Source organism: Pinus tabuliformis, chromosome 4_1, assembly GCF_031772625.1.
Source record: "Pinus tabuliformis cultivar Carrire ecotype Pingquan chromosome 4_1, CPIR1, whole genome shotgun sequence".
Taxonomy (NCBI): Eukaryota; Viridiplantae; Streptophyta; class Pinopsida; order Pinales; family Pinaceae; genus Pinus; species Pinus tabuliformis.
In genome coordinates this window covers 92512417-92584505 of record NC_142303.1, presented here as the reverse complement: position 1 = coordinate 92584505, position 72089 = coordinate 92512417, and the positions used below count along the sequence as shown (strand labels likewise).

The 72089-nt window shown below is 36.3% G+C and overlaps 2 protein-coding genes across 3 annotated transcripts; both read left to right on the top strand.

Annotated features, from left to right (window-relative positions):
* The first annotated feature begins 46084 nt into the window (after positions 1-46084).
* LOC149174352 (pathogenesis-related thaumatin-like protein 3.1) lies at positions 46085-53411 on the top strand. 2 transcript variants are annotated; one of them, XM_089422581.1, is made up of 2 exons: positions 46085-46346; positions 53178-53411. In XM_089422581.1, the coding sequence occupies exons 1-2, from the start codon at positions 46154-46156 to the stop codon at positions 53300-53302; spliced, it is 318 nt and encodes a 105-aa protein (XP_089278707.1). In that variant the 5' UTR covers positions 46085-46153; the 3' UTR covers positions 53303-53411. The 2 variants fall into 2 exon arrangements, with proteins under 2 accessions (XP_089278707.1, XP_089278708.1); XM_089422582.1 differs by lacking the exon at positions 53178-53411 and adding an exon at positions 47093-47720.
* Positions 53412-53468: 57 nt separating this feature from the next.
* Positions 53469-55163, top strand: LOC149174351 (putative LRR receptor-like serine/threonine-protein kinase At5g48740). Its single transcript, XM_089420818.1, has 6 exons — positions 53469-53612; positions 53704-53830; positions 53945-54013; positions 54147-54336; positions 54451-54583; positions 54677-55163. The coding sequence occupies exons 1-6, from the start codon at positions 53469-53471 to the stop codon at positions 55031-55033; spliced, it is 1020 nt and encodes a 339-aa protein (XP_089276944.1). The 3' UTR covers positions 55034-55163.
* The last annotated feature ends 16926 nt before the right edge of the window (positions 55164-72089 follow it).

Sequence of the window (72089 nt, the reverse complement as noted above, 5' to 3'; positions counted from 1 at the left end):
ATCCTTATATTTGCCTATTTGAAACTCCACCTCGCACTGTTCATCCACCAGCAATTGATGGCCTTTTTGCAACCATGAGACTCTGTAAGGGTTGGGATGTTTCAAGCGCTTCAACTCCAACTTTTCTACCATCTCTGTGGACACTAAGTTATCAGTACTACCGTTGTCAATAATTAACTTACAACACTTACCTCGTGACTTACAAACTGTTCTAAACAAAGCCTTCCACTGTGTCTGTTCGGTGACCTCCTTGAATCATTTTAACAACACCTTGTGTAGCACTAGGGCTTCCCCTATCTCTGGAGCATTTTCTACTTCTTGGGGAGGTGCCGCTACTTCCTTTGGTTGTGCAACATATGCACCCCTCTGTCCAGCCTGATCTGCCTCTAGACATTCAAATGATCTGTGTCCCCATTTATGACACCTGTAACATTGATAACCAGCCCCTCTTCCTCGGCCATTTCCCCTGCCTCACTGGGATGACCTACCGCCTCTCGCATTATCACCTCTGTCCGTCGATCTGAGAGCTCTAGAACTGTTGTCTTCCTCATTACTACTAGCAGTCCGCCCTCTGCCATATGACTGGCCTTTTCCCCTGCCGGCTCCTCGTCCTCTCCGAGCATTCTGCCTTCTAGTAATTTTCTCTTCAGCTTTCATTGCACTCTGATACGCTTCTTCAGTGTTCTTTGGAGATAAAATATTGATTTCATCTAAAATTTCTAATCTTAACCCATTTACATACCTGGCTGTTCTTTCCGCGGTATCCTCTGTATATCTGGCTCTTAAGTTTACTCGATAGAACTCCTCCGTGTACTCCCTTACCGTCATTCCTTTTTGTCTTAGATTCTGCACTTGCCTTTGTAGTGCAATTTGATAATCGTTCGGCAGAAATCTATCGTTCAACTTGGCCACCATCCTTGACCAGGTTTTAATCGGCAACTTGTTCAATCTCTTTCGCTCCGTCTGGACATTATCCCACCACAGGGCTATGTGTCCCTTCAATTTCGTCACAGCGAACCTAACTTTGCGGTCTTCGCTGACTTCATCACACTCGAAATACTTATCCATCTCATTGATCTAATCCAATAAAACCTTGATAGATAGGCTATCGTCATAGGTTGGGAGTTCTAGCTTGGGTTTACTGCTTGCCACTAAAACAGACCTCAACAATCTCACTTCTAGGGTCTCACCTTCTGGTCCATCTGTTGCTGCTTCAGTTTCCTCTTCATTGTCATCACCTATCTTTGGGTCTCTTCTTCTCCCTGCCTCCACTGCCTCCAAACGGGCAGCAAGAATTCTGATCTCCTCTCTCAGTCCTTCCTCCGCTATCCTTCGAGCACCTCTGCCACGACCTCGCCTTCCTCTTTCCATGTCTTCAATCAATTTCACCTACTCTGATACCACTTTGATGGGACTAGCCCAACACTTTACAGTTTGTCGTAATTAAAATGATTAATGTGGTGATTATATGTTTGGTTGAATAATTCGGTTGTGATTACGCGTGGAAGGAATGCACCATCGGATATTTTGGGTTTGTATTATGTGGCATTCAATTACACAATAATGAATGGGTACTTGCCTCAGATTTCGTATTCCCGCTCATTCCTATGCCTGAACCCTTTGTTCGTCGTTCATTTTGGTCATTTGTTGTTGGCTTGTCGAGGGTTTGCTCCACTGTGCTCTGCAAGTTTTGGTGGGCAGCTTTGCTGCGAGTCTTGGGCGTGCCTCTGGTTGTTTCTGTAATGGCTCTTTGCTGTGAATGTGGTTGTTCTTAAACCTTGGTTCGTTGGCAGTTGTGGTTTGCCCTGTAGCCGCCTGGGTAAGTGATACTTCTGTTGTGGTTTGTTTTCCTTCTGCTGTTGGTTCAACAGGCCGCCGTATTTCAAGTTTTGTGCTGGTATTTCTCGTTCTGGTTGGCAACTTAGTGATTGGCTTGTCTCCAGGCTCAATTCAATGGCATTCTTTCGTCCTCGGCTTAAAATGCAGGTAGTCTTCCTTCTCTATTTCAATTTGTGATTCTCTTTCCACAGCTTCTGACCTGGTTTGCTCCTTCGTTGCCGCAGTTAGTCAGAACTTTGGGTGGAATGTCTGTCTTCGGCTCTCACTACAAATTCTCAGGTAAATTGAATGCAACTTCCATTGTTGTTTTCCTTTCTATCTCTGTACTTTCACTTCTGCTACAATTTATTTACTAACACCTGTGTGTCATTGCTGTGCAGGTGTTGAAGGCTTGCGGTTGGAGGATTTGGCCATATATGTCTCGGTTTTCTCCGGTAGGCTCTGCCTCTTCGAATTTCCTTTTGTGCTCGTTCTGGTTTTTAACTTATGCCTTCTGGTCGTATGGGTTTGTCATCCATGTTGCTTGTCGATTGGCTCACACTGTGAGTGATGTTCTATTACTTTGGAAATTTGGGCTTCCACTGTGTCTTGACTGCAATCTTTTGTGTATGGGTGCAATTTTCTTTCGAAAACCTCACCTAGGGTTTGTTGTTCAAGGGTCTGCGTGTCTACTACTATGTTTGAGTAGATGTTTGAAACCCTCACCTAGGGTTTGTCGTTCACGGTTTAAGCATTTACGGCTTTATTTTTGTAGTATTTTTATGTAACTGTTATACACTGGACTTTGCAATTTTGGAAGAAAAATCCTTCAGGAAAATACAATAAGATTTGGTTTGATTTACCTGAATGACATTTGCTTTTGGTTTACTCCGAATTCCTGCCTGAACTGCAATTATGATTCTTCAGTTTGCTTGTGATTATATGAACGTGCACGAACGTTGTAGGTACGCTGGTAATTTTGTATGGCTGTCAATTTAAATGTATAGTGGAAGTTTTCGTCCGGCTTGTGGGTGCTTGGCCTATACTAAATTTTGCTTGTATCACTCTTGGTCTATTTTCGTTGTTTGCTTCAAACGAATTATAAACCCTCATATTGTATCTGTTCTTCAGTCTCGCTATGGGAACTGGTTATTTATCTCAAGAAAACAAAAAGAATTAATTTCAAGAATCTGTGTATAGTTAGTTGTCTGCTCAGATAGTCTTCAATTAGAAAACACAATAAAGTACAGTAGAACATACAGATGGATAGAACTTAGTTTCTTTGTTATTGTTATTATTCGAGTGTGAGAGGTACTGAACCCCTTACATGATTTGTCCTGTTACATTTATATGTTTCTTGTTCCAGTTAATGAAACTGTACAGTTGCTTTTCAGTTATAGACTTTATAGTTACATGGTTATTAGTCATTCGTTCTATCCTTATGACAAGATTTTCCTTTTAGACACATTTGTCTTTTTCTTTTTAAAATAATAGGACAATTATTAATCCATGACTTATTAGCAACAGACAAACAAATAACCCTAACTAATCAAACTACCCTTGACTAATTTAGAAATTAAGATAAAAATAAAAATCCTACCTCCTATTCTGTCAACTAACATAAAGACAAATAAAAAGTTAACTCAACTCTTCAACCTGGCAAAGACCGACACCTGGTCATGATGCCTAAGTTGGATGCTCCTGCATCAATGTACTATCTCTCTCTTTCTCTCTGCTAAACTATTAAAGACCATAAAAGAAGAATTGATCAAGGGTTTCCCCACATTGGGGTTTGTCCCTTGCTAGAACCACATCTTGTGTCCTCTTGTCTTGGCTTATCTTCTGTGATTTATGTTTATGTTCTATCTGCAATTTATTTTTATGTTGATGTGATTGCTAATCTAGAAAAGATATTGAGCTAACTGTGAAAATTGAAATAAATTGCTCTAAGCATAGAACGTACCTAAAATTAACAATTATTATTATGATTGGACCTTAAACATTTTTATTTATTGGGGTAGCATTGTTGTCAATACCTTCTTCATTTATTAATCAATAAATTATGTGAGGCAGTGATTTGAAGAATTGAATGTTATTCATATATTATTAATTGAATTTGCATCTTATTATTCATATATAATTCAGTATGGCATCGCTATCCTTTATGACAATGTCCATTTCAATGAGGTGACCTTATTCACAAATGGAATTCAATCTGACATTCATTTATCCTTTCTGGAGTAGTATTTCAATTGGAGTGATATTTACATATGATGGAACTTTTAGGGTTTTGTGCCCTAGAATTTGTACTCTTGATTGGTTGGAAGGATGATAGTATCCCACTGAAAACATGAAATATGAATGTTTGGGAGGAAGAAGCACTGGTTATTGAATCATTTGCAATCACTAGGTAACAACATGATTAGGAGGAAAATAATTTATGCGAATCATTGCCAAGCCAAGCATTGATGCAAAGCGTTGATAGAAAGCATTTCACCAAGGCATTGATGAAAAGCATTGAATATGAGTTGTAACATCATTGAATATGATGAATATGTTGATGCAAAAAAAGTTCCAATGAATAGTTCATAACATTACAACAACATTTCATATAAATCCTTACAATGACATTGATATATATCATACTCCAACATCGACGTTATATCAATTAATATTTCATACTCCAGCGTTGGCGTTAATGATTATACTTTGGTGTTGGATTTAATATTTCTACTCCATCTTTACATATCATAGGAGGATGTAAGGAGAGGCATGGCCATAGAATGAAGGTAGAAGAAGAATTAATTTTGTCTAGGACAAACAAGAGAAGGAGTTGTGTTGTCATCAATGCCCAAGGGGGAGATTGTTGGTAATGTTGGTATTGATGTCAAATGGTCATGACTGATTGATTGGTCTTGATTGTCTTAACATTAATTTATGTTGAATTCCATTGTTACAAGATTGATTAGAATGCAAAGGATGAAAGTGATGTGAAGTGGAAAGGCTATGATAATCAATGTGAAGGCTGAACATTGTTAAGTTAATATGTTGATTATTTCTCTTTTTGTAAAAATGGAACATAATATATTGATACACAAGCTAAAAAATACATGCTTTCATTGAACAAAAAAATGTATGATACAAGTTTGGAAAATGTAGATAATACAAATATGATTTGTCTCTTGTAATCATCACTGTTGAGTTATATTATTTCAGCTCTATTTTACTTTACAAATCTCTTATTTTCATATTTGAAAATGAAGAGGCATATTGTGAACAACTTTAGAAGACCAAGAGACAACTCCTCATTTCGTATTTCTGCATAGAATACAAATAGTCTATGCTTATAAAAGATTCATTGTTGAATGAGAAAGGAACATTTTTTGGTGTTAAGTAGTTTGTATGAGATGGTTCATCAACAATGACACAAGAAGAAAAAAATTGAAGAAGAGAAGAAGATAATATAAGAAATAGACTTGAGAGCATAAGTTAACATCAGGTAACCAAAACACCTGGCTTTGTATTTTGATTGAGAAATTGCAGTCTTCTTTCAAGTTGTAGCTTGATAAAGAACAAGTTGTAGCCTATTCAGGTATGAGCATCTTGTGGGTTGTAGCCTAAATAACATTTTGTGGGATTTGGAGCTTCCTTTGAGGTAAGAGCCTCTTGTAGGTTAGAGCCTACAAAAATTTGATGTAATGGGGAAGTATGAGCTTGCCTTCACATCACTTTCAGCCAAAAATTCGTGGTTTTCTCCCTTACGGGTTTCCATTTATATATGGTGTCTTCATGTGTTGTTTCTTGAATATTGTGTGAACGCTCCTGAATTATGAATAAGTATATTATCTCTCTATAGTAACTAGAAAAGGAAAACATTAATAATTGAGTATATACATAATGATTAGTTACATAAGAATAAATTTAAGTTGAGAAAAAATTGAAGTTTAAAATTACTAATTCATCCCCCCTTAATAATTTCCAAACATAAATATCAATGGGTACCAGAGCAAATTCCTTTAGTATTAGTGTAACAAATGGAAGAAGGACCTAAGTAAATAGAATGGTCAGTCAAGAAGGATGCTCAACAAATAAATCCCCCTATTTACTCGTACAAACTATGCCTTCTAGAATGTGAGAATGAAGACATATTTAATGTCTCTTGGAGTAGAAGTCTGTTGTGATGGTATGGAATGAAGAACCAAAGGAAACGACTAGTGACAAAGATACCAAAATAGATTTTATAACTAATGTAAAAGATATGAATGCTATTATGAGTGGATTATGTGAGTTTGAATTTATTAAAGTAATGCATTGTCAGACAGCTAAAGATATCTGGGTTAAATTGGAAAATATTCATGAAGGAGATAAAAAGGTAAAGATGGCCAAATTACAACTATATAGAACGTATTTTGAGACTTTAAAAATGAATGAAGATGAAGATATTGCTAAGTTATTTTTAAGATTTGATGAATTCATAAATTTCATGATGGGTCTAGGAGAAACAATAAAATAAAGTGTAATAGTTCAAAAAATATTGAGGTCATTACCTTCTAAGTTCAATCCCAAGGTTTCAACTATAGAAGAGACAACAAACTTTGAGACTTTGAACAAGGATCAACTACTTGGTTCCTTGACAACATATGAGATGAGAATTCCAAAAGGGAAGTCAGTCACCAGAGATGCAACTTTCAAGGCAGACAAGTCTACAAAAGAAAAGGAATATTTATGCTCTGGTACTTTTGAAGAAGAAGAAAAATTTGTTAAAAGGTTGAAGAAGGGTACATGTAAGTACAAAGGAAAATTTCCATTTAAGTGTTATAATTATGGAAGATTTGGGAATTATGTCTCCAAATTTCCTTATAAGAAAGAAGAAAATCAACCTAAAGGGAAAGAAAATAACAAGTCTAATAAGGTGAAAAAAGAGAAAAAGTTTAAAAGGAAAAGCTTATATGCTCAAGAAGATAGCAGTGTATCTGAAAGTTTTAATGAATCCTCTAGTGAAGATGGAACTAGTGAATTCATGTTGATGGCCTTAGAAGAACTTGAAAAAGATTGAGAGGAATATGAAGAAGAAGAGTGATCTAGGTGGATTTTGGTGGCCACCCACCTATCCCACTTGGACCCCACAACTGTCTCTTTCAATTTTTCAGTTTCCTTAATGGTAGCACATTTTACTATTTTTAGTAGTTTTTTGTGTCCTGAACTACCAGAGCCGTTTTGAAGCCCTAAACAACGTTTTTGGGGAATGTTGGGAGCAACATGGGTTCATGGACCCATGTTTTTCATCCCAAAGTTTTATTCCTCGAATAGATCTTTCTAACGAGGTATTGTGTGCGTCAAACGAAGATTGTATTCCAAAGTTACAACCCCAGGAAGTTGATGTACCAATTTACCCAAAATGGGGCCCATAGTTTGGCGCTTCATCTCCTAGGGTTAGGTTTTTGGATGTTTAGGGTTTTCAATTGTTTCTCAACAATAAATAGGCCTTTGAGCCTCATTTTAAGACAATTCAGAAGCATGTAGCCGGCACATCTCTTCTCAGAGATAAGCTACCATCACCCTAGTTGGTTTATTTCCATTTCTAGTTGTAAGCATATTTCAGTATTTTACATTAATGAAATGAAGTATTATTTCTGGTGCATCTCTGTATTTATGGTTATTTATGTACTTTATTGTGTTCCTGTTTAAATCCATATCAAATAGGAAGGTGAGGTAGATCCATTTAGGGAAACTTTTAGGGGCTAATATTCATAGGTGGGCTAATTTTCCATGCTTTTTCCAAAACTTAAATTCACCAATTTCCATTTTTTCTAAAAATTATTTGTCCAAATTTTATAGTACACAATTGTTTTACCTTAAAAATTTCCAATATTTTATATAAGCTAATATAATATTATCATAAATATAAATATTTCTAAAAAAATATCACCAAACATTTTACAATTTGCATATTAGGGACTGGTAAGATTCACCAAGGTTTCTAAACTTTAAGATCAACTTCCATCCTTAATTTTTTTCCTGGATCCATTCCTAGTGAATTCATCCTTTAGTATAATGTTGGTCGATCTAGAGGCCTCGTCATTTTTTGTTGAAACCTCTAATCACCATGCAATTATGATCCAATGGAAGGGTGCTGAGGAGTACGGCACATTTCCATTTAAATTTAACCACCATTGGATCGATGAGATGAATTTTAAGGAATTGGTCACTCAGTCCTAGTCTCAACCTCTTCTTCATGCCTACAATTCAAAAATGGATTCCTTCAGCTTCAAATTGAAGAGACTTAAAGGCATGCTTAGGGCCTCGATCCATAAGCATAAGGAGGAGTAAATGCTAGATCTAAGGTAGATTGGGGTTGAAATAGCCACTTATATGGACCCATCACTCATCAATTTTTTGCTTCTTCTTTCACAGAGTTACTTCCAAGCGAAGGGTTGTTAATAATATTTGGAATATTAAGAACTCCGAGGGAAGATTGCTCAATTTACTCAAGGATATTATGGAAAAGGCACATAGGTTTTTCAACAGATAGTTCAATGAACATGAGGAGGATAACATCATAGATAAAGTAGATTTGGAAAAACTCTTTCCCAATTTTGTTAATGAGGATGAAATCAAGCACATGGATTGTCCGATTTTTGAAAAGTAGCTCCTCAATTCGCTCAAATATATGGCCAAAGACAAAAGTGAGGGCCCTAATGGTTGGTCATTTGAGTTCTACTTATCCTATTTTGACCTCACAAGAGCTTAATTGTTTCAGTTGGTTGAATAATTTTGGGTATCTGGTCCCATATCAAGTGCCATCAATGCAACTTTCCTTGCCTTAATTCCCAATAAATTAAAATCTACTTGTTTCTATGACTTTAGACCTATTTCCCTTTGTAACTTTGTTTATAAATCGATTTCTAAAATTGTAGCTAGCAGAGTTAACAAGATTCTTGCTCTTCATATATGCTTGGAGAAATTTGGCTTTCTTCCTAATAGGAGAATATAGGATGTAGTTGCAATTAGAAAGTGTTCATTCAATCAAAGAAAACAAACAAAAAACCTTCCTCATGAAAATAGATCTACTAAGGGCATATGATTGGGTAGATAGGGATTTCCTTCACCTGGTCCTTCATAACATTAACTTTCCATATCACCAGGTTAACTGGATATTGGCATGACATGTGACTTTGACATCTATGGCTGTCTTAGTTAATGGGTGTGCCCCTTTGATTTCTTCAAAATCTCTAGGGGCTTGAGGCAAGGATGTGCTCTCTCCCCACTCCTTTTTATTTTATTCATGGATTCTCTAAGCAGAGGCATTGAAATAGCAAAAGAAATCGATGACACTACTGGTTATAGGGTCTCTCCCACAGCCACCTTGACGTAGGAAAACCCACATATACCCATAGTATGCATATAAAATGCAAATTTGTCTTTGTCCCAGGAATTTCAGACTCCCTGTCGTGTCTGAATCTTCTTCAAAGAATGGTTTAAGGCCCCATTAATTAAATCTCATGCGGAATGCTTTGGAACTTACCACAGTCTAACCCTTAATTCAATCCTTTTGATCGCGACTTTATAACTCAACCTTTCATCTAAACTTTAATCAATCCTTGAGCCCGGACAGATATAACCAAACCCACTCTATAACTATGGTGATTCACAGACTTACCCATAAACTCCCTATCGACGCTTTATTTCTATTATAATTTTTACATAATAGAAGTATTCCACAACACACATAAACCATACCTTTTCGCCTTCTCCTCGGTCTTCACACATTACTCGATGCTTTCCTTTATCGTAATCACAATATTTCACCACCGTTAGAACATGCCTTTGGAACTCTTGACTTGTGATATGTGATTGTCTCCCCATCGTTGATTTCATTCACCAGATCAACGGCTATCGCAATATTGCATCAAACCATCCTGCGACTTCATCGCCTCTCGCATGCGATATGTGATCACAACCGGACTTCAAATAAAATGAAACTATGCCTATAACCTCTTCGGGTCCACCTTTTCCAATTTATTTATCACTTCAATCTCCATCGTCGATCTTACTCTTGATCCGATGGCTATACTTCTTCCCAATCAATAGACTTGCTCGACGCTTTATAGATCAAGATCCGCTTGATCTAATGGTCCACAATGATATCGGGTGGAACACTTACGTGACGTTTTAATGTCTTTTCGGACCCAATGAGAATTATAAACACTTGATCTATAGAAGTTTGGGTCCACCCTTGCCGTTGAAGCTTGATCTCTTTACGGCCCGATATCCATTGGATGACGAGGCTTTTAGATCCTATGATCTGCAGCCCTTCAACTAGCACACAATTTATCCACTCACTTAATCCCACAGTTGACTATGATGTAAGCATTGACTTTGGCGATCGACAGTCAGGATTTACTGTGGGACTTCAACTACGATCAAAGGAATTTGTTCTTTCCTACCCCCACTGCTCTTTACTTTGGATTTGCGTCGTTTCTTCAATGTCCTTCTATGGACTTTCTCTCTTCAAGGTTCCGGTCCTTCGCTGTTCTGCCACAACTCTCTCCTTAACTTAACTCCACTCGCGCCTTTATGCTCTTTCACCTCCACTGTAACACTAAAGGCTTCCTCCGATGTATACAAAGCCGAAACACAACTCTATGGTTCTCTCCTCGAACCTCTTGCTGACAACAATTCTATCCAACATTCCTTTTGCTGGAATTGTTATCTCCAAGACAACTCTACCCACAATCGCAACTGTGGAGCTGCCTCAACAACTTCTACCCAACCGTAGTTGGAAGTTGTTCTGTTACGCTTCTCTGTATCTCGCCTCCCTTCTGGCTCTGTACCTGCAACCTATGTTACACTGAATTACTCTAGTCACACACAAATTATAATTCAGTTACACAGTACACATTATACAAACTCTGAATCGAGTTGTCTGTATTAATAACCAAGTATTTACACAAGAGCCTCTCTCTCTGGCCTGATTTTCTGATCAGTGGCCTTTCTTCTCTTGCCCGTAGGCTTACAATCTAACTCTTTGACTCACTAGCTACTCTTCTAACTACTGACTGACTATGCCTTTTAGGCTTACATTTATACCAAAGGTTTTGTTGAACTAATTCTAGTTCAGATCATTAATCTGCTAAACTAACTCCCTAAGTCCACTTTTAACTCCTACTTATCCCTAAGAATCCTCTCTAGTTCCTCAAATCATGAGACCTATAAGACTTAAAATTGATTTCCAACTCTCTCATCGTCATTAATCACTCATGTTCTCCTACACTTGGTACCATTTATAAATATCCTCACACTTATATAATTAATTCCTACTTTAACCACTCAAAAAATTAATAATTACATACATAGGAATCCAACTTCCTTGAAAATACAAGACCCGCTATGTCTACTAAAACACAATGATAGTTTCGAGTCAATGCTCTTGCATCACACCTCATCTCATTTTTTCTTTGTACGTGATGTCCTTTGTTTTGGTGTGGCCAAATATTCAGAATGGGAAATTATATATCATATTCTCTCTAAATTTGGTAGAGCTTCAAGTCTCATTATCAATAAGGAAAAATATGAGTTGATAATGGATGAGATGTATGTATCGACCTTCCAACAAATAGAATCTCTCTTTGGGGTTAAGTCAATCCCTTTGTATTCGGGCTTCAAATACTTGGGATGATTTCTCAAACCTAGTTGTTACAGACTGCTGGACTGGGAAAGGCTACTCATAAATATCCAAAAAAATATTTCTACTGGGGATCATTGATGGTTGACCTTCGGTGGCAGGGTGATCTTGATAAAATCAACGCTTCAAGGAATTTATGTGTATTGGATGCATTTATTCCTTCTACCATCAGCATTCATTCACAAAATCAACGCTATCATTGCCAAGTTCCTATTGTTGGGATCTAGTCCAAGGAAGAAATATCACCTTATCAAGCTTGGAATGCTTTCTTGCCCTCAAGATTCGGGTGGTTGGTGATTAAGGGACACAAAGTGGTTTAATCTAGCCCTCCTTCGTTGTAATATGTTGATGGATTTTAATGCACAAGTCTTATGGAGAGATATAATATTAGGGAAATGTCTTTAGCAACAAAGTATGGAATAGTGGGTTGCTGCTCAAGCTCCCTCTAAGTGTAAAAAATCTGTTATATGGGGCAATTTGATGGATACTAAGATTTGGCTATGTGCAAATCTGAAATGGTGGGCAGGAAATGCGGATAAGATACATATTGGATTGGATGTGATAAAGTGGATGAATGAGGATCATTTACTATCACCACAAATTACATTGGCGTTGCATTAACTGGGTTTCATATTTCTTGTTGACTTATCGGACTTCCCTGGACTTCCCCTTTTGTACATGGCCACATTCTTGAGAGTTGGATCTGATTGTCGAACTAGATCTTGAATGGGAGTCTTATAGACTCAAGCTTATTGAGGCAGGGACTACTTTAAATGAAAGGCCCGATTTTCTTTTATGATCTGGCCAAGTTGTTGGATGTAGCATATAAGTCAAAGAAATTTACTCTTTCATTGATGGTTCTCCATCTTCCATTTCCTTTGATGAATGGACTATGTCCATGTGGAAATGGTATGCTCCCTTGAAGAACAAATGTTTCTCCTAGTGGACCCTTTTTAACCGCATCTTGACCTGAGAGAAATTGATGGAAAGGGGCCTACAGGGCCCAGGAAGATGCCATTTTTTCCATTCTACCATCGATGTCATTGTACACTTGTTCCTAGATTATCCCTTTGCAAAGTCCATTTGGGACAATATGGCAGGATTGTCGAAGCTTAGGGTTGGATTGAATTGGTCTTCCATTATTTAGTGTCTTATGTTTTGGTCCTTGAATCTAAGACCATATAGGGCGCTCCATGTGTATGTTATTTGGGGGATATGGTAGTCTATGAATGATACAATCTTCTAGGACATGCACCCTAATTGCCTTTCTTCCTGAGTTAATATTGTTGGTTACTTTCTTGAGATAGGCCCCTGGGTTCCTAGCTCTCCTTAGAGGAATGCTTGACTTTTAGACATGGAGACTCACTTCCTTATTGGATTCTTCGATGGTGCTTCTACTAGGGGACAATGTGGTTGCGAAGCTCTCATTGAGCTTTGTTCCAACATGGTTTTTTTATTCTATTGGAATGGGGATGATGGCACTAACTGTAAGGCAGAGATTGTGGCACTATGGGGTTTACTTCAGAGTGTTTTCTGGATGGCTATTGAGTTTCTGAAAGAGTGTCAATTCCCCATTTGGCCAGCCATGAAACAAATGGATGGAATGAGATAGTTGAACATAGGACAATCTTGCACAGTTCCACTCACTACTAGTTTGACAGGTGGCATATTTTGGGGGCACATTGTGTGTCTTCCAAAGTCCTACACGATTGAGATATGTAAGAGTGTACAAAACTATACAACCCCAGTGACTATGGTCGAGTATAGTGTTAATGAAGCCCATAATGTTGAATTTTATGACATCTCTCTCATTGGCGATTCGACATTCTAATTTCATTCATACCCTCTAACTATAAGTGCCAAGCGATCGCTTATAGCAGAGACATAACTGCCAATTGTCCCATATAATTGAGCGTAAAGGATGCATGCATGAGAACCTGCATTGTTTATAATACATCCCAATATTTCTACAATGGGGATTATGACACGAATAATTGTCATCCCACTAATTATTCACATTTCTTCAAGACACAATGCCCCCAGGCCTACAACTATCCACTTGAAAACACCACAGGCACATTCAATTGCTCCGCAGGCAGTAACTATACGGTCTTCTTCTACAGCGCTGCCCCTTCTTCCCCTTCTAGTATTGAATCTAACTAACTAAAAGAAATTTCTTATGGGTCCATACAGTTGTTCTTTATTTCAATTTTCTCTTCTAACATAAAACCATAGTCTTTAGGTTAAAAATCCTTATCTAGGTAAATCAAATAAAAAATTACCCAAGAATCTCCTCTGGATGAGAGCTCCTGTAATATCTCAAACAACAAAATAATCAACCAATCTAGAAAATCTAGGCGTTCTAGTTAAAATTAATTTCAATCAAAACAATGAACACAATGGGATCTAGAAACATAACCTTTATTTATACTAATAACTGAATAAAATGGTATATGCCCATACGATAAATTTCAAGCCCCTGCAATGGCATGCATGGTTGCTTATCAAAAGAGAATACAAATGCACTTAAGCACAATAGTGGACCCTTGATGGATCCACCGGATAAAATAACACCGATGGGGTTTTTGTCCCTTGAATCAAACTAGAACTGGCCATGCCAAGTTCTTAAGAAAAGCAAAATAAGCTAGATAAACCTGAATGATCCAAACTCTTAGCTTCTATCCCCTCTTATAGGCTTGATGGACTCTCTGAAGACCCTATTGTATTATTTTCCCTTGAAAACCGAAGGCTAATACCATGGGAAAATACCATGGGTAGATTCTGTCCATTTTGACCAAATCAAGAAAGGGAGTATTACAAAACCTTTTGCCCAAAGATTGTTATCCCTCAAGAAATTCATTGTTATCCACAACATAAGCATTGATACCAGGATCCCATACAACCCAGTGTGTTATTCCATACCTCCATGCTACATGATCCTGAATGGATCCTTTGATACCTGTATCCCGAATGGTCTTCTGATCAATCCTTCACTCGATAGATTCATCTCAATCCCAAACAATCCTCCAGCCAATCCTGGCCCCGATGGATTCTCTTGGATCCCAATGCCACATAAGTCCTGGGACTTGTGGGTTATGGTACCATCTCAGCCTTCCATCACTACCCATGCCAAAGGGGCCAAGCTGCAAAATGCCCTTGGTTGTGAGTGTCCTCTTAGGAATCAACCCATCATTAGAGTACCCACTCATAATTTCTCACTAATCCACGCCTTGGGAAGGTTGAATATCTGCAAATCTACTATGTTGATGTTGCTCGACACTCAACTCATGTTGCTCCACTCAGTGACCCAAAATGATGCATTTGGAGAATTATGCCCTGCTCTTCCCTATGTATAATGGGGGTTGGTAGTATTGAAAGCCTTATCTATGTACTCTTGTAGAGGGATACTCTAGATATCCCAATTGTACTGCTCTTATTGCCTTGTGAGGGACTTGATTCATTCCTCAACACTAGACTGTTGGTTCGTTGACTCAGCACATACTTCTATGAGCTCCTCAATTTTCTATTCTCCTATAAGGCAGTGTCTCGGACTATCCAGCCTCTCTTCTTCAACACCATAAGATTTGTCTTTAAATGCACAATCCTTTCCCGAATTTCCTCTACTAGTATTTCTCATGCCCTCTTGAATGTCTCTATATATGTTTTCACTAGATGCCCCATGACCACAACTTCAACTTGAACCTTTGACTGAACCTCTAGAAATGGCTCATCCTACATTCTATATTTGTCATGCTACCCTGCATGATTGTGCTCATCATGTTGGTTTATTATTACTAACTCCTTGTTTGATTCTCTTTGAATATCTTCTTCCTAACCTTCTCCACATGTGGGGATAAGTTATCCACCCTCTCTGATTGTCGAACATGTATGTCTTGGTGGACTATTATCTATACCTGATTTCCCATACTCTTTATGGATAATCTCATGGATATCTATAGACTCAACTACCTTATCATCAATAGTAATTATCTCATTCCTTTCCCCATGTACTTTGTCAAGCTAACTGATTATCATCGGCTTGTCCTGCAAGTTTCTCTGAAAAACATGGTGTTGTTGCTCACCATTTGTACTTGAATACTTGGATCCTTCATAGGTTCTCTTATGAAAACCAATGAACCCAACTATGGATGAATCCCCATGATCTTCCCTTGTTGCCTCCTTATCACCTAGACATGAATGGTTAAGGGCCCAAGGTCCCTTGTAGATAAAGCATAGTCCTCTCCTCCTTAGTTCATTCTTGTTGCAGATTTTGTTCTTGCTTCCTCCATCAATCCTTCTCAACTCCTTCCTAGTCAGCACCATTCTGAGAAATTTTATGTTTTTCTAGACCAGCTTCTCAACTAGATCATAGGCAACTGGTGATCCATGTGGTTCCTTCCTCCAAAAGGTAAAAAATTTGGATCCTAGTATCTTGCAGATGTCGCATCTCTTTCTAAGCATAGAGATACAATCTTTTGCATGCTTGTTTTGACATTTTCTGGATGAGCTGATGTAATGTTGGTGTAAAATCTTTGTAGTAACTAAAAGATTAAGTCGTCACATTCCAAATTCAGCATAGAGGTTCCAAAGTTGAACTCTTCCATGAGTTTTAGAATTTTTGCAACACTTCTGAAAGGTAGGAAACACAATGCTATTCAACCCCTGAAGGGCTTCTACTATCAGCAACAATATATCTCTCATGATATCATTATTGTAGGGTATTAGTGGTGATGTTAAAGTTATGATCTTGTTGAGACAAGAAGCAGTTGTGAGTCTGACCTCTTCACAAGGATGTTCCCAAAGTTTAGGTTGTATCAACGCAAGCATGGATGGCTTAAGAGCCCATTTGAGTTTGTTCCATTTTCATTGCCCCACCTCGGAGAGACATGTGTCTGATTCCTCCAATTTATGAAGGTCTATGGATGACTTTTTTTGTTTCAATTCATATCTAAGTGCGAAGAGCTTAGCTCCTATGCTTTGTCCTTCACTCTCCATGGGTGATTCTACTGCAGAATGACATGGACCCTTTTTGAGAATGGTTTGTTGCTTTGACCATAATTTTTTGTCTATGGCGGTATGGTTACGTAAAGGACCATATATTCTCACTAGTTCATCAAGAACTTTTTGGGTGTTTTCCAAAGTCTCTTCAAGACGGTCCATCTTCTCCCATACCAAAGCAAGAGAATACTAATTTTTCATAGGGAGATTACATCAACATTTTATAAATCAAGCCTTCACTTCAAAATTTGGCCCAAATTTTTTTTATAAGCCCAAGCATACAACTATCAATCAATATAATTATCAATGCCACCCAAATCGCATGGTTCAGTTTTAAAAATGGAAATTAAGCCCACCAATTAAGTGCATGTGAATGGGCCAAGCATATAATTTTACAACCAATTAGGCGGCACAATGAAGATAAATTATGAGGTGCCCACAATAAAACTCTAATCCAAGTGCTTTCTTACCAATACCAGAATTAGCCCCACCATAAATTATACATTGGAATTAATTCCACTGAGCAATGGGTTCGGTTGGGGATGCAACCATAATCTTGGCTTTGTTGCTAAAGAGCGCTTCTCTAGACACACCTAGATGGTGTTATTGTTCAATGCACACCTGAAGAGGTTGCCCGGGATATAACTCAATTATGAATCACTATGGGGAAACCACACACGAGGTCCATGGTTTGTGAGATCTATTTTTAGACCCTTATGCATCGCTCAGTGATCCTTGAGACCTTCTACCATTCTCGATGTTGTCAGGATTTTAGAAACCCTACTTTGACATGAGAATTGATGGGAAACAAAATCCACGCCACCAAAATAGATCTGATCTACTGTGCTTTGGCTCTTGGGGGTTGGATTGTCATGGCGAGCAAAGCACCCATTTGAAAATTTTCCATAGGTGGCCAATGGAGAACCCCTCTCAAAGGAAAACGCCTGCTAGTTAATTAATTTATGCCTTGAAATATCAGAGACCACAACCTGAGGATAATATTGCACCTGATCTGTTGGGATAAACTAGTCTTTCCGCAACCAAATTGATGCTCACGCCTAGGCAGGCTTGGAATTTGGCATTCTGTAGGACATATTGAGTTCTAGGACGTATTTGACGGTGGCTGAAAATTTTTCCACGTCAAATTTGACGTGTCCTATAAAGCTGCATCCCGTCGCTTTGACGTTTAATTTCAAAGTTAAACCGTCAAAAACTATGATATCTTTGTTTCATGGGAGTTGGGGGCTTCATACCGGTACACAAGACAGATCAAATTTAATGCTATTTGTAGTATCTCTCTCAGCTACCATAGGCTAGTACTTAATAGGAGTAACTCTCTCAGTGACCATCTACAACTTTGCCCATAAGAATGATATGTGCAAATTTAATCTCGAGCTACCATTACCATTAACAACTAGTTTGTACTCAGTGGATAGTTGGAGACGAATGCAACCATTACCATTAACTACTGATTACTGTTGGAGACGAATGCAGTTTTAAGGTTTGCTTTGACGCCACGCTAAACCTAATCTAATGAGATGTGAAAATTGTAATATTAACTATTCATCACCCATGTTCAAAGAACTGCATGCCAGCAAGCTCACTATCATTTTCACGAAAATGTTCACTATCCAGGCCATTGACAGTTGGATTAGTGACAACTATCTATGAACAGTCTCCATGAATTTGAAGCTATTTGCATGATTTCCCAAAAATGGAATGGTGGCTTTGTTCCATGATCCATCCATTAGAATGGAGGAAGTACAATTACAAGCAAGGAAGAAATAGACAATGGGCATGTTCATGTGTCATCAGTGAGGTAATACACTTTCGTCCTTTCCCTGGCCATTACCCCAAGGCTTATTCTTGCAATTTGTTGCCTTAATCTCACATAAGCAAAATCCTTGTCATCTAACTGGCTTGGATATTTCTGTCTGGACATGCAGCTCGGTGCTCCCTGGAAGATTAAAGATCTCATGTTGGAATTTGAGAGCAATCCTGAATGCTTAACAGGGTTAATTTATTAGCTAGTAACCCAACTCACCATTTCAATAAGCCCTGTCAAAGACAATTCAATAAGTTTCTTAGGTCAGATCATAACACTAATTATTTCCAGAGTAGAGTTTAATTCCAGTGTTTGGTTATTGCATGAAGAAACTTTATAATAATTTATAAATTTTATTACCTCACCATAATCATGTCTGATCAGAAATATATAACATAGAAATGCAATCACATCTCTGCAACAACCCAGAACCTCGGAACATGCTTCAGTACTGTGAGACAATGTAATAATTTGAGGTAATGTTGAGTGAAAGATTTATGTCCCGGTCCTTAACCCTAGGGAAATCTTCAACGAAATCATGCCCATTTTCTATGAATAGCAGGGATGTACAAGAACACCACTTAAAACATTTGGGTGGTTTTGAGAGAATAGGTTTCTCTCATCCAATGCTTCTTAGTCTATAAAACTGTGGGTGATTTTTTTAAGTCTGAAGTTTGTTAAAAGGTCCACTTGGTTTATTACTTTGTTGTCAACTCATTGAAAGAATCCCTACAATATATTTGCATGCCACTAAGTGATCCACAACTCTTTAGGCTACAGTAATTGTATTTAACATGGTTTTAGCTTTCAATGTAATGTAATGTTCTAAGCATGAAATCAATATGGAAATTAGAGAGACTTGTATTGAGCAAATGAATGTAAACCATGTAAATTAATAATATTCTTTTATTACAATCGCAGAAGTGGATTCTACCTGGTTTTCTTGATATTGTATAGTGTTAGAGATAATGGAGAATATCTTAGAATAGTGAGTTGGTTCACGAGACCTTAGGATAGGAATTAGTTTTTATTTTTTAGGTTATGGTTCTAACTTCCCTAAATCTGTGATTACTATATAATGTTTGATGTACATGAACAATGTAGAGCATTCTGCAGAGCCAGACTCTCCTGGTTCAGACTCTCTTTCGTAGAGGTGAACAGTGGGTTTCATTTTATTTAATACAGAACATTTCATTTTTATCATGGTATCATAGCGTTAGGGCTGAGGAACCTATACGCTAAGTGGAGGGCGCGACTAAGCTGAAATCGTTGCAAGTTTTAGGTCTACAAATGTGACAATACCACTGTGGAACTTCTACATGTTTTTATTTTTCCGACCGTCACAGATTTGAAGTGTGTAATCGTGAAGACCTTCGTGAGTCCATGGTGCTAACTCGTGTTGACTGTGCAAACAAGTGAGGGGCTGCATGGAGGCCGAGAGAAGGTTGCGTCTTGGCAAAGGCTGACAACAGAAGGCTGCCTGGAGGCCGAGGTTTGCCGAGGAGGCCGTGGTAGAGGCCGTGAAGGAAGCCACGGTGATCTGCATGTGTGTTGTGAGATCAAACAATATTGGAGATCAGCGATCTCTGTCTTTGACACAGATCTGGGGTAAATCTAACATTTTTGTTTTACCTGTCAATTTTTTTTTTAAATCGCCAAGATGAATAATCAAATGTTTGAAGCATGCTTGAATGAGCATAACAAGCTCAATGGCTCCAATTATGCGAATTGGAAATTCAAGATGTAGACTCTACTAGAAGTGTAGAGTGCTTGGACGATTGCAAATGGGGATGAGCAAAAGCCAGCAGCTGGATCAGCATCAGTCCCAGACTGGGAGAAGCGAGAAGGTAAAGCAAGGATGTTATTGAAGATGTCAGTGAAAGACTGTATCATACCACATATCAGAGAATGCAAATCAGCAAGCGAAATCTGGGGAATATTGAAGGATTTGTATGAGATTAGGAATACAAATCATCTTTTGTTTCTGAAGAGAAAGATCTTATCCCTGAAGATGGAGGAGAATGAAACAGTTGCTTCCTTCATAGCAAGGATCAAGGATCTGAAGAACAAATTGTCAGACATTGGTGAAACAGTTGCAAATACAGATCTTGTAACAATTACCATGAATGGTGTGACCGATGACTACCAAATGTTCATCACTAGGATAAATGCGAGAGAGAAAATCCCAAAGTTTGAAGAATTGATAGGAATACTAATGCAAGAAGAAGAAAGAAGATCAACTCTGAAGCCCCAGAGTGTCGATCTTGCATTGATGGCGAAAAAGAACTTCTTCAAAGGAAAAGGAAATCCGCAACAGCAAAATGGAGGAAGCTCACAAAAAAGACCAAATCCGACCCAAGTTATGAATCCGAATAGAAACAACTCTATAATTAAATATTTTTATTGTGGAAAACTTGGTCATATAGCTGGGGAATGCAAGAAGAAGAAATATCATGAAGAACAACGGAGGAAGAAATGACATGCAGGTCATCTTGCGAATGATAATCATGAGCAGAACTTCAGATTGTTCATGGTAGACTTTGATGAGAATGTTGATGCAGACATCTGGTATGTAGATTCGGGAGCATCAACACATATGACAGGGAACAAGCAATGGTTCGAAGATTTTAAAGAAATCAACGACGGAGCACAAATCTACCTAGGTGATGATAGAAGTCATCAAATCAAAGGGTGTGGGAAAATTTTTGTCATTTTACCTAATGGTAATGTAAGACAAATTCATAATGTCATGTATGTGCCCAGTGTAACAAAGAACTTGATTTCTGTATCCATGATTACATATCAAGATCTTAAAGTTGAATTTTTTAAATCTAACTGTTATATTAAAGATCTGCTAGATGGCATGAAGACTATTGCTACAGGAATTCGAATAGGAGGTCTGTACAAATTGGATGTAAGACTAGCACCAGTTCGAGCTTTAATAGCAGTGGGTTTGACTACAGAAGAGTTGTGGCATCAAAGATTTGGTCATATCAACTACAATGATTTGTTGTTACTTCAAAAAAAGGAAATGGTAAGAGATCTTCCTATGTTAAAACAAGTGCATAATGATTGTGATGCCTATACATTAGGAAAGATGCATAGAGAAGAATTCCCTGTTCGAGTAGAGAAGAAACAGAGAGATATACTTGAATTAGTGCACACAGATCTTTGTGGACCCATGAAAACAAAGTCATTAGGAGGTGCACTGTATTTTTTATTGTTTATTGATGACTGCACAAAGTTTTCTTGGGTATATTTCTTGAGTAAGAAGAGTCACACATTTGAATACTTTAAGCAGTTTAGAAATATGATTGAAAAGCAAACAAGGAAGCAGATAAAAATTCTTCGCTCCAATCAAGGGGGAGAATACAGGAAGGATGAGCTTATCAAGTATTGTAAAGACCATGGGATATTACAGCAATTCATAGTACCCCATACTCCTCAGCAAAATGGAGTAACGGAAAGAAAGAACAGAACATTGGTGGAATGTGCTAGAAGCATGTTGAAAGGTAAGAATCTTTCGAATGGTTTTTGGGTTGAAGCATTGAATACTACGGTTTATTTGAAAAATAGGAGTCCTACAAAGAGTATTGAGTTTAAAACTCCTTATGAAGCATTATATGGATTTAAGCCTGCAGTAAAACATTTAAGAGTGTTTGGGTCTAAAGCATTTTCCCATATTCCAAAGGAAGATAGAAGAAAACTAGATTCAAAAGCCACTAGATGTACCTTTATAAGGTATTGTTCACAATATAAAGCTTATACATTATTTAATCCCTCTACTCACAAGAATTTTGTTAGTATAGATATCATATTCCATGAGCAGGATCATGAAGAATCTGATAAGCACAATGAGGAATGGGATATTCCGTTCTTGGTGGAAGAAGAAAGTGAAGAAACAGGAAACAATCAGGATCAGCAAACAAAGGCAGAAGATGAACAGCAGCAACAACAGCAAATACAGTAGCAACAACAACAAATATAGCAGCAACAGCAACAGCGGGAGGAAAAAGAAAATGATGATCACACAAGGTTCGAAGCTACCCCACCACTCAGGAGATCAGGTAGGAAAGCTCAATTGCCTGCAAGATATAGGGAAAATGCCTTTATAACTAGTATGATGAATGTTGTTTAACCTTCTAGTTATAAGGATGTAAATGAATGTAGTGAATGGAAACCAGCTATGGAACAGGAATATGAAACTATAATCAGGAACAACACTTGGGAACTAGTTGAACTTCCTAAAGGGAAACAAACTATAGGTTGCAAATGGTTGTATAAACCCAAGATTAATGCAGATGGAACCATAGATAAATTAAAAGCTAGATTGGTAGCAAAGGGGTATTCACAAAAATAAGGCATTGGCTATGAAGAAAACTTTGCCCCTGTAGCTAAACTAAATACCATCAAAATGTTGATTTCTTTAGCTACTAAGAAACATTGGATGATTCACCAACTAGATGTAAAGTCTGCATTTTTAAATGGAGAATTGAAAGAGGAGGTTTATTTCGAGCAACCTGAAGGGGTTGACAAAAAAGGGAAAGAACATTTAGTCTGTAGATTAAAGAAAGCTCTTTATGGACTAAAGCAAGCACCCATGTCTTGATATGAAAAGATTGATTCATTTTTTCTACAATTTGGCTACAATAGAAGTAAAAATGACCCTAATATATATACCATGCAAGATGAAAAAGGGCGCATAGTTTTGATTTCTTTGTATGTAGATGATTTGATTATTATAGGTGATGTTACTTATCTAATCAAAGAAATCAAGCAACAGATGTCACAGGTGTTGGAAATGAAACACCTTGGTGAATTAAGATACTATTTGGGTCTTGGGATCTGGAGAGATTCAAGACAAACATTTCTATCCCAGGGAAAGGAAATCTGCAATAGCAAAACGAAGGAAGCTCACAGAAAAGGCCAAATCCGACCCAAGGTATGAATCCGAATAGAAACAACTCTATAATTAAATGTTTTTATTGTAGAAAACTTGGTCATATAGCTAGGGAGTGCAGGAAGAAGAAATATCATGAAGAACAGCAGAGGCAGAAATGACATGCAGGTCATCTCGCGAATGATAATCATAAGCAGAACTTCAGTTTGTTCATGGCAGGCCTTGATGAGAATGTTGATGCAGACATCTGGTATGTAGATTCGGGAGCATCAACACATATGATAGGGAACAAGCAATGGTTCGAAGATTTTAAAGAAATCAACGACGGAGCACAAATCTATCTAGGTGATGATAGAAGTCATCAGATCAAAGGGTGTGGGAAAATTTCTATCATTTTACCTAATGGTAATATAAGAAAAATTCATAATGTCATGTATGTGCCCACTGTAACAAAGAACTTGATTTCTGTATCCATGATTACAGATCAAGATCTTAAAGTTGAATTTTTTAAATCTAATTGTTATATTAAAGATCTTCTAGATGGCATGAAGACTATTGCTACAGGAATTCGAACAAGAGGTCTATATAAATTGGATATAAGACCAGCACCAGTTCCAGCTTTAACAGCAGCAGGTTTGACTACAGAGGAGTTGTCGCATCAAAGATTTGGTCATATCAACTACAATGATTTGTTGTTACTTCAGAAATTTTTATCATATAGAGTAAAATGAATAATAGTTCGTGTTTGTTTTTGGATTTGTTGTAGCCTTTTTGAGAGAGTATCTTAAGCGTAAGAACAACCTACACCGTGAAAGCTTTTGACTGATTGATTGCCATGTTAGTAATAGCGATTGCATTTATTATTCGGCTTTGCAAATTGACGAATGAAGAGTTTTACTAAACCAGTTGTTTTTTTAATCTATGTATGTTGTTTTTTTTAATCTACATATTTCAAAAATGGAAATTGTATGTATGATTTTTCATTTTAAATGACTAGGAAAGAAATTATCATCATCTTTCCAAGCTATGAAAACTCTGTCAACTCTTTCATAGAAGGGGATTATAATTGGTTTTCTTGATACTGTTGTAGCTTTTTTCACAGAACAACAACAACAATTGAATAAACAGGTTACCTACTTGCAAGGACCCACTTTCAGCGAACCCGTTTTTGTTTTCCATTAACTACATATTTTTTTCAAAAATAGAAAACCTTTGTATAGTCGTTCAATATAAACTGTGACATGGAAGGAAGTTGTCTTCAGCTTTCCAGCTGAAGATAATTTTGTCAACCTTTCACAATCATTATTATACTCTAGTAAATGTATAACCTTTCCCAATCATTATTATACTCCACTAAATGTATAGCAAGGAATGCAATAGATGGCAATGAAAATATCGTGAATGGTCTGTAGATTGTCATGGTTGACTTTGTTAGAATCTCAATGAAAATAATGATTTCAATACAAACTTTCTAACATAATGGATGCTTGTCTTATTAGAGAAATAGTAGGTTTAGAATCTTTACACGTGGAAAACATTTGAAATGAATACTTGAAATAGAGTCTCCGAGTAATATATATTCATAGTTTAAATATTAGATTGTAGTGATAATAACATATTTTAATGGAAAAAAAAAATGTGATATTGCTTAATCATACTTTTGAAAATAAATAAATAAAAAGTTAATTTTTAAAATTATCAATTACTTAAATTTTATTAAAAATTAAAATATTATAAAAATATATATATGAAATTTTAAATATTTATTTTATTTTGTTTAAGTGAGTGAGATTGATTTTATCCCTTTTTAATTAATAATATGATTTTTAATAAAAATGCAATGTTTTATTAAGATGCACAAACCAAGGCTAAGGCTCAGCCATAAAGCAGTGAAAACTTGTTATTTCCATATTCAGTTCTTCATCTTTATTTCCATATTCAGTTCTTCATCCTTCTGAGCAATGAACTATGGTGATTGTTGCAGTGGATAAAAATCTTCCCTATTGGATAAATTTGTGTGGATAGAATTTCGTTATGTGAGAAAGTGTACATAACAATATTATAAAGAGGTAAGCTATAATCTCTATTAGGGTATGGATTTTTTCATGTAGTATGAGATCAATGAGTGTTTTATTCTTAAGTTATATTTTTTTTGTTTGTAAAAGATAAGTTGTTATTCTAATTATCTCAATTTTATGGAGTGGTGGTTGTTGAACTTTAATTCATTTCACGTTAAATTTTACACTTATCCTTTAGATTTTTTTCCTATATATTGTACCTTTTCAATTATGAACTATGAAAATGCACATTTTCCCAATAATTGATATTTATTATGTAGAATTTGGCAAAGCCTTGCTAAGATGAGAGTCTTCATGTGTCACACAAATGGGATTTTAAGATGGACTCTCAGGGCGGTCGTTTCCCAAAGAGGCTAAGAAAGTGTACTAAGGTCTACATGTTGGATAAGGATTAGCTTCCCATCCTTATCGAAGTATTAAGCATCCACTAAATCATAATCTTTTCTTTCAGTAAAATATAAATCCAATATTAAGGTGAGGAATAATATCTCTAAACATATTAATTTACCAAAAAACAAAACACCATTTTTGGAGGGAGATTAATAAAAGTCGATATGCAAAAATAGTCGCAAAAAAGATTGTAGATAAAAGGAGGATGACACTCACAAATTTGAATAGAGTCTAAAATAAAAAAACATGAAAAATGTAAAGCCTAGCATAAAAGATTTGAAATTCCAGGTCTGCGCCCAGGGATCAATTAAATCCTTCTATCGTTCAAAATCCACTCTATCCAACGCATCACATCATCTCTGCAACAGCAAAGGCATTGGTTCTAAAAATTACAGCAGTCGCACCCAATCCACCAATCGACCAAACCGACGTGTAGATTGACAGTCTGATGGCGTCGTCCACAATTATGTGCGCACAAATTTTAATGATCTTTTTGTTATACACGGGTAGCCTCGCTCGCTCTATTCTAGAGTTTCGATCCACTCATTAACGCTGGATATTGGCACAGTGCACGACCATGAGAAAGCTTGAGGTTTACGTTTGCTTCATACACAATGCACCGTTCGGTCGACTCATCAAGCCATACTATCAAGGATTGTTGATAGTGTGCAACAAAGTCAAAGTCAGTCGTGGAAAAATTTGAGCATCCCTCTTGCCTGTGTCCACGATCTGGTAATTGTCCTCAAAGTCACTTCTGTCTCGACAGTGCACAATCAGTGCATCGACCCTGTTTGACCCGGCGTTGAGAGCCTCCAATACCTCTTATCTGCGTGATTTCTTATCTTGGTGAGGGTTTAAGATCCGATTCGACGGTGAGCTTAATTCGATTGCAGATTTTCCAAATTCGGAATCCTACTGACATGGACGAATATTCGGGGAATCTGCATCCACTTAAGCATGGCCTCCTGATTCGATCCCTCTAGATTCGATTATGACATGTGACTGTTGCATATCACATTCAACAGAACACATGTGACTGTTGCATATCACATTCAAAAGAACACCTATCTGAATGCAGATAAACAAACCGTCACTGAAATCTTTGCTCTATCCTGCACTGCCTTGAGCAAGTTCTTTCTCGAGCCTTACTCTTGCGATCATGGATGATTGGCTCTCACACAAGTCACAACGTGGTCACTACGACCTTTGCCACGGTATGATCCTGTCGTACGAGTGGATGTGGCTTCTACGCCCAATGCGCCTTCAATAAGTGGATCGACCCTATATGACTTGATGCTCTTGCAATTCTTGGTATGGCGAACGTACAGCCTTATAACTCTGGTTGATTGGTTTCTTAGCCTTCTACTGTGTGTTTCTTAATGACTTCAAATGAACTCCTTTGATTCGACCTACGCAATCTTCCATACTTGTGCGGTGCTTCTCGGATTATGACATTTCAGAATCTACGTGAACCCTCCACTTGTGGTAGCTACATATATGTGTTTTTCATTTACCCTCTGCAATTCATGTGGGCGTTTCTTGTCCAAACCTGGCCTTGAATCTCTGGTTTAATGCATTATTTGGATGGTCGCTCGGCCCCTTTCCCGAACCCACGACGCTGTCGTACTGGTGTCTGGCCCTTACAACCCACCGCCCAACCCACCCACCCACCCACCGACCGCCTCTGATAATAGATCTGGCTAAAGATTAATGTCTTGGCTCTAGATCTCAACAATAGATCAATTTGATCCTCAGCAATAAATCTTGGTATGCAAGAAAAAAACTTAAATTTGATCCTCAGCAATAAATGCAAGAAAAATAGTAAACCTCGGAACCCGTCAAATTAATTATCTGAAAAAAAAGGGGCCAACTAGGGTGTTATGGTGTACAACAGAAGGTGAGAAATGTCAACTAGGGAAGTTCCCTGCACAAAACCCTTAGGCTTGTAGGATGTTGGGCTATGATAGCACTGCAGTATCTTGAACAACGAAATAATCAACTAATTTGGTATATCTAGGTGTTTTAGTTAAAAATAATTGCAATCAAAACACTGAATACAATAGGATGTGGAAACATAACCTTTATTTATATTAATAACTGAAGAAAATGTTATATGTTCTTACAATAAATTTCAAGGCCCTGCAATGGCATGCACTATTGTTTATCAAAAGAGGAGACAATTGCACTGAAGCACAATCGTGGACCATGGATGGACCCACTGGACAAAATAACACCCAGATGGATCCATCGGACAAATTGGAACTGGTCACCCAAAGTTCTCAAGAAAAACACAAGAAGATAGATAAACCTGGATGATCCAAATGCTTAGCTTCTATCCCTTTTTATAGGGTAGATGGACTCTCTAAAGACCCTATTTTATTATTTTCCCTTGAAAACCTAAGGAAAATACTATGGGAAACTACCACGGCAATTACCATGGACAGATTCCATTCATTTTGACTAGATCAAGAAAGGAAGTATTACAACTCCTCACACACGGGTCTCACACACGGGTCTCACGGTTTCAAAACACTCATACTAAGAAAAAAAAACACAGAGAAATTTGCTTATGAAAGGCATATTATAAGATATAAGTGATTGGAGACTTTCACAATTATTTATATTATTGTTAGGGATTCTTAATAGAACTGTGTAAAATTTATAATCCTTCCAACTTTTTAATGGAAACTCCATCCATCATCAAAAATAAGTTAAATTAGATAAATAATTAGAAATCATTTAACCTAATTCATATTAAAAAATTAAACAATATATAATAATTAATTAAAATTTAATGATTAATAATTAACCATTTAAATTTAAAATATTAATAATCTTTATTAATTCAAAATAAGAAAGAAAGAAAAATAGGAAAAAATAAGAATTAATTATAAGAGGTTTACTTCAAGTTCACACTATAAGATGTTTATTTCATCCTTTACTCAGTGATACAAACCTATGCATTGTCACTGCTGCCTAAAGTCTGCTGCAGTGAGTTTATTTCATCCTTTACTCAGTGATACAAACCTATGCATTGTCACTGCTGCCTAAAGTCTGCTGCAGTGAGAGGCATTGTAGTAGCTAAGTAGGCGCACTGTCTCCTCAATACACCTCTTTTGACATTAAAGGTTTTGTAGCCATGGAATTATGAACAGTTTTGCAATCATTTATTTATAATGTTGTGTCAGCCTGCAATTTGTTAAATGATGTTTAAAAAGTAATTGCATATTGGGTAATAACTGCAAATTGGATATTTATGTATGTTCCAGAGTCCAACTTTATCACTGTAATTGTTATTCTAGCAGGAGCAGGAGGTGTGACCATTGAATGAATGCAAATTCCCCATTTGGTCATTCGGGAAACAAATAGTTCACGCAGGGCCACAACTGGAAAGGGGAGAGTCATGGACGGTTCCACTCACTGCCGGTTCGAAGTGGCAGAATTTGAGGGTGCACTAGGTGTGTGCCCTGCACAACAGCGGAGTGTTGGGGTGTAGTGTATTGCACAACCGGGCAATGCGAGGGTGAACTAAACTGTCGAGAAATTACACCCGCAGCGACTCTGGTCGAGTACAGAGGATACTCAACCTCGACAAGTATGACATCTCTCTCATCGGCGGATTCAACATTCCAATTTCGTTCATACCCTATAACTCTAAGTGTCAAGCGATCTCTTGCAGCAACAACATAACTAACAATTGTCTCGCAGAATTAAGGGTGAGGGGCGCCTGCATGAGCGCCTGCACTGGGGATTACGAGGGAAACAATTTTCATCCCAGTAACTATTCACGTTTCTTCAAGACACAATGCCCCCAGGCGTATACCTATTCATATGACGACAACAACACCTCCTTCACTTGCTCCGCAGGCAGTGATTACACGGTCGTCATCTGTGGCGCAGCCGTTCAGTTGGTGATGTAGAAGGAAGATGATGTTATAAGGATTAAGTCGTACTTTGTAAGAAGATTGATTGATTTTACAGAAAAATATTTCATTTTAATTTTATGTATAATAATTTTTGATAGCTAATTAATTTTTAATAATGTTTTTTTGGTATTATTATATATTTTAATTTTTTTTTTAATATATACAATGTCAATATTAACAACATCTAATGTGTCTAAGCAATCAAATAAGATTAGAAAACAATATTTACACTGAAATCAATGCATCAATCAAATGAGATTAGAAATCAACATCTACACTGAAACCAATGCATTTAGTGAAAGCAATCAAATAGGATTAGAAATCTAAATCTACAATGAAATAAATGCATCTAGTGCAAGTAATAAAAAGGGATTAGAAATCAATATCTACACTCAAATTAATTCATCTAGAGCAAGCAATCAAATAGAATTAGAAATCAACATCTACACTAAAATCAATGCATCTAGTGCAAGAAATTGAATAGAATTCTAAGAAAACATAATCTACGTTGAAATCAATGCATCTAGTGTAAGAAATATTCTTCCCTCTCTCTCACCTCCATCTAATCTTGAAAAATATTTTTAAAGTCTCACGATTAACAACATCCAATCCATCTAATGTGAGCAATCAAATAGGGTTAGAAAACAACATCTACACTGAAATTAATGAGTCTAATGCAAGCAATCAAATAAGATTAGATCAACATCTACACTGAAATCAATTCATAGTGCAAGCAATCAAATATAATTAGAAATGAACATCTACACTGAAATTAATGAATCTAGTGCAAGCAATCAAATAGGATTATAAGTCATCATCTACACTGAAATCAATACATCTTGTTCAAGAAATGGTCTTCCCTCTCTCCCCCATCCATCTATATCTATATCTCCCTTCATCTCTCTTTCTTTGTCTCTCTATCTCACCCCCTCCCAAACACACACGCTTTCTCTCTCCATATATATCTATCTCTCATTCCCTCTCTTCCTCCCTCTCTCTCTCCCTCCCCATTCCCTTTTTCCTTCCCTCCCTCTCTCTATCTCTCTCTTCTTCCCTCTCTTCACCTCCAATCTATATATCTATCTCCCTTTGCCTCTCCTTTGTCTCTTTATATCACCCTCAAAGCATACACACTCTCTCTCCACATCCATTTATCTCTCCCTCCCTCAACCTCTCCCTCTCCCTCTCTCTCCCTTTTAATTATCTTCCCTCCTACTCTCCTCTCTTCCTATCTCTCTCTACCTTATCACTCCCTCTCTCTCTCTCTCTCTCCACTTTTATCTCTTTATTTCTTTCTTCTTACCTACCTTTCTCTGCCCCCTCCAACTCCCTCTCTCATCTCTATCATGTCTTCTCTTTCTTCCTTCCTCTCCCACCTCACTCTATCTCCTCCCCTCTGTCTCTTCACCCTCCAACTCTATCACTATCTCCATCCCTCTCTCCTCTCTTCTTCTCTCCCCCCTTCCTTCCATCTCTCCATGTTTGTCTCTCTACCTTATACCAAAAATACACACTTTCTCTCTATCTCTACCTTGTCACTCCCCCTCTCTCTCCACTTTAATTGTTCTATGTCTTTCTTTTTCTCTCCCTCTCTCCCCCTCCAACTCCAAGTTGAAAATAATTAATATTATTTTGTATTAATGGAGAAATGGTTACACAGTTGTAATGTATCTCCTTAGTTTAGGATTTGTTCCTAGAGTTTAGGAGTTTAGTTGCAACTTCCTTATCTCTAGTAATGTATTTAATGATGTAATTACTCATTTGATGAAGGTAGAGTGAACTGAGAGAGTTCTCTTTGTTTGAGTGCAGTCTCCAGGTGCAGTACTCACCTATGAGCTGCAACTCCTTCTTTTTCAATTCAAGTCTGATTTTTATCTTGGTATCAGAGCACAAAGTAGGGACAGCCTTAATTTTTTTTTTTAGGATGCATCATTGATTACAGCACTATAGTGGTGATAGGAGTGTACAGAAGCATTTGTAGAATTAGGTGGACTGCAGTAACACCTGAAGTACAGGTCTCAGATGACTGATCATCTCTGAGTGGAAAAAAGAGTTGGCACGATTTCGTCGCGAACAGTCGTGCCATTTGGCACGGTCTTAAGAGTGATAGTCGCGCTGGCGTGCCAGAAATTGTTATTGGCGTAGAAAATCAAGCCTTACTCGCGCAAATTTCAAAACACACGTCAATTTTGTTTTTGGCGCGAGTCTTTCATCGTCAAGGAGCGCCTGCCTCTTTCTCTTTGGAAAATCTGCAATTTTTTGCAGATCGGCCTTGCCCGGTGGTGGCACTTTGAAATTTCAGATCTGCTCAGTGGCAGCAAATCAGATTTGCCCGGTGGTGGCACATCGGAGTACCTGATCTGCTCAGTGGCAGCAGATCAGGTTTGGCCGATGGTGGCACATTGGAGTTCCTGATCTGCTCGGTGGCAGCAGATCGGATTTCCCCGGTGGTGGCACATTGGAGTTCCTGATCTGCTCGGTGGCAGCAGATCGGATTTTCCCGGTGGTGGCACATTGGAGTTCCTGATCTACTCGGTGGCAGCAGATCGGATTTTCCCGGTGGTGGCACATTGAAGTTCTTGATTTGCTCGGTGGCAGCAGATCGGATTTTCCCGGTGGTGGCGCATTAGAGTTCCTAATCTGTTTGGTGGCAGCAGATCGGACTCACCCGGTGGTGGCTCATTGAAGACTTATTCATCAGAGGATCAGAGTGGCGCAGTGGAAGCGTGGTGTGGTATCTCATGTGACCTAGAGCATTTGTGTGGATAATGTGACCCGGGAACTAGTTAGCAGGCCAGATCTCAGAGAGACCCGAGTGCGCTTATGGGTTTGAAATTGAGTTAGGATTGTAGACAGACGAGACAGCAGCGGAAGAAGCAGAATGGCATATGGGCGTCACCATGTATGGTCATTGCTGCTATTATTATCATCTACATGTTGGCTGGGATGCTCGTCCACTCTTTCACAGCACGGAGGAGAAGGCTCCTATGATCACCGAGCGCTACCTATTATAGAGCCAGACTCTGGGCATACAAAACTAATTCTTGCAAAGGGTGGGCTAGATGCAATTTCAAAGTTAGAAAATCCTATTGCGGCAGTTGCGGTCATTGGTCCATACCGTTCTGGAAAATCATTTCTTCTCAATCAGCTTCTATCTCTTTCTTGTGAAGAAGGTTTTGGTGTTGGGCATATGAGTGACACGAAAACAAAAGGTATTTGGGTTTGGGGTAAACCACTAGAAATGGATATTGGAGGAGTGAGGACATCTATTTTATTTCTTGATACAAAAGGTTTTGAAAGCGTTGGAAAATCAAATGTCTATGATGACCGGATATTTGCTCTAGCGACAATCATGAGTTCTGTTCTCATCTACAATCTGCCTGAAACGGTCTGTGAAGCAGATATATCTCGACTATCCTTTGTTGTTGAGCTTGCACAAGAGTTTTATGGCAAAGTGAAGGGACGTGATATTGCTTTCCAACCTGCAAAGCCTTTATGGCTTATCCAGCGTGATTTCCTTGAAGGAAAGACTGTGCAGCAAATCGTGAATGAAGCATTGTTTGGATTCAAACCAGCAGTGAGTCACTTAAGAATATTTTGGTCAAAAGCTTGTGCTCATATACCTAAGGCAGATAGGAAGAAGTTAGATCCCAAAGCCCTGAAATGTATATTTGTTGGATATGGCACTGAGTTCAAGGCATATAAGTTATTTAATCCTGTGACTCACAAGGTTTCTGCAAGCAGAGATGTCATATTTCATGAATAGGTCGAAGAAGCAAAGGATGACACTAACAGTGATTGGCACATTCCATTGCTAATGGAAGAAAACAGTGAGGAAGATGACGAGTGGGAGTAGAAACAAGAAGAAGAAGTAACAGGTAACGTAATCAAGGATGCAAGCCCAGAAAAGGCTGAAATAGACAGATTTGAGGTAAGTCCCCTACCAAGGAGATCAAGTAGGAAGACTCAATTACCTTCTAAATTGAAAGACTATGCATTAATGTCAAAGTTTTTAAACATTGTAGAACCTACAAATTATGAGGAATTAAGTAAATCTGATGCATGGAGGGCTGCAATGTATGAGGAAATAGAATCAATAACAGAAACCATACTTGGGATTTGGTTGAATTTCCTGAAGGTAAAACCCCCATAGGATGCAAATGGCTGAATAAACCAAAAATAAATGCAGATGGGAGTATAGAGAAACTTAAAGCTAGACTGGTAGCAAAGGGCTACTCACAGCAAGAGGGAATAGATTTCGATGACACCTTTGCTCCTGTAGCCAAATTAAACACCATTAGAATGCTAATTTCCTTAGCAACAAAACACAAATGGCAGCTACACCAGCTAGATGTTAAGTCTGCATTTCTGAATGGTGACTTGAAGGAAGAAATTTATTTAGTACAGCTTGAAGGTTTTGTGAAAAAGGCACTTTATGGTTTAAAACAAGCACCCAGGTCGTGGTATGAGAAAATTGACTCATTTTTTGTACAGCATGGCTTTCATAGGAGCTTGAATCAAGGATAATTTTAGGGGCGAATGTTCGCCCTTTGGCGAAATTAAGGGGTTTTAAATTTTTAGTGGGCGAATATTTTGTATCATAGTACATTTTTACAAATCACCTCATATAGCCCACCTTATTTTAAGGGAGAGGGTAAAAAAGGTAAATTTAGCCCTTGAAATTAGGACTTACAACCTTCCATTCGCCCATTTTCAAGAATAGGTTTTATTTAATTGAATCCATTCGCCCATTTTCAAGAATAGGTTTTATTTAAGTGAATCCTATGGGCCAAATACCATATTTATAAAAGAGGTATGGTAAATTAATAAAAATATAAATAAATGAGAGGTATGGTAAATAAATAAAACATTTTTTATATTTACTCCATAAGTCACCTTATATACATGTAAGGGTGTAAACAAATAAAAATATAAGTAAAGTGGAGGTATGGTAAATAAATAAAACGTCTTTTTATACTTACTCAAAAGGTATGGTAAATAAATAAAAATATAAATAAACTAGACGTATCGTAAATAAATAAAACCTCTTTTTATATTTAGTCCATAACCCTCGTTCTATTTATGAAGGCTCAAGAAAGAGATTTTACTTAAGTGAATCCTATGGGCCAAATACCATATTTGTAAAAGAGGTATGGTAAATTAATAAAAAAATATAAATAAACGAGAGGTATGGTAAACAAATAAAACATTTTTTTATATTTACTCCATAAGTCACCTTATATTTACGAACACTCAAAAAATGGGTTATATTTAGGTGAAACCTATGGCCAAAATACTATGGGACAAATACCATGGACTAGATTGTTATTAATACCATGCAAAAAACCATTATTAACCCTAATATTAGAATTAATAAAAATAAAAATGGCACATGGTATTGACCCATGGTATTCACCAAAATGGCACATGGTATTGACCCATGGTATTCACCTGGAATGTAGCCTATTTAAATGGGAGAATTAAACCAACATGTAGCCTATGCTAAGATTCACTAGGACTTTACAAAGTTTTATTATTTAGTGAAAGACTCGCCAAGATCTTACAAGATTTTATAATTGAGTAAAATATTCGCCATGCCTGGTGAGAGATTCGCCAAAAAATTATATATACATATTATATTATTGATAAAATCGCCTTCCATTTTTCCTGTATACCATGGAGATTCGCCCATTTATTATATTTATAAATTTAGGGGGGGTTCTTAAAATTTTCCCTGGCTTGAATGATCCAAATCTGTATACCAATTTTAATAAACAGAGGCAAATTATTTTGATTTATTTGTATGTAGATGATATGATCATAACAGGGAATGCTAACAATCTAATCAAAGAAATCAAACAGTAGATGTCACAAGTGTTTGAGATGAAAGATCTCGGAAACCTTCATTATTGCTTGGGATTGGAGGTATGGGAAGACACTGGACAAACTTTCCTTACTCAAGGGAAGTATGCCAGAAGCTTCCTGGAAAGGTTCAGAATGGAGCAATGCAGATCAACAGCAACACCATTACAGCAGAAAGAATCAACTATTATCAAAACTGACAACCAGAGTACCATCAAACTTGCATACAATCCAGTCTTTCATAAAAATACCAAGCATATCGCTACTCAATTTCATTTTGTTCGAGAGAAACTACAGTCAAAAGAGATATGTGTTGAATATTGTAAAACTTGTGATAACATGGCTGATATTTTTACTAAGCCTCTTGGGCGTGTAAAGTTTGAATTGTTTAGAGGGATGCTAGGAGTTCAGGATAATCCTTTCTCCACTAAGGGGGGGAGTTGAAAATAATTAATATTATTTTGTATTAATGGAGAAATGGTTACATAGTTGTAACGTATCTCCTTAGTTTAGGATTTGTTCCTAGAGTTTAGGAGTTTAGTTGCAACTTCCTTATCTCTAGTAATGTATTTAATGATGTAATTACTCATTTGATGAAGGTAGAGTGAACGGAGAGAGTTCTCTTTGTTTGAGTGCAGTCTCCAGGTGTAGTACTCACCTGTGAGTTGCAACGCCTTCTTTTTCAATTCAAGTCTGATTTTTATCTCTCCATCTCTCCTCCTCTCTCTCAAGTCCTCTCTCTGGTTCTTCCTCTTTCTCCCTTTCTCTCCTATGTCCCTCTCCCCCCCATCTCTCTCTCTCTCTCTCTCTCTCTCTCTCTGCCCTCTAACCTTGTCACTATTTCTCCCCCCTCTCTTCCTCTCTATCTTCCCTCCAACCTTGTCACTATCTCCCCCCCTTCCATCCGTGTGTCTCCCCCTCTATCTCTTACCCTTCTCTCACTCTCTCACACCTCCCTTTCTTTCTCTCTTCATTCCTCCTCTCCTTTGTCACTCCCTCCATCTCTCCATCTTTATCACTCTATGTCTTTGTTCTTCCCTCTATATATCTATAGTTAGTATATATCATAATATATTAATATATATTATAATATAACAAACTAAATATTATATGAAATTTAATATTACATTAATTCAAAGTTATTAAATTTAATAATATTAATACTATAATATATTAATATTAATACTATAATATATTAATATTAATACTATAATATCAATATTAGATTTAATGAATTTTTTACCATGATAACAAAATTTATAATAAAACTATATCAAATTAATATTTTCAAATATTACAACTTTAATGTGTAAATATTTATGTCTTTAAATATTTTAATATATCCTTAGGATATGTCTTTTCCTTTTAAAAATTCATTTTACAAATTTTTAGTTAAAAGAAATATTAAAAGATTTTGAAGCAAGATTTCAGATTTTTTCTATTGAATTAACCTTTCCCCTTATGCTTAAAACTTTACTTAATTTATTATTTTATTGTGGTGATTTTTTTTGTTAAAAGTAAAAATTCAAGTATATGATAGAGGAACTATTAAAAGCATAAGCTGATTTAATATCCATTCAAATACATAGTTATATTTTAATAATTAATCTTAGTCCATTAATAAAATTACAAAGTTATATATAATTTAAAATTGCTAAAATTATTTTTATTATTTTTTGAGGATGTCTCATATTTACACATCCAAGTCATACTAAATTGTAAAAACACTTCAAACATACCTCTCATCCAAACCATATAAACAAAAAAACAATATATCATTCCTCCCAAAAATATGATAGCCAGCCGATATAATAAAAAAAAAAGATATATATATATATATATATATAATTTCACCTATATATACCTAAACCAAAAAAAAATTGAATACGGGTAAACTAATCGAAATGAAGCAAATCCCAGATGTCCAGGTAAACAATAACATAATAAATCGAGAAACTTGTCCCTCATGGATATCAACGCAAGGACTTTTTATTTTTATTTTTTTAAAGACCATCGCAATTCGCAAGGACTTGTATCTTCTAAACAGCCGGTCATGGGAAACGTGCAAGACACGCCTCTAATGGTGAATGGATCTTACGATTAGTCATGGTCACTACCATTTAGAGGCATTTGACGATGGAGAGGGACGGCATGCCTCTATTTCTCAATGCTTTGGTACCGTGCAAAATATCTAAATGGCTCTTACTATTAATGAACGTCACTTAATGGCAAATCATATGTATTTAAGTTTATATATATATATGAACTTAAGTCTATTTATTTTAATTGTTTTTTCTATTTTCTTTAAATTATTTTGAGATAAATTTTAGCAGTTGTCTATAACACGACTTTTTGAAAGCCTTTCCGGCAGGTTTTTCCGGTCGAAATCCGGCAGGAATTTATTGGAATCGCAAGTTTGATAGCTAGTTTCTGCACAATGAAAGCGTCACAAGGGTTTTTCAGGGTGCTGAATCCAAATATGCAGTTAAAAAACCATTTTAATTGCAACAAATCAAGATTTAACCTCAATTTCTTCCGCCGGATTCCGTCACCGGAATCTCCAAAAAGTCGCATTATAGACAACTCCTAAATTTTATATTTACATTTTTTAGTTACCATTGTGACCAGTCAACAGAGAAATTATAATGATGATAATGAGGATAGTTGACTTGTATTTAAATCATTAAAAAAATTTAACTGGTTTATTTATAAATAATTTTTTCAAGTTAATATCAAAATTACTAAATGTCTTCTATTATAATTAGTTGGCCATATATTTACTATAAAGAAAATAATTTGTTGAAAACCAAAATAAGAGCTAACAAGACTAAAGAGGTATCATTTGTTAGGGTATGACTCGGGCTAGGTCTTGAGCGATTGTGTTAAGTGGAGATTTGAGGCCATACTAGAGGTGATCTTCTATATCTGCTAGGGAGCGTCAAGGTTGACCAAGTGACAGCGTTGGACATTTTGGATTTCATTGATGTATGGAATGGTTTAATTGCAATCCTCATACTTTTCTTTGAGCACCCTACCCAAGAGCACCTTCATTTTCTAATGGAGGGTGATGGAATTAAAGTATTGGTTGTTGTTGACACCTAATCATCAGGATTGGGTGAATATAATGTAAATAGATAAATAAGTAATATGAACAGTCATCGGGAGATGAAATGAACAGTCTCTCCCTCATGTATATAATGAAGACCTACCTGAAGGAATAATATATACGAATCAATTTTGGTTGAGGAGTTACTGCCTGGTCCGACATTGGTATTAGAGCCAACTCTATTTTTAGTATTCCTGCCCTTGTAACTCCCTTTTTTGCCTGGTCTATTTTCTGCCCATATTGCAGAACTGACCTCCCTAACCTGGTAGCAGCGTTCCATTGCAGAGGGCAGTTTTCGAAAAGTGTTCTCTGTGTTTTTCTGAAAGTTGTATACACGTTGGTCCTGTAATCTGTCATTGGTGTGTTTCATGTTGATCTTGGTGTCTCCATTTACATTTGGAATGTGAAACAGTTCCCAAATTGTGACGTCGCTGCTGGTAGGACCTTGAACGACCTTGAATGCCTCTCAAGTGATTCCCATGATGACGAGGAACTGGTGATCCTATGGTTCTCTATCCATTGCTTTGCTATACTTTGAAAATTGATAGCAGAAACACATTGTTGTTTTTCTACCAAATGTGGCGCACCTGCTCCTGTTGAATTACTAGTATTGCCCACCGGCCTGTACATGTATATATAGATGAGATAATTTAATGGCGTGAGAAGGTAATGGTCAAGCTGAGAATGTGAATGGAAATGGCATCTTCACGATGCTTCATGTGACCTGTTGTGGTGTGCTTGACTATGGACACCATTCAAAGTCTTCAATTTTGAGGGCAGCACTCTCTTTAAGAGAAAGAGATAAGGAGATTTTCACTATTGACTTTTTTTAGTCTCGGTGGTCGGTTCTCTACATACAGCCATGTTGCATCTGACTTCACAATAGAGTGGAGCAGTGGAAGAGTTTGCATTTGCTCCCTTCAAGGTATATGAACGCTGCTCATATATACGTTGTTCACATAGATGATCTTTTGAAGACTCGCTCAAAAGTCCAGAAGCTGAGTTTGAAGACTTATATAATAACTTATATATTATTTCTCTTGAATTGCAACCATATTGTAATACAAAAAAAAAATTGTGATAGTCTATATGCATAGAATATAGTTTTGATCTTTGTATATTAAATGAAGAAGGAAGAATAAGGTTGTAGTATTTTGAAGCACATTTTCCCAGCAGAAGTATTTTTACAGTACACAGATTTTTTTGCCAGCAAAAGTTTTTTTTACAGTATGCATTCAATCATATCTATTGTGGGAATAGTTCTCACTCGCAAGGAGAACTATCCTGAGTGGTCCCGAATGATAAAACACACCCTCATTTTCAATGAGTTATGGAAAGGAGTGTGTGTTGGATACGGAGACAATGAACCAGAACAACCTACCTCAGACAAAGAGCTCGTCATTTGGGAAAACAAGAACAACAAAGCTTATGCATTAATCGCAGCATCTGTAAATGAAGAGGTGAGTCGCCATATTTCATCATTTTCAATTGCCTTTGAAGCCTTACAAAAACTGAAAGAACTCTATGACTCACATTCTGCACTTGAAGTTGTTCAACTAATGATTAAACTCTTCACTCTTGAACTGCAAAATAATGATCCTCTCACTCTTGCATCTGAAGTAAAGTCTATAATGCATGATATCAAATCCACTAAGGTTGAATTGGATATTCCTCTTATCACTTTTCTCAAGGCACTTTATCCTACTTACTCTAATTATCTTGAGTCATTGCAAGCAAATGGAAATCTCAAAGATATCACCTTTGACTCTCTTGTGAGAAAGTTTGCTGAAAGAGAGAAATCTTTTGGAAAGAAGACAACCCCTGAATCTTCTGAAGAGGCTGTGTGCCTTTCTCATAAAGAAAAGCATCCTGCTCAAGATTCTTCAAGAGGAAGAGGTGGTTGAAGAGGAAGAGGAAGATATTTCAGAGGTAGGGGGGCAGACACTCTCAAGGAGAAAAGGCAGATTTGCACTGCATACGCTGCAAAAGAAATGGATCACATGATGCCTCTACATGCAAGCTACCATGGGAAAAAATTAAGCAGCAAAGAAACCAACAGAAAGGTAAAACTGATGATACAGACAAAGGTAAAGCACCTGAATCTGCTCACTATGTTGTGGCACAATGTAACATTGGAGTAAATGAAGATTTATTTAATGCTTCACTTGCTTCTTGGAAAAATGATTAGTTGCTTGATTCAGGAGCAACTTGCCACATGACTAATAGAAAATATTTTTTTGAAGAATTTACTGACAATGTTGATGGAGCAGTACACTTTGTAGACCAATCAAAAATCAAGCCATCAGGGCTTGGCACAATCAGGCTTAAACTGCCTGGTCTTCTAGACTTTCTTCTGCATCATGTTCTATATCTCCCATAGCTCAAGAGAAACTTGTTGTCCTTGGTCCACATCCTCCAGTAAGGTCACTCCATTCATATGTTTGATGGCAAGCTTGAGGTAAGAAAAGTATCTGACCACTCATTTGTCATGAGGGGAATAGAAGAAGAAAGGCTTCTCAAGCTGCAAGGAACCTCTACTCGTGCACAACATTTCTCATACAATTCTCATCATGAAGAAGGTACACTTCCATCAAGTTTATTATGGCATGCTAGATTTGGACATTTGAACTATGACAGCCTCCGCTCAAAGAAAAATGGTGTTGCTGGTTTGCCCACAATTCCTAGGACATTTAAGCAATGTGATGCTTGTATTCTAGGAAAACATAGCAAACAATCTTTTCATGATTCACATTCAAGAGCACATAGAAAACTTGAACTCATTCATTCAGATTTATGTGGTCCAATGCCTATTCCTTCTGCAAATGGAAATAAATATATGATGACATTTATTGATGACTACACCAGAATGTGTTGGGTTTATTTATTGAAGAACAAATCTGATGCTTTTCAAACATTCAAGAATTTTCATAAATAGATTGAAAATGATGCACAATCTCATATTGGGTCTATTCACACTGATAATGGAAAAGAATACACATAAAATGAATTTGAAAACTATCTTCGCCAACATGGGATCAAACATCAAACAACTGTACCTTATAATCCCCAACAGAATGGTGTAGCTGAAAGAATGAATAGGACAATCTTAAATATGGTACGATCCATGCTCTTCTTCAAAAATGTAAAGATAATGTTTTGGGCTAATGTTGTTCTATGTGCTGCATATATAAAGAATAGATGTCCATCTAATGCTATTAAAAACAAGACTCCATATGAAATGTGGTATGGACATGTTCCTTCAGTAAAGCATCTCAGGGTCTTTGGTTCCACCTGTTATGCCTTGATACCAAAGGTACATAGAAACACACTTGGTGCTAGAAGTTGTAAGTGTATCTTCTCGGGGTATTCAAACACCTCCAAAGTATACCGTCTCTATGATGAAGTAAATAAAAAGTTTGTTGTATCTAGAGATGTAATTTTTCTTGAATCATCCAAAACTGAGAATGTTGTTGAGCGGCAACTTGATCGCTTGGATAGATTTGCAAAAGCAAAATCATTTCAAGAATTTGATAATCAGATTCCACATCTTGAAGGGGGGATTCCTATACTAGATCAACATGTGGAATCTTCTTCTGAAGAACACTCTCCCCTGCATGAAACTCCAACAACGGATGATGCTTTAAGTGATGTGATTGACAGAATTGGGAGACTCAATCTTGATTCAGTCCCAACTCAATCAACGGAGCAGCCTCGACCATCTGAAAAAGGTCCCCCAAAGTGGCTGACAAAGACACTTGAAAGTGTTCATCCTGATGAGGTTGGAAAGATAGGAACTAGAAATTCAAACCGGCAAAATGGAGGTGATGTGGATGACTCTAATTCACCTGTTGATATGGATGTTTCTTATGATTGTGGATTGAACTTGTCTATAGATTTTGAACCAACTTCCTTCAATGAAGATGCTTCTCATGATGAATGGAAAGAAGCGATGCAAAAGGAGTATGATGCCCTCATAAAGAACGACACTTGGAAGCTGGTTGATCCTCCATTAGGAACCAAACCAATTGGCTGCAAGTGGATCTACAAGAACAAGTATAAAGCTGATGGCTCACTTGACAAGCACAAAGCTAGGCTTGTGGCAAAAGGTTTTGCACAGAAGGAAGGGGTCGATTATGAGGAGACTTTTTCCCCCACAGCAAAATGGGCTACCATCCAGACACTCTTTGCCCTAGCAACTCAGAACGGTTGGAAAGTCCATCAAATGGATGTAAAAACTGCTTTCTTAAATGGAGATCTAAAAGAGAATGTTTTTATGTCTCAGCCTGAAGGATTTGCTGTGAAAGGACATGAACATAAAGTATGCAAACTTGTGAAGTCCTTGTATGGCCTCAAACAAGCACCGCGAGCCTGGTATGAAAAACTAACTGAGCATCTTCTGAAACTCAATTTCAAACATTATGATCTTGATGATGCAACTTTATTTGTCAAGAAAGTTGGCAAAATAGTTGTATATCTTGTGGTATATGTAGATGCCTTGTGAGGGATGTTGGTCTGCTGCAAAAAGATTTCTAAGGTACTTGAAGGGAACTCAAGACTTTGGAATCAAGTATACATAGGTGGACGACTTTAGCTTGATTGGATACTCTGATTCAGACTTCGATGGAGACAAAGAAACCGGGGTATCTACTTCAAGATATGCTATGAGTCTTGGATTGGGAGCTATCTCTTGGAGATCACGCAAACAATCAGTTCCAGCAAATTCCACAACAGAAGCAGAATATGTGGCAGCAGCCGAAGCAACAAAAGAAATTGTGTGGCTCAGGAAAATTCTTGAAGATTTGCAGGTAAAACAAGTACAATCAACTCCACTCATGATTGACAATACCTCTGCAATAAAGTTGGCCAAGAACCCAAAGTTCCATGATCGAATGAAGCACATCAATACTAAATATCATCTGATTCGACATCATGTTGAGGCCAAAACAGTCCATCTCCGTCATTGTTCCATTAATGAGCAAATTGCAGACATCTTCACCAAAGCGCTTGGAAGAGAAAAGCTTGAACGATTCATAATGATGCTTGGGCTCACCAACATCCCTTCAGATTAAGGGGGGGAATGTTGACACCTAATCATCAGGATTGTGTGAATATAATGTAAATAGATAAATAAGTAATATGAACAGTCATCGGGAGATGAAGTGAACAGTCTCTCCCTCATGTATATAATGAAGACCTACCTGAAGGAATAATATATACGAATCAATTTTGGTTGAGGAGTTACTGCGTGGTCTGACAGTTGTGCCGTCCCCTAATGTGGCTAGGATGTGGAACACAACTGGAAACTTCAATTTGAATATCAGAATAAGAGTAGACATGGCTATCATTAGTGGTTAAAGCTTCCAATTGTTGAATTTCCACATGGATTTTGGGTGTAGTAGAAGAGTAAAAGATGGCGGTGGCCACCTAGGCTTGAATCTGAGCCTGATGTATTCCCAAACAACCATGACCTCCATACCCTCAGTGAGAGCACATGCATTGGCAAGGTATAGTGATTGGAAGAAAACAAGACACAAGGATCAATAACTCCTAGAGGAGGCGCAAACCAATGAACAAAGCCAAATTATACTAAGAAAAAATCATAAGGTGTTGTAAGCCATGTGTCTAGGATGACCAGGACATGGCGTGAGGCCAAAGTTACAAAGGGAGTGGGTTTGGGGGATAGCTCCAAGCGGGGATAGAAAGCTAATTTTATTGATATAATTTATGCTCTATTATAATATGGTCATTGATTAATTCCACCTTGCATTTTATCCTTTATTATGGGAAGGTTATTGTTTGACTTATCCAATATTTTTTGTTTTATTGTGGGCTCATTATTAATCAGTTTTGATTAATAACCAATGCCTAGACTAAAGGTATTAAATCTTGTAGAGCATAAGTTGATGTAAACAATAAGAGAAGCGACTGAATAAAAGTCACTTTTAATAGAAAGAGATATTAGACAATAAAATTGGAGACCAAAAGGTTGATTTTATTAAAATTGAACCAAGTGCAGCGAAAACCTTGAGAAGGAAAGCTTTTGTGGAAGCTCTTGACCAATGTTATCACATACCGCAACATAAACATTATCATATAAAATAATCCAAGAACAAGTGAGAATGGCAACGAATTGAAATGCTTTGTGCAAGTGTAGATGTGGGAAACTTGCTTTCTACAAATAAATAGTCGTTGGCACTCGCAAAAGATAGCCAAATATTCAAGCAACAATAAATGAATCAAAAAAATACAAGATACTTAAGATTTTTAGGAATTACAATGGATTCACCTAGTTTTTCAGGACTTGGTGAATCAAGGATTCCATCACCTTTAGGATTATCCTCTAACTTATGAGAAATTGAAATCAACAGGAAAAATAATTACCATAAGCTTATAACATACCTTTCTTTTCACAACTCCCTCTTTTGCTTTCATAGATCTCACGTGTTTTCAAAGAGACCCCAAATAGTTTTGCAAGTTTTCAAGTTCAAAATTACATTAAGTTTGTTTCTAATCAACTTGATTAAATAGCAAAAAGAAAGACATTCTAAAGGTTTTCTACAAAATTGGTTTAAATTAATACTTTGAATCTAGTAGTTGAGGTCCTCTCTTTTCTTTATTCGATTAGGGTCTATAACCTTTGTCCCAATTCAAATGGATAAGAAATATGACCCACATAATTAGGGCCACACTAATAAACACAAACCATGTCATAAGAAAAACATGACCATAAATTTCATATAGTAAGCTCTGTGCCCTTCCATTGGGTTACTTTTGATTTTGAATATTTGTTAATAAAATATATAAGATTTCTAAAAATATATAAGATTTCATTTTAGAAATATTTTTTTTTGTTTGTTTGAAATATATATTAAATCAATTTTAAATCTAGATTTATCAACATTGGAAACTGATAAAAATTTTCATTAAAAAAAATTTACACTACAAGACATTTACATTAAATTTCTCTTATTAAATCCAACCTTAAAATAAGATAAACCAAGAATAATAATATACCTTGCGGTGTGATTATTGATGAACCCAATTGTCGTTGGTGCAGGAGAAACCACACATTTTATCGTCAAGTGTAATGTATGTATTGATCAACCCCACATGGCACCGCCTCTAATGCGAGACCGTGGGATGGTTACTGATTGCATTTAGTAAACGCGCTTTTAATTGTGAAAACCGTGGGATGGTTACTGATTGCATTTGGTAAACGCGCTTTTAATTGTGAAAACCGTGGGATGGTTACTGATTGCATTTAGTAAACGCGCTTTTAATTGTGAAAACCGTGGGATGGTTACTGATTGCATTTAGTAAACGCGCTTTTAATTGTGAATCCTTGTTATGATCAGAAAACGTGGAAAACACGCCTCTAGTTGTGAATGACTCTTACGATTAGTCAAACTAGAACTATTCAAAATTGGTTGTTGTTCTGGAGGCGTTATATGGCTTTTGCCGGGGAGATGTTTGAGTCACAGCGTTTGCAATGGCGAGAGCAAAGGGAGTTTCGCTGGCATTCATGGCGGTGTTGTCCCGCAGAATTAAGGGTGAGTAACGCCTGCATGAGCGCCTGCACTGGGGATAACGAAGGGAGCAATTGCCGTCCCAGTAACTATTCTCGTTTCTTCAAGACACAATGCCCCCAGGCCAACACCGATTCAGATGACGACAACGCCGCCTCCTTCAAATGCTCCGCAGGCAGTAATTACACGGTCGTCTTCTGCGGCGCTGCGGCTTCTGTTGCAGAATCCTCTGGTATGGAATCTCACTAAGTAGAAGCAATTTCTTATGGGTTCATATAGCTGTTCTTTATTTCCTGAGCTTTAAGATTTACACTATTTGCCGCAGGCGATTTTGTCAAAACACAAGAACTATGCACCACAACAACACAAAATCAGAGAGCACAGACTCAAACACTTAGACACAAACACTTAAACACATAACTTGGAACTTGGAACTTGCCTTCATTTGCTGATTGAACAGATATTTGTATAGGACAGAGATCTTTCTAGAGTTCCATGGGGCGGTGGCTTCTTTAGGAAGCTTGCCCATTTTGTCAATGAATTCTAGAAACTCCATTTAAAACATCTGCTGAATTCTAGATTAATCCAACAGTTGTAATAATGGTGGGTAGTTGGAGTTAATTCCTTCCAACACTCCCCCTTAATTCCAACCATATAACAAATATATAAGACACTGTTAAACATACTCTTAATTGATATTACTGCTGGTTTAAGTCTCAGCCAGGCGTACAATATAATCTTGATTTTCTACAACACATAACTTACTTCTACAAAACTCAAATTTTGATTTTCCAAGAGGCTTAGTGAATATGTCAGCTACATTCTCATTTGTATTACAGTGCATTAGAGAAATTTCTTTTGGTTGGACCTTTTCTCTTACAAAATGACATTGTGTGTCTATATGCTTTGACCTTGCATGATATACATGATTGTTCCCTAATTTGATGGTGCTTTGATTATCACATCTGATCATTGTAGGTTCTTGTTGACCACCAACATCTTCAAGCATTCATCTGAGCCATATAGCTTCACAGGTGCTACTACATAATGCTTTATATTCTGCTTCAGTTGATGATAAAGAAACTGTTGACTGTTTCTTGCTGCTCCATGATATAGCTCCTGATCCTATGTTGAAGATGTATCCAGTGGTGGATTTCTTGTCATCTGGATTTCCAACCCAATCAAAATCAGAATGACTTGTCAATTCAACATTACAAGCATTAGTATATTCAATACCAAAATTGATAGTTCCCTTTAAGTATCGAAGGACCCTTTTTGCAGCTATCCAATGGCTTTCATGAGGTTTAGCCATGAATTGACTAAGTATGCTTACTGCATAAGCAATGTCTGGTCTAGTGGTAGTGAGATAATTCAGACTTCCCACTAATTGTCGATACATTGTTCCATTCACCTCTTTTGTTCCATCATCACTTCTTAATTTGATATTTTGTTCCAATGGAGTATTCACTGCTTTACATTCATTCATATGGAATCTCTTTAGTACTTCATTTGTATATTTGCTTTGTGTGATTAAGGTTCTTCCATTATTTCTCCATACTTCAAGACCTAGACAATAATGCATCTCACCAAGATCCTTCATCTCAAATTCCTGTGATAACTTCATTTTTATATCTATAATTAATTTATCAGCACTCCCTATTATTATTAGATCATCAACATATATAAAAAGTAATACTATATCCCCATTTCTATCTGTCTTGACATTCAAATTAGGATCATTTTTACTGCTTTTAAATCCTTGCTGGAAGAAGAATTTGTCAATTTTCTTATACCAATATCTGGGAGCCTGTTTTAGTCCATATAAGGCCTTTTTTAACTTGCATACAAGATGTTCTTGACCTTTCTTTACAAATCCTTTTGGTTGAACAAGATAAATTTCTTCCTTTAAGTCACCATTTAGAAAAGATGACTTTACATCTAATTGATGTAGCTTCCAATCATATTTAGTTGCCAATGCTATCATTATTCTAATTGTATTCATTTTTGCAACCGGAGCAAAAGTATCCTCATAATCTATTCCTTTTTTTTGAATAACCTTTTGCAACCAATCTTACCTTATACTTGTCTATGCTACCATCTGCATTAAATTTTGTCTTGTACAACCATTTTGATCCTATGGAGACTTTATTTTTAGGTAATTCTGTTAATTCCCAAGTTTCATTTTTTATTATAGAATCATATTCTTCTTTCATAGCTTCCATCCATTCTTTATGATTTTTGGCTTGTTCATAATTTAAGGGCTCAAAAACAGTGATTACTTGAGACATTAAGGCATAATCTTTATATCTGATGGGGGTTTGAATCCGTCGTGTTGTCCTTTTTAGAGGTTCATTACTTTGTGGAGTACCTTCTCCTTTTCTTCTCTGTGGAGTGCCTTTATCACTTCTTTGTGGACTTTGATCCCTTGATGTGTCTTTTGGAATGTCTATGTGTTTTAGTTCTTGGGTTGATTCCTCAACTTCTTCTTCCTTGAAGTTTTCATAAGAAGACTGCCATGTATTATGTTCATCTTCATTTATTTGTTTATCTACATGCTCATGAAATATAACATCTCTACTTGCAAAGACCTTGTGAGTGCTTGGATCATACATTTTATATGCTTTTTGATCAGTGCAATATCCAATAAAAATACATTTGATGGCTTTGGCATCTAACTTTCTCCTATCATCTTTAGGAATATGAGCAAAGGCCTTGCATCCAAATATCCTTAAATGATTAACTTTAGGTTTAAAGCCATAAAATGCTTCAAATGGTGTTTTGTGCTCAAGATACTTAGTAGGGCTTCTATTTTTAAGATATACAGCTGTATTAATGGCTTCAGCCCAAAAACTATTAGAAAGTCCTTTACTTTTTATCATACTTCGAGCACATTCAACTAATGTTCTATTCTTTCTTTCAGCTACTCCATTTTGTTGAGGTGTATGTGGCACTGTAAATTGTTGCATAATTCCATTTTGTTTGCAATATTTGATAAAAGCTCCTGAAGTGTATTCACCACCTTTATCTGATCGAAGAATTTTAATGCTCTTTCCTGTTTGCTTTTCAACCATATTCTTGAATTCTTTAAAGTATTCAAACACGTCACTTTTGTTTCTTATAAAGTATACCCAGGTGTATCTAGTGCTATCATCAATAAATATAAGGAAGTAATATGCTCCACCAAGTGACTTAATTTGCATTGGACCACATACATCAGTATGCACCAGTTCAAGTATTTCACGTTTTCTTCTATTTTCATGCACATGAAATTTTTCCCTATGTTGTTTTCCTAGTGCACAACCTTCACCTTCAAAGTGTTCACCCTTAATAATTGGAAGACCTTCTACCATCAATTTCCTTTATAGTAACATTAGGTCATTATGATTTAAGTACCCATACCTTTGATGCCAAAGTTCTATGGTTGACATGCCTGTTGATGCCAAAGCTTGATGCCCATTCTTCATTACATCCAACTTGTATAAGCCTCCAACTCTCATTCCTTTTGCAACAACCTTGTAGTTGTCCTGTACATCCTTTACCAAACAATGTGATTTCACAAATTCAACTTTTAAATATTGATCTATGATAGTAGATACTAATATTAAGTTTTTCTTTAATCCAGGAACATACACTACATTTTGAATTTGTTTTTCTTGTCCATTAGGCATTATAACACTTATATTACCATATCCTTTAATTTCATGTGATCTATTATCTCCTAAATAGATGTGTCCTCCCTTATTTATCTCATGATAAGTATCAAACCAATCTCTTTTTCATGACATATGGATCGATGCACCCGAATCTATAAACCAAGCATTATCATCATCAATTTCCGCTGATAAAGCACCATTGGACACAAACAATTTAATATTTCTAATATCTTGATTAATTGCTTCATCAACATAATTTCCTGAATGCCTTCTTTGTTTAAATTGATCAGACCTCCTTTTCATGCAATTCTTAGCAAAATGACCAGGTTTTCCACAGTAATAACACACATCATCTCTACTGGATTTGGCATTTGTCCTTGGTAAAGGGGTTCCTTGAAATGACTTTACCTGTGGCTTTTTGCCTTTATTTTTCTCCCACTGTTTACCTTTGAAGGGCTTCTTCCCTTTGGCCATCAATGCTAAATCTGAATTAGGAGAATTCTGTTTAATGCTTCTTCTCCACTCTTCTTCCTGCATAAGTATACCTGCCAACTCATCAAAAGTAGGAGCCTTCTCTCTAGCTGAAAGACCAGTTATAAACATTTGATATTCATCAAACATTTCACTTAATGTCACAGTAACCAAGCCTGTACTAAATACTGATTCACCAATGTCACCTAGTTTATCCTTTAGATCTTTAATTCTAGAAATGAAATCACTAACACATTCATTTTCTTCCATCTTAATTGAAAGAAGCTTACTCTTTAAATATAATATTCGATTTGTAGTCTTCGTCTCATACAAATTTTTGAAAGTGTCACATGTCTCCTTGGATGTTTTGCACTTTCTAATGTGTGAAATAATGTTGTCCTTAACTGTCATCCGCAGAAGCACCTTTGCTTTGTTTTCTCGTCGCTCCCAATCTTGAATTGCAGCATCTGTGGCTTGAGGGGACATTGGCTTAACTTCAGCTCCAGACACAATCGCCCATGTATTGTTGCTTTCCATCAAAGTCTGCAACTTAAACTTCCAATTTGCATAATTTTCACCATCTAACTTGTTAGAGTCGGTTATATAAGATTCAGCCAATATATTAGCCATTGTTACTTATTTTCTCCTTACCAATCACTAAAAATTACTAATTTTTATAAATCCTCAAAATTTTTCATCCAATATATGGCTGCCTTTCCTTCTTCCTCTTTTTTTTCACAACACCATATACCTTATTAGACTTCGTTCACAAAAACGTTATTCCAAAAGTTACATTACATAGAAAACAAGTTTCATTAAGAGCGGGCTATTCCACGTGGTAAACAAACAAAAGAGCTTGGATAATTAATAAATGTGGAATTATAGCACGAAATCTCTTTATTTACCTATACAACAACCGGGCAAGACCGAAAGCTCTGCAATAAAAATTCTTTACAACAATTTTCTCCTCGTTGACAGGGCTAATACACATATGCACTTCACCAATCATCTATTCAGGCTCCTTCAAAAAGTGATAGTCCTCCAAATGTAGCGGGCTCTATTTGTGGTTGTCAGTTCATGCCTCTCAATGATGAACACAGTGTTCTCCACACATCAAAACGAACAATGCACGCCAAACACAAGTCTCCTCTCAGCTCTCCCTCGGTTTTAGCCGACTGCAGTTTCTCATGGATACATCATATGCGCCTCTTGAATCACTTAATAAGAAGGGCTCTTCAATCAGTGCCAACAACAGGCAACACTTACTCATAACTCAAGAAAAAAAAAAAGGGCCTACAATGCCAATAGTAGCCACAACTCAACGTGCCTCAGGTCTGCTTCAGGTTCACCATACTCCACAACTCGGAAATCAGTGACCATCTCACTACTAGCACATCGTTCTCCCTCCAATAGACTGCAACAACTCAACACAGAACTTAGTCACCACGCTCACGGCTCAGTCGCCCATGCTCACGGCTCACCAACACCGAGCTCACGGCTCTTTACCAGCACTCAACCTCACACCTGCTCTGATACCAAATCAGAGAGCACAGACTCAAACACTTAAACACAGAATTTGGAACTTGGAACTTGCCTGCATTTGCTGATTGAACATATATTTATACAGGACAGAGATCTTTCTGGAGTTCGATGGGGTGGTGGCTTCTTCAGGAAGCTTGCCCATTTTGTCAATGAATTCTAGAAACTCCATTTAAAACATCTGCGGAATTCTCTATTAATCCAACGACTGTAATAATGGTGGGTAGTTGGAATTAATTCCTTCCAACACACAAGACACTCAATTTTCTCCACTAACTAAAAAACAGAGTCTCTAACTTAGAAAACCCTATGTGGGTAAGTGAATACAAATTTACCCAACATCTCTTCTGGATGAGAAATCCGTGCACACGGCTCTCACAATTGCAAAAACCCTAGTACTTTGATAATAATAAATATAAAATTTACAAAAACATACAGAAATCTGCTTGTGAAAGCCACACTATAAGATGATTGCCTCGCCCCTTTTTTTTTTCCAATCAGAAAATACTCTTTCTCCTAATAGTAGAGAGAGTGATTACAACAGAAAACATGTATCAGTATTTCGACTGAAAACAGAGTAACAGAGAAACTTCACTGCTTTGAAAGCCCTGCAGTTATCCATTATCACAGTAAAGAGATTCTTCCTTTAAACCAAGAGACAAAAAGTAACACAGTTGAAAATAGACATCAATACAAAAACTAACAAGTGGATCTGAAAACCCCCAGCGATCAAGAGAAAAGTGGAAAGATGATGATACAGGGGAGCCTGCAAACAGGTGTGGAAAGAAACATCAGCGAACAAATCCATCCTGAGGCTACAAAATTCAAACAGAGAGCTTCGACTTGGAAAGTTGAGATCTTAAATCTGAATTTTTCCTTCCTCCTGTAGGATGTCGTTTTCAAAAAACTGGAAGGAGATCCAGTCAGTCGCCGAAGAGCAGCCTGCCTTAGATAATCGGTCTGCTTCACCATTTTGTGCTCGGTAGATGTGTGAAATAGATAGGTACGTGTTTACGCTAGGTTGTGGAATTCAGGGATCTGGGCTCTAATTCTAGATTTCCAGGCTCCAGAAAAGGGGAGAAGAAGAACCTCTCTTGTTTGACCACTCAATTAGAGACTTGGAATCTCCAAAAACAGTCAGCTCCCGTAGCCAAATGACACAATGTAGGATCCCAGAAGGCCTCGCCCTTTTACAATCATTTATTTATGTTGTTTCAGTCTGCAATTTTTTTAATGATGTTTCCAAAAGAAATTATATTTTTGTTTGGGAAATTCAATAAATTATGTAAGATATTCAAATTTCGGATCTTGAATTTCAATTTGTTTTCCACCTGTTTTTACATTATAACATCACTTGTAACTCTTCTTTAAATTTTTTTGACCCGAAACTTGTCTGTTAGCAAAAACGAACAGGCTTTTAATCGGAATAACCATAAGCGGAGCTTTAATAGCTTTAGCAATGATGGTGGTTATAGCTGTTTATTGGAAGAAATTCAAGACTAAACAACATCTCAATGAAGGTTAGGAAGCAACTTGAAGTTCAGATATATTTTAACATGAGTCATACTGTGAATTTACCCTATGAAAACACCTAATCTTTGATATACTGTAAATTTACAAGGATTGCAGACTACTTGACAATTATGCACCCAAATCCAACAAAATCTCGTGCCTTCAAGTTAAGAGAGATAATGGAATCCACACAAAACTTTAATCAAAAGATTGGGCAAGGCGGTTTTGGATCAGTATTCTTTGGTAAATTGGAAGGAAGAGATATAGCAGTGAAAGTGCTCTCCGTGTTCTCTACAGAAGGACTTCACCAATTCCAGAATGAGGTAATTCTAGGGTTTTTAAATCATAATATTTTTAATTATATTGACATTATTATGTGTATAATAAACTTGAGTGGTTTCACTTGATAAACAGGTTGATCTTCTTTCTAAAATCCATCATAAGAATTTGGTTTCTCTACTCGGATTCTGTAATGAATCGAAAGAGGTTATGCTTATATACGAGTATATGTCTGAAGGGTCCTTAAGGGACCACCTTTATGGTAAATATGTTACTAAATAATATTGTTATTCTTTGATTGAGTTGGTGTATATACTAATATTAATTCCAAAAATAAGTTTAAAAAATGTATATTTGATCTTAAATTGTTTTCCAGGTAGTCGTGCAGAGATTTCCCCTCTAAATTGGAAAACAAGGCTCAAAATAGCTTTAGATGCAGCGCAAGGTAAGTCTTTAAATAAATTAGTGCACAGTACATCTATGTGATACAAAGTTGGTTCATTTGATATTTGTCCCTTTCAATAAATAATGTTTCAAGTATAATATTCATGTGATCCACCTGCGCTTGATGTTGGAAGGATTGGAATACCTGCACATGGGTTGCACTCCAAAGATAATTCACAGGGATGTTAAGACTGCCAATATCCTTTTAGATGGCAATATGAATGGAAAGCTGGCTGATTTTGGTCTCTCAAGGATCTCAGTGGATGGAGAGGCTTCTTATGCTAACACTGCAGTAAAGGGAACAATAGGATACCTCGATCCAGAGTATATATTCATATGCCTTCCTCTCTGTGTGCAATATTCTTGATAGTATCGTACAAGTTCTGTTAATTATTGAAAACAGGGGCAATTTCATTTTCTGTTGGGGATTTTCTGCAGTTATTTCCGGACTCAAATGTTGACTGCGAAGAGTGATGTATATAGCTTTGGAGTGGTGTTGTTGGAAATCATATGCGGCAGATCCCCCATAGATGCAAATCTAGGTGAAGAGGAGCTTAACCTCATTGAATGGGTAAGGAATCCGATTATAATTAATCGTTTAAATGATGAACATATTTTACGATTTTCAGGTGAAAATTAGATATTATGTTGACGTCATGTATAGGTGAAACCGTATGTGACGATGGATGAAAACGGTAGCGACATAGAGGAAATTATAGACAAGAGGTTGAACGGAGACTACGACATGGGATCAATAGTTAAGGTTGCCAGACTTGCGCTCAGATGTGTGGAGGGTACACCATCTTGTAGGCCAAGCGTGTCTGAAGTAGTGGCAGAGATAAAAGATGGCATCACATGTGAAAATGAGAATAATAATACTCCCTCTCCTCTCATTTTGGAGGGTGTTGGTATTGAACAGAGAAATTTGCAACCTGCTGATGTCCAACCAGGGATGGAATCCATACCCAGAAAGATGGAGTGGGCTGATAACAGCTCTAACCTACCTCAAGTAGGTAGATGAATTGAAACTTCCAACATATCCATCAATGGACCCGTAAAGCAGTTCGCCCATCTCTATGAATAAGGTCCGTCAAGCCAATGTTGTTTTTCCTGTTTTATATGACTCAAGTCAGTCAACCAAATATGCATTCGGAGGCTATTCATATACATTTTCATGATATATATTATCAAACAATTTAATTCTATATTCGTTGATTTTTCTCAGTGGTTTTCAAAGGTGTACATATTTTTATTTTTATTTCTTTGAACTAGGAATTGTGATTGCTCTTAGATATTAAATTTAAACAAATTGATTATATATATAATTTAAATTTATAATCTAATATTTTTAATTATTAAATCTATACAAACTATATTATCAAAATTATATAGATTATTTGATAGTAAATTTCTTTTAGAAATGATAATTACATTTTTATTTTCTTTTTATTCAATTAATTAAATTGATGTACAAAAATGGATTCATTTATATCTAAATAGGGAAGAAACACAATCTTTTTATTAAAAATTAACACTTTACAAATTAATATAGTTTTCTAATTAAAAGATAACATTTAAAATTTTTAAATATTACAGAATATTTAAATCTTGGATCAAATTTTTTGAGTACATATTTTTTTAGAGTGTAAAATTTGAAAAAAGATTTGCAACTAAATATATTTGGTCTATCTTGTTACTTGATATATTAGTGGTTAAAATGAGTATATATATTTTCATGGTTTAAACTGTATTTTTTAATACAAAAATGAATTCAAGGCTTTGGAAATTTCTTTGGCCACTTGGATTGTGTAGATGACTAGGCTAAAATTTGCAATTCCAACAAATCTTTGCTAGATTTCATACAAAATTGCTAAAAAAAAGTATACCTAAAAAAGACCAAAATGTAGAAGAATAAGACTATTTAAAAATTCTAAACATCATATTTTATTTTATTTTAATCAAAATGTGATAAAGATTTTTAAAAACATGAGTAGTTGTTTAATTTGTAGAATTCAACTATGCCCTAGGTTTTTCATGGTTTTGAATCCATTTATACATTCAAATGCATTGAAAATGTATTTTAAATAACAAAAAATCATATTCTTGCTTGAAATTGTATGGTTGGATTACTGTGAAAAAAGACTATTTCATCTATAAGTTACACAATCTCTCTCTATATAATTTTTCATTTTTTGAATAGTAATTTTGAATACTATATAAAGTAAATAGCTTCAAAAATCGGGTAAAAAGAATTATTCTTGCTTGAAATTGTATCGTGGGATTACCATGAAAAAAACTATTTCCTCTATAAGTTACACAATCTCTTTCTATATATATAATTTTTCATTGTTTGAACAGTAATTTTGAATACTATATAGAGTACATAACTTCATAAATCGGGTGAAAATGATTATTCTTGCTTGCAATTCTATAGTGGGATTATCATGAAAAAACCTATTTCCTCTATAAGTTACACAATCTCTCTCTCTCTATAATTTTTGATTGTTTGAATAGTAATTTTGAATATTATATAGAGTACATAACTTCAAAAATCTCCGCGGATTCTCGTGAAAAAGATTATTCCTTCTATAAATTAGAAAACACACACATATATAGATATAATTATAATTTTAAATTTTAAATACTATATAGAATAAAAAATATTTATTAGATTTAATGGAAAATTGACAAATTAATATACAAACAAATAAAATACATTTATATTTCTAGCATTAAAGTAGGCATAATTCAAATTAGCTTATACACATATACTTTTTATGTTATATGTTTATTTATATAATATTTGAGTGCCATTTATGTATATATAATTCTTAGTTAATTTATGCATTTTTTAGTGCTTTAACTTAAATGACACTTAATTCAAATCACTAAAATAGATAAATAAAAATATAATATATATATATATATATATATATATATATATATATATATAATCTATGATATTATATTAAATTTGAAATATAACTCTTAATGCAAATTCTACAATCTATCATTTTAGGGTTTCTCAACTAGATAAATTATTTATTTAGATAAGGACATAATAATGTATATACAATTACATAAGAAAGCAAGGATATATCTATATATATATATATATTAATTATTATATACAAAAACATTAAGAACATATATTATAATTATATAGAAACACACACATATATATAATCACTCATAAAACTACATATCTTTATTTAATTAAAAAACATTTGTTTAATAAGCTCAGTCCACCAAAAGGAACCATGTTGGCTAAAGAGATTCACACATCAAAAAATCATAATTAAATAAATTATATATCAAAATGTAATATGTATAACTTCATGTAAAGAATTGCAAAGGAGTTTCTACAAATAAAGGCACATGTAAAAAGTTATCATTTAAGAATTATATACATTGTGCTTTACAATTATCATCCCTAGATAAGCTATTTAAATGGTGAAAATATATCTCAACTATTTAAATTTAATGATCATAATATCTATAAAAATTCATATAAAAATTATTTATTTAATAACAACAACAAAAATGACAATATCAAAATGTGCATTATGTGTGTAGTTGTGAATATATGTGGTAAACAATGTAAGCTCTGTCATGAGATTAAATTCCAATTTCTTGTAAATGAATTTCAAAATATTAATATTTTTATTTACATTTATACACGAAAGTATGATTGTATGGGAGGTTGAAAAGTGAAGAAATATTAACTAATAAAAGAAATTACTTTTCACATAATATTTATCATTTCATTTAAATAATCTATGTGCTTTGGAATTAAATAACTTTATTTATTAGAATTAATTTCATTTTCAGTATTATGGTGAAATTAAGGAAATATAAAAATTATTGAAATTGTAAATAATATCTTTTAATTGATATGAAAATGTTATTTGAATATTTCAATAAAATCATTTTATTACTATGCATTTAGGATTATCTACCTTATGATTTATAATTATCATCCTTTCACTATCAATTAAAATAGTTAAAATAGATCTTAACTTTTTAAATTTATTGATTATAATACTTATAAAAATTTATAATAAAATTATTTGTTTAAAAATAATAAAAAAATATCATAAATTAGTTTAAGAATATAAGAGTGTGTTATGTATATGAACCTGAATAAATGTGACCAGTTCGTTCTTTCATTAGATTACATTTGAGTTCCTCATTAATAAATTTTAAATTATTAGTATTTTCATTTTCATATTTTTTTAAAATAAAAAGTAATTATATGTAAAAAGATAAATAGAGTTTAGGTTAAAAAGACAAGGCACTTTATCTAATAAAAGAAATTACTTTTTTCGTAACAGTGAACATTTTATCTAATTAGTTTTATGTTCTTTACTCTTAAATGACCTTTATTTGCTAGAGTTAAATTCATTTTCAATATTAAATAACATTTAATGAAATATATAAATTAGTCCAATCTTAAACAATATACCTATTTGCTATGAAGATGTTTAATATTTCAATAAAATCAATATAAATTTTATTTGTTCTTTCTTACTTTAGGATTATCTACGATATGATTTACAATTATCATCCTGATCATATTATTTATAATTATAATAATTCATAATAAAAATGATTTATTTAAGAACAATAAATTATTATATCGTAGATTATGTCGACCATACCAGAGTATGTGTTATATATCTATGTATATGTGGTAAAAATTTGGCAAATTCATTTTTTATTTTTATCTTGATTATAACTAACATTGTTTTCTTTATTTAGATAACATTTTGTTTTTATTTTAAAATATACATGAATCCACTCCACTTTGAGCAGGGACAAAATTACACTTTTCCTTTAATCTGGACTATAGAATGTGCCTCTGGGTGCAACTATTTTACATTTTGTGAAACACTATTTCAACAATCCTTTAATATATATTTTTAATGTTTTTTCTTATTTCTCATTTTAATTTTAATTTTAATATTATAATTAAAATTAACATTATTGGAATAAATATAAAGTATATTGAAATAATATCATTATATATTATTTATACGTGATGTTGTTTTTTAAATGTTTTTTAATTAAATTTAAATGGTTTTTCATATATATATATATATATATATATATATATATATATAGATATAGATATAGATATAGATATAATACCATGGTGAATCAATGTTTCTTGGATTAAGTCATGACTTCCTTTATGGAATTTGAAACTAGCTGGAGGGGATAACATGCCATTGTGCCAACCACTCGGTTGTCCTATGAGGAGAAAATTATTATATTAATATTAATTCTTATCTTAATTCATAAGTATTTATTTAAGACACAATTTGATATTTAGGTCATTAGTTAACTAATAACCAAAAAAAAAAGAAAATAATGTTCTAGTGTAGCGACTGTAACACTCCCCAAAATTTTGTCCGACATTCAATTTCAAAGCCTTCCTTGGGTTTCTCCTTGATGTTTGCAAACACTCGGGCTCATCTCATGGGCTCGTGTTGAGTCTTTACACCCTCCTCGCTTGATCGTTCACCGGACATCTTTTAGCACGTTGGTCACAATGTCATACTTGCAGCCATGTTATGGCTATGCAAAAGGTCTGTCTTCATGTGTATAAGTTGTATTCACTATGTAAACATATGCCGCGCTCACACACAGATTTGTATGCAATGTCGCACAAGTGTCGTTGCAGTCGTTCAACGATCTATCACAAGTGTCGTGCTTCTCGCTCACACCACGGTCAGTCACACTGAGTGCATGTTGTCTTGATGGTTCGAGGTGTCTTGTCATCAGGCCATGTTGAGTGTGTGTTCGCAAGGTCATGCATGTATGAAGTCACTTGTTTACACACTTAGTCATTTTGCTGAAGTTATGTCAATCGGACCAACCTCAACAGCTAGACCTCCACTAAGCTGCACTACGCAGTTTCAACCCTCAGTGAACATGTATTGCTACCCAGAATTACGCAGAGCTTGAGGCTACCTCCCAGGCAGTCTGCACTACGCAATCCTGAGTTGACCCGATTGACTATCACCCAGAACAACGCAGAAGTTTCTCAGCATGTCATCTCAATCCACGTTGCCCGCAAGCAAAACCACCAAGCCTCCAGGTGGTCAACCAGAGAGTTTGACCAAGTAGTGACCCCGGGCCTAACTCCTCCAAAAAATTTCACAGAAGCTGCCAAGCATGCCCGCTTCCGCTGACTGAAGAGATTGCGCAGACATGCTGGATAGACACCCACTCCCTGTCAGTGCACTACCATAAAAAAATGTGCAATTTTTCTACCTAGTCACCATATCAGTCGACCTGCTGCTCCTCCTGAAAACTGCATAGTTTTCGTGAGTAGTCTTCTAGTTACCCAGCATCCCGCTTAGCCCAAAAAATGCGCAAGGATGTCCAGTGGGCTAGCCTCCAAGATCTGTGCAGTTTTTGTCAGTAGCCTCTCGCAACCCGCTGCCAGCCTCCCTGGAGAAATTGCGTAGTTTTCACTACCAGTCTCCCCATGTTGTCTACATAGTCTCCATGAAAAAATTGTGCAGATTTGGCCTCTAGCCGAGCCAGATCCCATGGACAGTCACTTTCGATTCAGATTTCCCATCTCAACCTCTAAGTGAACTCTGCACAATTTTCATGGACAGTGCCCGGAACCCGCATTGTGGCTTGAAATGTGCCTTGTGTAATTTCAGAGCCTTGTCCTCTCTCCTGGTCACGTGCATCCGAAAGTGACAAATAATGCATAATGGTAGACTAGGAGATTTCTGGATTTGATGTCGTCTCGTCATGAGTGATTGTAGATACAAGTACATGGATGAGACATGTCACGAATGGCGAGTGAGATGAACAAGGAGCGCATGCAAGGAGACTTGTTCGCGAATGGACGAACACATGGCGCATGCCAAGTAGAAGCGAAGGAGAGAATTGCATGTGCAACATCAAGTGAACACCAAGACCATCGAAGACTCATCACACCTTGCCATGCAAAGGTGAAGCTATAATACACCAAGAGCACATCCATCCCTCAGCAACACTGTATCTCGACATGCACACCACCATGAGCATAAACATACCAACTCTGTCATGTCGAGTCATGTCATGAGTCATCTCGGCCACATCACTACTATGGGCCACACTGTTGTAATCAATGTAATGTAATGTGGAAGTCCAAGAGACCCACATGTAAATCTGAAGAGTCATGTAAAGTTGAAGAGTCATGTAAGTCAAACAGTCATGAGGGAAGTCGAACAGTCACAAGGGCTAGTTTTACCCTTGGCTGTAAGTACCCCTCATTTGTACATGCAAAGGACTTTTCACCTTGGCTCCTCCCACATAGCCTTGAGGACAATGTCTAAGCAGAGAGGAGAAGATCAAATAAACAACCCATTAAAAAATGGACCAGAATGGTAGCCAAAATGAAGGGTAAGTTTTTTCCCAAATATTATCAAATTGCTCTGTATCGACAGGTGCAGAATCTGAAGCAAAACGGAATGACTATGAAAGAGTATACCGAATAATTTTATTGGGCAAATCTGAGAGTAGGTTACGTGGAGGACACCCCAGAAAAAACAACAAGGTTTGTAAATGGCCTAAGGTTGGATATATTGGACGAGGTAAGTATTCCTTCTCCGAAAACCATAGAGGAAGCATACCAAAGTGCCTTGAAGGTAGAAGAGAAGATCACTAGGAAACAAAATTCTAGAAGAGGACGTGGAGTTGGCAGAGGCAAAGGAAAATCCTTTGGCAGAGGTAGAACTGCCAACCATAGTGAAGAAGGTAGTAGTTCAAAGACCTCAGGAACAGCAGAAATGGAAGGTATAACTAGGGGAGGAAGGCCATACCAGTGAGGAAGAGGTAGTGGCAGAGGCAGAGGCGCTGCCTACCAGTGTTACAAGTGCCACAAGTGGGGGCACAGATCCTTTGAGTGTCCTGAAGGTGAACAAGCTGGACAAAGAGGAGCATATGTTTCTCAAATAGAGGAAGCAGAGGCACCACCCTAGGAGGTAGAGAATGTACCAGAGACAGGAGAGGCCTTAGTCTTGAATAAGGTACTGTTGAAACCGACAAAGGAGACAGCTGACCAAACCCAAAGAAAGGCATTATTCCGGACTATGTGTAAGTCACACAGAAAATGCTGCAAACTGATTATAGACAGTGGAAGCATTGATAATCTAGTTGCTACAGAGATGGTGGAGAAGTTGGGTTTGAAAAGGTTGAAGCACCCCACTCCCTATAAGGTGTCTTGGTTACAGAAAGGACATCAACTGCTAGTTGATGAACAGTGTGAGGTGGAGTTCCATATTGGCAAGTATAGGGACAAGGTAACTTGTGATATTATGCCTATGGACGTGTGTCATATTCTGCTAGGTAGACCATGGCAGTATGACCAAAAAGTGGTTCATGATGGAAAGACAAACTGCTACAAGTTTGTCAAGGATGGGATTAAGCATACACTTGTACCCATCAAGGAAGAAGAAACAATAGAGACTAGTGGAGCCAAAGCGTTACTGATGGGAGGAAAAGAAATTTTAAAACAGATTGAAGATAATGAGATAAAGTACATTGTAAGGAGGTCAAGAGCAGTGCTGTTACATACTGAAATTTCTAACTTACCTGAAGAAATTCAGGATTTGTTACAGGAATTCAATGATATTGTGGTGGATGATTTACCGGATAAGTTACCACCCAAGCGAAGTATTAGTCATCACATAGATTTCATTCCCAGAGCTAGTTTACCAAACAAAGCTTCTTACCGGATGAGTCCTAAGGACAACGAAGAGATCAAGAAGCAGGTACAGGAATTGCTGGACAAAGGATCGATACAGGAAAGTTTAAGTTCCTATGTAGTTCCGATAGTTTTAGCTCCCAAGAAAGGAGGAGAGTGGCGGATGTGTGCTGATTCAAGGGCATCAATAAAATTACCATCAGGTACAGGTTCCCATTGCCATGGATGGATGACATGATGGACTACTTGAGTGGAGCAGCATATTTTTCAAAAATAGATCTAAAAAGTGGATACCACCAGATTAGAATAAGAGAAGGGGACGAATGGAAAATAACTTTCAAAACCAATGAAGGTCTGTATGAATGGCTGGTGATGCCATTTGGGTTGAATAACATCCCTAGCACTTTCATGCGCCTAATGAATAAGATGTTGAAAGAGTTCATTGGGAAATTCGTGATTGTATATCTTGATGATATATTGATTTTCAGTAACATCAGGAAAGAACATTTTCGACATGTTAGATATGTGCTAGAGAAGTTACAACAAAATAAGTTGCTGATAAATTTAAAAAAATGTTCTTTTTTAGAAGGAATTAGTCTATTTGGGTTTTGTGATTTCAGAAAATGAGCTGAAAATGGACCCAGAAAACGTTGCAGCTATAATTAGCTGGACATCCCCTAAGAGTCTGTTTGAAGTTCGGAGTTTTCACGGGTTGGCAAGTTTCTATCGCAAGTTTATAAAGAATTTTAGTGGGATCTATGCACCTATGTTGGATACATCAAAAAGGCAAGTCAACCTTTCGATTAGACTGAAGCTACAGACAAAAGTTTCCAAATATTGAAGAAGAAGATCATTGAAAGGCCAATTTTGAGATTGCTTGATTTTAACAAACATTTACAAGTTCATTGGGATGCCAATGGTACAGCCATTGGAGCCATACTCAGCTAGGAAGACAAACTAATAGCTTACTTTTGTGAAAAATTAAATGAAAATAGGCAGAAATACACGTCTTATGACAAGGAGTTTTATGATATCGTCCAAGCCTTAAACCATTGGAGACATTATTTGTTGGGTAATGAGTTTGTCTTGTTTTATGATAATTCTACGTTATAGTATGTTATGCAGCAACATAAGTTGAATCATAAACATGCAAAATGGGTTGAGTAATTGCAGATTTTTATATTCGTATTGAAGCATATCAGTGGTCAAGCCAACAAGGTAGTAGATGCACTAAACATAAGAGTTTTACTCTTGCAGGAGAGCACGATACAAGTGTTGGGTTTTGAACACCTGAAGGACTTGTATCAAATAGACGTAGATTTCAAGGAGGCTTATGAAGCCTGCCAAGATCCCTTGTTGAGGAATAATAGTCCATGGCTAGACTATAACTTACATGAGGAGCTCTTATTCAATGGAGGACAACTATGTATTCCAGAATGTTCGATGAGGGAGAACATCATCCGGGAAAAACATAGTGGAGGTCTAGCAGGACATTTTGGCATTGATAAGACCTTGGATTAGCTTAGTCATTTTTATTACTGGCCGAAGATGCACAGAGACTTGCAGTGATATGTAACTAGGTGTAAAGTGTGTCAATTGGCGAAAGGACACAATCAGAACACGAGATTGTACACACCATTGCCTATTCCAAGTAGACCATGGGACTCAGTTAGTCTGGAATTTGTCTTGGGTTTGCTGAAAACACAACGAGGTTTTGATTCCATCATGGTGGTGGTGGACCTATTCTCCAAAATGGCACATTTCATCCCTTCCAGGAAAACTAGTGATGCCACTCAAGTAGCACACTTGTTTTTCACTGAAATTGTCAGATTGCATGGCCTGCCCAAGTCCATTGTTTTCGACAAGGATGTGAAATTCACAGGGCATTTTGGGCACACCTTGTGGAAAAAGTTGGACAAATAGTTGAATTTCAGCTTCGCTTATCACCCACAGACCGATGGGCAGACGGAGGTGGTGAATAGGAGCTTGGGAAACCTGCTATGGAGTCTAGTTGGGGAAAATTCATAGATGTGGGATCATGTACTTGCCCAAGTGGAATTTTCTTACAACAATTCACCAAATCAAAGCACAGGAAATAGTCCTTTTTAGATCTTGTATTGTATGCATCCTCGCGGAGTGCATGAGTTACGAGATCTGGGACAGTTGGAAAGAAGGAGTGCTGATAGGGAAGATTTCGCAAGAGTAATAAACGACTTACATGAGCAGGTGAAGTCAAAGTTGTAGGACAACAGTCAAAGGTACAAACATAAGGCAGATCTGAAATGACGGGAGGTACAATTTGACATAGGGGATCAAGTCCTGGCGCATCTGCGCAGAGAAAGATTAGCTAAGGGCAAATACAAATAGTTAAAATTTAAGAAAATTGGAGCTTGAAAAATTTTACATAAGTTTTCTGCAAATGCCTATGAGCTACAATTACCTCCAGGTGTAGGCATATCACCTATATTTAATGTGGCAGATTTGTTTCCATACACTACGAGTCCTAAAGACGACAGTTTGGCACAGCCAAATCGGGATACCCAGAAAGGAAGTAGTTTGTGGATGAGACAAATGCCTTCAACTCAGCCATTTGAGATTGAAGGAATCCTCGATACACAGGTGGCTAGGCAGACTCAAAGAAAAGAGTACCTACAGTACCTTGTCAAGTGGAAGAACCATCCCATTGAGGATAGTTCATGGCTTGATGCAGGTCAGATACAACGTGTAAGGTATTCTATCGAGGAGCTCATGGACCGGAGCCATGAATTTTCATTTACCCTGGAAGCCTGATGCAGGAGCATCCAGCTAAGGGAGATCATGGTTGGAGTATTTGCCTTAGTAGACTGGAGAATTTTTCAGTTATTTTTCTAAGTCTCATTTAAATTTTTAGTTAACAGCATTTAGGATTTTATGTCAAGTTTAAGGCTGTCCCAACCCACTTTTTTATTTTCATTACTATTTTTTTTTTTTAATTTATTGTTTTAGGTTAACTTTAGAGTTTAGACAAAGATGAACAGTTATCAAAGAATAACTAAAACGTAACTGCTGACAGTTTTAAGTAACTGTATAGTGAACTTACTAAAGGAAAAAAAATCAAAAACTGTAATCATCCATCATAGTACAAAATAAACAGAAGTATACAATCATTTTGAAAGCAAGAGAGAATCTGAGTCTATGTCCATTGTAGCATAAAATTATTTTCTTCCTATATAAATAATTAAATTGAGTTCGTTCCATAACAATTGCCGAGAACAAGAAATTGAGTTCATTTCCTAAGAGTAAAGAGAACAAGTAAATATTAACAGAGGCTAGTCGAATTCCATCAATTGACAGAGAGGATTTTGTAGAAGAAATAAACACAGTCACAACAAGTAAGCAACAAACACAGTCTACAGGTACCAAGCATCTAACTATTTCTTTCTTTTCAAAATCTGTGTGTATATATATATATATATATATATATATATATATATATATATATATATATATCTATATATATATATATATATAGATATGTAGGTATATATATATGTAGGTATCAAAATTTATAGTCCAAGTTATAGACAAAGTTACAGACCAACTGCAAGATTGAATAGTGAGACAGTGGTAACCCCAAGACTATAATTTAACCAGAGACCCAATATAAGTTACATGTTCATCATAGCCCGAAGGCATAATTATACAGTGCGAGAAACACTAAGGCCGAAACCTAAAGAATTTCGATTACAAAGACAACAAGTGTTGCAGATAGCCAATGAGTGAAATAAGTTACAGGGTCATCATAGCCAAAGACATCATTACACAGTGCTGAGAAGATAGTGAGGCCGAAGCCCTAAGACCCTTGATTATAGGCCCAACAAAAATGACAAACAACAAAAAGCTCGAGACAAGTAAACAAGAGGAGTAACGTGGCACGACCCTACCTGTTACACTTTACAGGTATTAGGACAGGAGACCAGTGATGAGAGAGGCTCGACGTCCACGTGCAGTGACCACAAAACAGGCCATCAACAACCAGGTAAAGAAACCCTAAATGAATTGAAAAGCAGAGACGAGGGTTAGCAGAGTATCTACTCACCAGAGGAGCCGAGGTCATGCAGGCAAAACATCCATGGACCAGGTCACAATCACCAAAGAAACTCGTATTCACAAGGAGCGAAAACAATTAATACCAACAACAAAATGAAAGAGAACTGTAAATCATAGATAGAGGTCTTACCTTTGTGAAATTGCCGAACAGGAGTTGAGAGCTGGGTCACCCCGCAACCATGGCCTGGAAAACCCAAAAAATTGATAGTTAAACAGTGGAGCAATCACCTAGAGAGTTGAAAGCATAAACAAAACCACAACAACAAGTGCATTCACAAAGCCGAGGCAACCATGAAGTGAAACTGGAAGAGCGCCCGTAGAGCTACCAAGGAGGTAGCGATTACCACCACTTGAATGGAGACAATACCTCGCAAAGCCCATAGATTTGGTACCCATGAAGCCAAGCTTCAAAACCACATATAGGACCGGTGGACAGAGAAGGACCGTGACCAAAACTAAGCCACACAGCCATAGAAGCAAGAAAGCCAATGCACAACCGAGACCCACAGCTACAGGAGTGGAGTTCATAACCAGGGTTTGCAGACACCTACGCTCATGGAGCACCATCAAACCCTCATATATTGCAAACAGAACCAGTTACAAAGAACCCTCTTGACGGAGCAGTAGAGTGCTGGAGCAAGTGACCGAATGAGTGAGGTTAGGGTTTCGAGAGTAAGGTGTAGAGGTGGGGGAAGCGGAGCCCGAGGACAGGACAACTGTCCTCACCACATTAAAATCCAGTACCATATTATTAAACACATCATCAATGCAATCAACCACCCAAACTATCAACCATAATCATATATTAATTATTGACCGTAAGACATCAGGGCTAGTCCCATCATTCATTTACAAAATGACTAGTATTATTGCACATAATAACTATTAACATGAACCTTATACTTTTAGGCATAAAAATGTTCTCATAGGGCGTCATGTTGCGACTCACCATATTTAAAAAACCAAGTTCATTATGGCAAGCAAACATAATCAACTTTTTATTGTCATCAACATTGTTTGCCTATTTTTTTCCTTATAAACAAACTTCTTCTACATATGTCATTCATGTATAATGACCATTTTTATCTACAAGTAACACTTGGCTTTATTCTTTCTTAGAAATTTTGTTATCTTCTTTCTGCATCTTGTGCAAAAAATCATTACATAATAATATCTAACCCTTGGGTTGCAAATTTTGAGTTGGCATAAAGTTTAAGGGACAGTTTTATGTTTTAAATATATTTTGTATTTTCCACAAGTCAATCAAATATTTTCACAAAATGATTTTCAATAGAAAATTTAATGAGTCGAATCTAGATTATTATGATGTATATACCTAGATTTATGGTGTATGATTTAGTCAATCACAAATGTTAATTGTTTTGATGCCAGTGGAAAAGATGTTGACGTACAACTCTCATTTTTGTATAACCTTTGGTTCTCCTTTAGTGGGAGATCTAAGAGTCGTTAAGGATGTTAGGCATCAAAACTGGGAAAACAACTTTTGTCGTGTGGTTTCCAGGCATGATATTGTTCCTCAAATTATCCACACATTTTTTGGATTGATTGTTGAGAACATGAAGATTATTATTTTATTTGATATTCCTATACGAATATTTTTAATAATGTTCAATAGTGTACTGATATAGTAGCAAACAATGATATTGATTCTCTAAGTTAGATGGGGTTATCAAGAGAATTCCACACACGTTTTTGGAAATTACATGCTCTATTCAAGAGAGGGTGCAACTTGAATTGATATTTTTGAAATCATTATGAAGATTCTTCATTTAAAAATGCTAAACCATGAATAACCTTCCAATGAGATTATACAGGACTATTTTTCAGAGCATATAGGGTATGGTTATGTTTTGAAACACCTCATAGAGAAGTCCATAGTTGGGAATTGAATTGCAAATCTTAATAATAGCCACCAAGGATGTCAATATTAGACTTAGAGAACACAACAATACAAGGAAGTATAAACATTAAAAAAAAACCACAAAAGGGGACAACCCGTATTTGCACAACCATATATGTATATTAAATTGTATATTTATGAATTTGCACATAATACCTCAAGGGCTTGTGTTACTGTGACAATTACACAGTCAAATAATATTTTATTCAACCCTGTATTAGGAGTTCTTAGTAGTCTAAGTCTCAACTAGACTTACAACTAGCACATAATTATCATGATTATCCTTAAAAAAATAAGGGAATCATCAATTGAATTGGATTACCCCAAGGATTCCTAGGGCGCAATGGAATATTTTAGCTATGGAATAAAATATGTGATACAGAGACTGAGGAATAGAGTTTTGAGGTCTCATTATTTCAACATGTTTTTCATTTAGCGAGGAAACAAATACCAAATTCCATAGAAACGTTTGCTAATTATTCAATTGTAATATGTCGTGTGAACCATGAATCTATATTTCTTGGAGGAAGTCCAATGTATGATAATTGTATCTTTGTGATAAATACTGATCAAGACATTTCTAATGGCTCTCTATAGGGATGGAATGGTCACGACCTAGTATATATCCTTCACCTACTAGACTGTAAGGGTTTCCCTCCTAGCTTTGTCACTTTTAACACAATCATTGAAAGGATTTCCAAGAAAGGAAACAAAAAGTAGGAATTAGCATTGCTAGGTGAAATCATTGGGAAAATTAATTTTCCCAATGCTATTATTTATGCATCAATAGTAGAAGGCATATTTAAGGAAGGAAACAACCATATTTGATGATGAATTTCAACAAAAATGTAGCTTGTTGTACATGGTTTTGATATACATGCTTACCACCTCTAATAGAAGTCGTTGACCTATATTATCCATCATATACACAATTAGTTGCTTTCTTATGACACTAGGACATGAATAATCCAATTAGTTGTCTCCACAAATCTGTATTCACCTACAAAGAGGCAATTTAGGAGACGACAAATCACTTAATGTTTTGGTTGTCATGTTTGTAGGTTATCTATTCAAAAGGAATTCCACTAGATTGTTTAAGGGTGTGTATGGGATTACACATCATCATTTCACTCAAAAATAGAGATAGGAAGGAATTCCCATCTATAATAATGTCTACAGACCAAGAACCACATCTTTCAGGCTTGTCATGGGAATCCATCTTGTCAAAAGACTGTAAGGGCTACAACCGCATATTGGAAAGTTTTAACAGGGTATCTACAATTATGAAGACGTTGCATTGGATTTCCTTGATATTTTTCATAACTCGTAGAAGTTGATTAGACCGTACATACATGCCAAAAATAATTCAATTCCCAGTATTTCTTAGAAATTTCTAAAACATTAAAGGTAAACTCAAAACAGTAAATTACTTGTGCCTTTGCTAAACAAGAAAGACTCATAATAAAATTCATTGATGATGTTGCCTCAAGTGGCCTCTTTGGCGCAAGCCTATGTTCCCACAGGTGGAATTACATCTTGATATCTCCTCTAGAAATTGTTCTATTGATTTAACCAACACTTAAGGAATCAACAAAATATTAAAATAAATTAACAAAAAGTTTTATAACTAAATAATAATTAAAAATACCTGAGTGCATGATTACCTGAATAAGATTCTCTTGGTTTCGAGAATAATTTATAGGAGTATTCTAGTCTTGGAGCAATCCTCCTTCAATTTGATAAAGTAGCAGTGAATTCAACTTTGATTTTGTTGTTTCTCTATTGGATCGAGGGAGGTTTGCTCCATGATTATCCAAGTCCCAATTTATTCTCTGCTAAAACAAGTCCAACAACGTGAAGGTGGAAATTCTTATGGCCTGTTATGAAGCCAACTCACAAAAAGATAGAAAAGAGAGATCAACACCTTAGAATTCAGCCTCTTCGAGGGGGCAACCTCCTTTACATTACACAAATGAATAATGCTTGGATGATTCAAATGAAAAAACCTACTTTCTATATATAGGAGTCTAAGGAGTCACAATATAACCCAACCGACCTAACAATAATAATATAAAGCCACAAAAATAACAATAGAGGGATTCTATGGGGCACAGTAATAAAAATATGGGGACAATAGGTGTTTTTGGGAAAAGTGTCTATTCAGAATGACCCTATCCCACAGGGTTGTGACTGTGACCTCAGAAACAAACAAGGAAAACTACTCTTGTATTCTTCTTTATGAACTATAAACGAAGATGATTAAGATGAACCGACCTGTGTCTTGCACTAGTTGTTCGATCCAATCTATCCTCTCTTTGCCAGCTTCCACCGATCTGCTCCCTCACTTGCCCAGCGTCACCAAGTTCCTGCAAGTTCACAGAAGAGAGAAACTACACAAAGACATAGATTTATGTTCATAAAAAGTTTAGGATCAGATTTAAGCTAAACATGCAAATATAACACACATCAGATATACAAACATGTAGGAGAAACTCAAGTAGTTTTATTGATAAAACAAGAACATCCAGGAGGAGTTACAACCGATGAGTCCTAATCCAGCATCAGCCTCCCAGCATAGAATCCCTTCTTCACCTCCAACAAAGCATAAATCACCCAATACTCTGATATCAATCACAAAACCAACAGCAATTCTCTGCAATGTACAAAATTCCAGCCTCTGGATCTCTTAGTGAGGGATCCATATATAGATGTATGCAAAGAGGATGAGTCATCCCATGAGTTGATTAGTGGCTTCTCTCTGTCAGTTCTTACTTCCACTTGGAGACTGAGAGCCTCTTACTCATCACTGGTCGAATTCAGTGAGGCAAGTGTCATTGGAGAAGATTCTGGAAGCTTCCATTGTCTCTCCACCTCGCTGAATGACTCTGCCACTTGTCATTTCCCACTCAACGCACCTGGGTAGTGCATTCAAGTGCATTGCAACGCACCTAGACAGTGTATTTGGGTGCTTTGCAACGCAACTAGCTAGTGGAGCATCTGAATTGATCCTGATTTGACTAGTTTTGAGCAGTTTCTGGTGGAGAACTTCTGGGAGAAGCTGTAATTTGTTGACCTTGTTTCTTTAGGAGCTAGAACAACGTCTTTAGGGACTTAGGATCCCTTGGTTTATGGACATTTCATGCTTATAGCTGTAAGGCACAAAAATGTCTATAACAGTTGCCCCCTAAAGTATGAGGCCGTTTATTGGGTGAAATGCTTTATTAGGAGGATCCGAAGTTCTTCTAATGCTGGAGAGGAGACCTGTAATGAGATACAATACAATACATTATTTTCATACTGTTTTCATGATCTAGCTGAGGCGGGCATTCCCATGCTCAGCTTTATAAATTCATT

What these genes read in the sequence shown, in the direction of transcription:
- LOC149174352 (XM_089422581.1), top strand. Translation starts at nt 46,154, where the DNA reads ATGAGCGCCTGCACTGGGGATAACGAAGGGAGCAATTGCCGTCCCAGT. An exon ending in TTCTGTTGCAGAATCCTCTG is followed by an intron (nt 46,347 to 53,177) that starts GTATGGAATCTC and finishes CTTGTCTGTTAG; the next exon opens with CAAAAACGAACAGGCTTTTA.
- LOC149174351 (XM_089420818.1), top strand. Translation starts at nt 53,469, where the DNA reads ATGGAATCCACACAAAACTTTAATCAAAAGATTGGGCAAGGCGGTTTT. An exon ending in TTCACCAATTCCAGAATGAG is followed by an intron (nt 53,613 to 53,703) that starts GTAATTCTAGGG and finishes CTTGATAAACAG; the next exon opens with GTTGATCTTCTTTCTAAAAT. An exon ending in AGCTTAACCTCATTGAATGG is followed by an intron (nt 54,584 to 54,676) that starts GTAAGGAATCCG and finishes CGTCATGTATAG; the next exon opens with GTGAAACCGTATGTGACGAT.